Genomic DNA, 72,089 nt, shown 5'->3' on the forward strand with positions numbered 1-72,089 from the left:
GTGCACACATTCATATCATGAGACATCATAGCATTATTAATTATCTATCATGATCAACATTTTTCTGTGCCTCTATTTCTTTTTCAAATATTAAGTAATTAAACATAATTTTTTTTTTCTGAGCTTAATTTGCCTCAACATCCTGAGGAGGATAAGTATTAATAAGGTTTGCCAAATTATATTTTTAACTGTCAGAACTGATATGTCAGTATTAGCTGATGAGTATCAAAATTGAATTCTATTGCACTATATAATTCAATTAGATAATAATTTTCTAGCCCTTTCCTCTCCAATATTTTGATTCCAAATTTAAAGAGCCCATGTGAAGTGATTACTCTGCCTTTAGATTACAGTTTAATTCATCTATATTTTAGTTTCAAAGAGCGGCATGTTCTTATTCAGATTTACACATTAATCTTGGCTGAAAATAGATATTGACACTGTAGACCTCATGCCACTGAAATGTGCTTAGCAAAGAATTTCCTGGTTCTAAGTCTACCTTTGTTTAAATAATCGCCAGTTAGTTAAGAACATTTCTAGGAAATGCATTGTATTTATTTTCCAGGCACTTTATCTGTGACATCTACATTTCCTAATGCCTCATTTTAACCTTTTTTATTATTTCAGACTCATGAATGGTTATATGCCAAAAAAATAAACTCTTTTCATCATCATATCTATATTTTAATGTTTTTAAATAAAACTTATATAATTTATAAAGAAAGATCCACAAACAACATATTTTGAGATCATAAAGTAATTAATGTACTCCTGAAATTGTACATATTAAACACTAACTTTAATTTCTTAAGTTTTCCTTTAAATTCCAGTTAGTTAACATACAGTGTAATATTAGTTTCAGGTGTACAATATAGTGATTCAACACATCCACACATCACACAGTGCTAAACACTATTTAAATCAATAGCATAAGTAAGAAAGAAAAACCTAAATTTGATTTCTTAGGATAAGAATAGTCTTGTAAGGTATGGTGTATCAGTATAATGCAGTATAACCTCTATATTATTTAAGAATCTCTAAATTAACATTTGGTCACCATGTTTTTTTTTTCTTTTAACTATTGATATTCTATTTATTGGCTACATACTGTAGGTCAGGCATTTTTTTGGAACTTAGGTTACATTAGTGAACAGCGCTGGCAAAGATGCCTATCTTGTGATATTTCACTTATAAGAATGTAGCAGAACATAAACTTTTAATACACAAAACAAAAATTATATATTACATTAGAATATGGTACAGGCTGATGAAAAGAAAGGGAAAGAGAAAAGAAAAGAAAAGAAAAGAAAAGAAAAGAAAAGCAAAGAAAAGGGAACGGGAAGGGGAAGGGGAAGGGAAGACCACAGCAGGCTGATGGGGACCAGTATGGCGAAGGCTTCGTTGTGAGATTAAGGTGGCTGCCACAGGGGAAGCATTTGTCAAATGGCAAATGTAATTCTCTTTGCTACCAATTTATTCATTACTTCAGGTAATAAAGTGTTTCTGTAAAATTAGGTCTAACACCAGCATGAACAACATGTTCTGAAAGAATAGATTTGGTCACATGAACACATACTTCAAAGGTTATCACTTTTATTTTATTTCTGAGTTCTAGAATTAAGTACACGTATTTGAAATAGTATTTGTTTGGTTTTAGATAAATGCTAGTGGGTTATTCCTGTTTGTAAACCACCCTAACAAAATCTGAAACCTAATTCTGAGTGGCAAATTTTTTGGCCAATAGCTCAATTCAAATTTTAATTACGATATCATCAGTTGGGTTCATGCCTGTGGTTCCCCTTTTCATAACAAAGTAGTTAAATAGTTTTTATAGAAAGCTTCCTAGAAGTTTTAAAGATTATCAGAGATTACTTCTCTTATCTTCTTATTATCTGTTGTATCTCTTCTTATTTTCCTACTCTGTCTCTTCATTGACTAATACACATACCAAGTTTCAGACTGTTCATTAAATGATTGAATCATTGAATAATTCTGGTTGATAAGAATGATATGCCCTAGAGGAGGAAAAAGATGTGAACAGCTATTGTTTGCATAGTAATATCATATTTGCTTTACATCTACAAGCTCAAACCCATAATTATAGATTTGAAGTTGCTGTCTCTGATACACAAAAATCATGGTATATCTCAATCCAAGAAATGTAATACTTCGAAGTTTTTAATATATTTATTTCCATATATTTTTTTAGAAATATTGCATCTCTGTTAGATGTAACATACTTCGAGGGTTACAAGCATAAATAATAATGTTTAACCTTTCAGGGAAAGAAAGAGAGAAGAAGAAGGAGGAGGAGGAAGAGAAGGAGGGAGGGAGGGAGGAAAGACAAGGGGTATTATGAAGTGAGGCTACATAAAGTATATCATTACAGATGCTACAATTCCTTAAATACCTTAATAGAAGTCCATTGTACTATAAAAGTTGAAAGTGAGCATAAGCTACTTCCTACTGAAGTAATCAGGGACGGTTTTGTAAATGAGAACACCGCATTCTTCAAGAGGAAAGGAGGAGTGAGGAATAATGAATTAAAAGTTACTGAGCACCTCTGAATTGGTGATATATTTCCAGATCTTTCATTTTATTTTATTTCCCTTCATCTTTATAACAACGCTAGGAGTCTTTATCCTTGATCTCTACTTCTCAGTGGAGATTCATGAAATCTAAGTCCCCAAAGTCACATAGTAAGTTTTCTCCTTTCAGAGTCTATTATTTTCTCAAAGTATCTTAAGAAGACACCATAAAATCACAACCTGTGTCACCATAGGAAATTGAGACCCCTCCAGAATGTTGCTAATGGTTTTTCTAAACATTTTTAAATCCTCATTCTGAACTGCTGCTCCTGGCATCAACCCTGCTGCTTGCATCAAAACTTCTTTACGTTGGATTCTTCTTACTGTGTTATTTTTGTCCAAGCACAAACACATGCCCTCTCTGCTCCCCAAGATGTAAATTACACAAGGCTGTTGATTTAGTCAGAATTTCCTCACCACTTAATAATATCAGAGGGGACTACAGTACAGGAGAAAGAAAAACAAACAAAAAAACTTTGAAAGTAAATCATCATCATAAATGAACCCGACATGCATTAGTAAATACCAATGGAAAGTCTTTCACAAGACTTCATTCTTCCTGGCCCCTAACTGTCTGTCATATGTTATAGTTTGCCTCTTTTGAAACCAGAATTGCTGATATCCTATCATATCTAGCTAGATTCAAGGTCCTAAGGGACCTATGTTTTTCACCAGTAACAGATATTCTTTTACATCATTTTACAAAACAATTAAACACCTCTTTAACCTAAACTCTATTATTCAAGATTTTGCTAAGATTTTACAAAACTAAACAAAACTAAACATGTTTTTAGGAATGACAAAGGAAAGAAGAAATGTCTGCACTTAATTTATATTAAAGACAACTTTTCAGGGCACCTGGGTGGCTCATTCGGTTGAGCGCCCTACTCTTGATTTCAGCTCAGCTCATAATCCCAGGATTGTGGAATTGAGCCATTTGTTGGGCTCCATTCTCTCTCTCTCTCTCTCTCTCTCTCTCTCTCTTCTTACTTATAACACCAAGATTTGGAGATGAAATTGTATTCTTTTAATTCAGCATAATGTACACAATAACACAAAAAGTCAGGTTTAACTTTTATACTTTACCCTTCCCAGGTATATGCCAACAATGTGGTCTCTGTCTTAAATACTCAAAACTTCAATGAAGCCTCTGCCTTGCTGCCTATTTTTTTTGTTAAATTAAAAAAATTATTTATTAAATTCAAGATAGTTAAAATACAGTGTAGTATTGGTTTCAGGAGTAGGCTGCTTTAAGAAAAAAGAAAACACCGATAGTATAAAAAAATACATATTAGATTCAGGTATTGTTAAATTACCTTTCTAATGTATGTATGACAATATATCTTTCTAATGTATATATGAGAATATATGTATGTATGTGTATATATATATATATTTTTTTTTTTTTTTCCCTCAGTGTTCTTTATGAAAAGGGAAGTATTAGGATCGTACCATCCAGCCTAGACATGTATGCTTTTGGTCCTTGGTTTTCATAAGATTTCCCAATTTCAAGATATCAAAAATTATTAACTAAAGTCCAAATTAAAAAAAATTAACTCAAAATTTGTGGAGTCTGAATTTTCTAATGGTGCAAAATTTAGTATCTTGGCAACCCAGGTACATTTGGTAGATTACAAATTTTTTTCTAAGAAAAATATGATCACTATACAATGTTTTTTGTATTGTGTAAGTTTGCAGATATTACTTTCACAAGGAAGATCAGCATTATCTCTATAATATTTGCCAGAAAACTTTGTTTTACAAGTTAAAAAATATTCCATAAAATGGATTCATAACTTCTAATCTACAATTTTTGCCTATGTAACATAATTTTATTGCTATATTATATAAACATAATGCAGAATAATTATACTACTATGATTATATCATATAAAATTCTATTACTGTTAGAATATTACAGCTGGAATGGTCTTCTGAATACTAAATTTAAGGGACAAAATATGAGTCTTAGGACATTAAATTTCTATAAGAAGTCAATTTTATCAGATATAGTCTTTTGACCTTCTGTTATCAGAAGGACTATGATCTGAGTATTTTAACTAGTCGTATATTCAGATGTTTGTTCATTCACTCAACAGTAACATATTAGTTGAATCTACTTGTATAGTCATTGACATTTGTTGACCAATTACTGATTTGTTTTTATTACCATCAGAATTACAATTTCTCTCAGCTATGAGATAATACAGTCTATAGACTAAACAGATCCTGGAAAATTAAAGTTCTAGGCCATATCTTACAAATTCTCAAATTCTCTGTGGTCTATACTACATTTGGATTATAACATGGCCAAAGAATACTCTATGTCTTGGAAACCCTCAACTTGCTAACTAAAACTTTTTTAGCCCACTGGGGGATTCATCATTTTATTTCAGAATAGTCAGTAAAAATGTATTTGACCACCGGGGAATGGACAGTGTAAACCACTGAGGAGCTGGGAAATCAGTATAAAAACAGAAGTCTGTGCAGAACTTGTAACAACAGGTGAAATGATGTAATAATCAAAGTAAATAATTTATTTTAAAAACTATGATGCATCAACAAGGTCTCTTTCTAACTATTTGTACTGGTATTTCCCCAAATTTGCAAGAACTTGTAATTGGTAGGTCAAAATAAAAAAAAGAGTTCCTTTCTCAAATATGTTTTGGAAATACTACATTGTATAGCTTTTCTCTTTGAGATTTGTAAAGCAGATTAGTGAATTAAACGATCTGAAATCTTTTTCAGTTAAAAAAAAAAAAGAAAGACTTTGATAGTCATCTTTAACCAACACTTACCAAATATATTTGATCACAGATTTATTTTTAACTTTACCTGGTAACATTTTACAAAGTGTTATTTAGTTTAAAAAGTGTATATTCAGAGTTATCAATTGAATTCTGCAGAGAAAAATAAAAGTAACTTCCTCAAGATGGTTAGAAAACCACTGATTGTTCCACAATTTTAACTTTTTTAAGCAGGATTTTTAAAATGAAATAACCCTACCAGGAAAAGAAGGCCCTTCTTGTGGCAAAACGTATAAGTTTCTTAAAGATTATATTTAGTTTCTCATTTAATCTTCATGGAATTTGAAGAAAACCCCATGTTACAAAAATTACTCTCACAGTTACAAGGATAAGAACAACTTTCCATAATAAATGCAATATATAAATACTGTTTTAAGTGATTTCTTTTCATAGATTTGAAAAGGAGCCACATTTATTCAAATCAAAGCACTTCCTGAGCAATGTTTCTTTTGAAATCAAAAGCCATAGGACACCTGAATGTCTCAGTCGGTTACTCTTCTGAGGTTCAGATCATGATCCCAGGATGATGGGATCAAGCCCTGAATCCAGGCTTAATTTATAGATTACAAATATAAAACTACTAATTATTTTATTTCTTAGTACAGTTGAGATAATCTCCTTCCATGTTTGAGTAGGGCTTATATTGTGTAAACCATCAAACTTCCAGTTTTAAATAGCTCTCTGAATTCCTTTTGGAGATATTTCTTTCCTCTATTGTGTGTAGTCTTAGTGTGAAAGCATGTGCACATACTTGATTTTCTCACTATGGAAGCTCAAAGAACAAGATCCTAATTCTTCATGCTTTGTTATAGCCAACATGACCCAAGCTGGATAATCAGAACTTCTTACCTGGAATTGTGAATCTTGACTGAATAACCCAAAAGTGATAAGTTTATACATTTTGATCCAACTGCTGTACAGGGGTCAGACTATTCCACTAGATGGCCTTGCTGTACTATCTTCCACCTTAGAGCTACTTGATCACTTAACATTAAATTATCCTTTAATTCTGAATCCTCCTCTTCAATAACCTTATTTTCAATGTAGCCAGAGTCAGTTTCAGGGATTTGTAACCAAGAATCAAATCTTCTGGTGTTTGAAAATTTTCTGGCTCCCTAGTTCTATAACAAACACAGGGAAATTTAGATGCAGAGACCATGACTATGGTCCTGGAATTAGACAAAATGATGAAACTTCAGGTTAGACACATTTCTAGTCTTTCTCTGATCACATAGGTGGCATTATTTTGTCAATACCACTAAACACTGACTAACTTCATTATGCCAGGATGTCCCATAACAGTATACCCCCCTACAAACCCACACAATCCAACCACTTTCTTCTGCTACTAACCTGTCAAAACACTCTAGGTGCCCTAAGGCTCTCATTGGCATAATTCTAATCTTTTCTAAATTGCTTATTGTAAAAAACAAAACAAAGTTAACTGCATACAGACAATTAATCTACATCTTGATAGGAGTGATTAGTTGAAACATACTATCTTTACCAAGATTCAGAATTTAAAACAGGTAAAGTTGTGAGGCACCTGGGTGGCTCAGTTGGTTAAGTGTCTGACTTTTGGTTTCAGCTCAGGTCATGATCTCACAGTTTGTGACTTTAAGCCCCATGTCAGGCTCCATGCACTGACAGCTCCAAGTCTGCTTGGGATTCTCTCTCTCCCTCTCTCTCTGCCCCTCCACTGCTGTCTTTCTCTCTCTCTCTTTCTGTCTCTCTCTCTCTCTCTCTGAATAAATAAATACATAAATTTTTTAAAAATCTGAAAAAGACTCTTTCTCTGTCTCTCCCCTGTTCACATGCTCTCTCTCTCTAAAAAAATAATAAAATTAAATTAAATTAAAAAAAAAAAACAGGTAAAGTTGTGATGGGGGAGTCCATTATTATGCCACAAAATCATAGTAACAGGACTTGCTTATTTATTATACATCTTTTGTTTGTATCATAAATTTGAGATTTTTATGTATTTTCAGTACTAATCTTAACATTTCTATATTTATAGATTCCTTCATTCAGAATTTTGGATGGAAGAGAGTAAAGTCACAAAATTAAAACAACTGAAAGTAATGCAAAAAAAAAAAAAAAAAGAACAAAAAAAGGACTATTGGCTAACCAAATGTGATGATAGAATAAGAGGGAAAAAAAAACCAGAACTAAAGAAGGTAAAAAAAATAAAGGAGAGCCTTTTCACAAATATAAGTTAATTGCCCATTTAATCCTTTTAAAAAAATCTCCTTTGTTTATTTCTATCCCTATTTTCTTTTATCGCTTCTTTCTTCATTTTGGGAATTTTCCTATCTCACTTTTATTCATATTAATGTACAAAACAATTAATGTAAATCCAAAGGCCATGTGGTCCCCCAAAACTTGACTTCTAACTGACCAAAATGTGATAAAATTATCAATAAAACTGAAGGCCTTGATTCACAACTTTTTAAGAGTTTTGATGACTTTTTTGAGTGATTTCCTATTTAAACATTTTATTAAATATCATCAAATTGTCAAACTTGCCATGTTGATTTCTAGATGCCAAGAGATTGACAATTTCTTGAATTGTATTGAAAAACCCCCTTAAAGGGTAGCTGGGTGGCTTAGTTGGTTAAGTGTCTGACTCTTGATCTCAGCTCAGGTCTTGATTTCAGGGTCATGAGTTCAAGCCCTGTGCTGGGCATGAAACCTACTTTAAAAAAAAAAAAAAAAAAAAAAAAAGGAACTAAGAAAGAAAAAAAAAAGAAACAGTAAAACCTCTTTACTCCATTATTGATTTGGTGGTGTAATATCAATAATACTTCAAAACACCATAGAAAATTGTTTACATGACAATTAATCATTTTCCAAGGTAAATTTCCTTTAGTCAGTGAAAACGAGCTTTGGCATTCTAGTCAGGTGGTGCCTTCAGTCTTGTGTTTTGCTACTTCTCTCATTATTTTTCCTTTATTTTTTTTTCCAGAGTCGTTCATCAGGGAAAAGCTTGATCTCACTTCTGATGGTTTTTCTGATATTCATCTCCTTCCTTGTTTTCTTCTTTCCCAAAATCAAGAGCCTGAAACAAGATTTACAAAGTTAGCTTGCTTGAAAAGTTTCCCTGAGTAGACTGTTAAGTACTTCAAAATTTTTCAGAAATTTTGAAGGGTCTTATGACTTTATCTTGTAAAATAAAGAGACAGCCAGCTACAGAGATACTGGCAGAAGACTAGACTCCTGTACACACAACAATCACACTAGAGTCTAAACATCTACACTGGGTCTTCCCCAGTTTTTACAGTGCTTTGTGAAGAGGGGCAAGTGATATCTGCATACACAGTAGGTGTGTTACAGGGGAGGAATTCCAAATTTTAGGAACTCAATTTTTTTTTTTTTATAATGAGCCTGATATTTACCCTGGAAAGAGCCATTATATTTATTATAACTGGACAGTATACAAGCCTGCCCTTTATTCTGAAAGAAGACTTCCTAAGATGTTTTTTATAAAAACATTCTTGAAAAGATAGTTCAGAATAAAGGCAGCCAGTGTCTCTATTTGCAAGACATTCAGAAAAGCAAGAGATCCAGGGGGTACTGTCTCTCAGTATTTGGTAAATACCCACAGGGAGTGATCAAATGCTTCTGGGAAGATACTCATTCTGATTTTTCCTCATTTTTTGATTAGTCTTTATTTTTAACTTTATATCTTCTTTCCAAAATTAAATCTAAATTTTAATACTGATTGGTGACAAATATTTAAAGGGAATTATTTTGTTATACATATAGCCCTTACTCTCAACCTTTCTTCTATTATATAAGAAGGGTAAAAAAAATAAAAATAAAAAGATAATGTAAAGAAATAAAGAGTGTTGCTTTTTTTTTTTAAGAGCAAAGAAATGAAAGCATGGAAAAATCATTGTCCTTATATTTGTATAAGTTGTTAAAAAACAAAATTCAACCGAACAGATTTGAAAATCTAATTGACTTAATGAGGTGATTTGTCAATGGGCAGTATTCCTTCTAGCAAGCAGAGAGGACCTCTGCTGAACTAAACAAAAGAGAGGTTTTTAAAGGTAAAGAGAGGGCAAAAGAAAGAAAGAAAGAAGAAAGAAAGAAAGAAAGAAAGAAAGAAAGAAAGAAAATAAATTGATTGGCAGTGACAGGAAGGAGTCTATCAGTAAATTTCTTAGTACTGACCAGGAAATTCCATGTTGACTGGTTAGTGGTTATGTTCCTGGTTGATGGTTGAAACTGCAGTTACGTTACATATAAGTCTCGGTTTGTGGACGTGGTGCCTTAACTTAAGTAACCCATCACCCCATCATGGGCCGATGGTTTTTCATTTTTCCACAAAGTAAAGATTACATCCTATATTGCCCTCTCCCTAAAATGTGAACATGACATTAAAATGAGCCTTTGGAAACAACTATTATGCTTTAAAAAAATAATATTTAATAAGTTTAAATAATATATACAGTTCTAATTTTAAGATAAAGATTCATATGTCACATGTTGTATATGAATGATAATTTAGGTAAAAATTGCCCAAAATTGTTTGATGTTTTTTATCAAATTTATATGTTGTGCTAGAGAATTTTGGTAGTTACTGCTTTTCTGAGTTAAAAAAAAGACACTATTCTAATTTTATATCATAAAACAGATATTTCATTGTTTTGAAGAACTCTGGCAAACTATGCAACCAATCTGAGATGAAGGCATTTTTAAGACTCATATTGGATATATCACAGAAGAGCCATGGTTTTTGTTTTTTAACCGAAGTATGATTAACATACAGTGTTTTATTAGTTTCAGGTATACAATATAATGATTCAACCATTCTAGACATTTCTCACTGTTCATCAGAAAAGCCATTGTTTTGTAGGTGATGGATGTTTCTCTTATTTTCAGTGACATATCTTAATACTCTCCAAGATGACACAATAATTTCAGGGCAAATGAAATGTCCTTGACCTGTGTCTTTAGTGTTAACTTAAACAAAAATAGAGATGACTATTTTGACTTCCGGTTTTGTCCTCAAAATTAGTAACACAGAATTAAATGTAAAGAAGGAAAACATGGAAAAGAAACTGATATTACAGGCATAAATTTAAAAATAAGAAAGCTAGGATTAGAACTGGGTGTGAGGCCAAACCCACTGCCTCTGAAGGTTTAGGTGCTTAGGATTTTTCCCCTTGGATTCAAGAAAAGGTATGAGTTTTCAACCACAAAAACGTGAGTTTTTTTAAATCCATTACAATAATCTACATTTATTATATAACTCAGTAAATATAACAATATGAAACAAAAAACACATATTTTTTAATTTTAAAGACAACAAAATTAGAAAAAAGAAGCACCATTCAACAAAATTTTGATTTGTTTGATTAAGCACTGAAAACATCTCAACATTAAACCTATTGTAACATTAAAAGGCAAATTGTATTTATGAAAACATGTCCACAAAATTAATGATAAAAGATATAGTTATGATTAAATAAAAACCTACAAAAATATAAAAGTATTCCCCAAGGGAAAGACAAAGGATATGAAATAATTCAAATGAGTAGACATGGACAATATGCATTTGGAAATAGCCAACCTTCCTTATAATAAAAGAAATTCAAATTAATATTAATATACAACTTTTGCCCATCAATTTAATAAATTAGCAAAGTCATTAACCCCAAAATTAAATGAAAAATATTTGATATAAACTCCTGGCCTTGGGGCGCTTGGGTGGCTCAGTTGGTTGAGCATCTGACTCTTGATATTGTCTCAGGTCATGATCCCAAGGTTATGGGATCAAGCCCAGTATAGGACTCCACGCTGAGCATGGAGCCTGTTTAAGATTCTCTCTCTCTGCCCCTCTCCCCACCTTGCTCTCTCTCTCTCTCTCAAATGGATGAATGAATGAATAAATAAATTAAATAAGTAAATAAATAAATAAATAAATAAAATAAAAAACTCCTGGCCAAACAGGCACTTTCCAACATGAATTCTGCTTTTATAAACTGAAAAGTGTTCCTGAAGAGTATTTGGAAATGTGAATCAAAGATCAGAAATGTTTATACTCTTTGATTCAGGAATTTTCAAGTCTTCTTCTAGAAATATATGCTAAAAACATTGCTAGAGAATGTGCAGTAAAATTCACGTACATGTATACATGTCACAACCATATGTATAATAGCAGAAAACAAACTTTGAAAATATAAATGCCCCTTTAAGGGTAGCTAAATAAATTGTAACGTATTAATAAGATGGAATATTGTGGAGTCATTATAGAAGATTACATAGAACATTGTTTTTCCATCTGTGGTCCATAGAGCCTTAAAAGAGTCCTAAGGAAAGAAAAGGAAAATATTCCATCATGTGGGGAACAATTCCAACCAACTATATATATATAGATATATATATAGATATATAGATATATAGATATATAGATATATAGATATATAGATATATAGATGTATATATATCAATAGCTAAAAACATGCTTCACATTTTTTGCCAATGATTAGGTATCTTTGGCATGTGGGTTAATGAATTGTTTATCTTTTTCTTTTCTCTCTTATTGATTTCTTAAAAATTTTGTAAATATAGGGTCACCTGGGTGGCTCAGTCAGTTAAGCATCTGACTCTTGGTTTTGGTTCAGGTCATAACCTCACAACTTCCTGGGTTCGTGCCCTGCATCAGGCTCTGCGCTGGCAGCATGGAACCTGCTTGGGATTCTCTCTCACACTTCCTCTCTGCCCCTCTCCCACTTGTGAAATAAGTGCTGTCTGCCTCTCTCAAAGTAAATAAACTTTAAAAAACAAAATAAAATTTTGTAAATATAGCCACTAAACTCAAATAGCCACTAAACTCAAATCTGCAACTGTCCTACAATAAATGAAGGTTGTGACTCAAACTCTGTATCTCAGCTTACAAGCTGAATACCAGAAACCTGTAAAACTGACTTCAGGGTTTCATTAATCTACTTGCTTATGAGAATTTAAAAAACAAAACACAGAAAATCTTTGGGGGCTATATTTTAAAAAATAAATAGGAGGGGGCACTTTGGAATAAGATAGCCTGGTTCAAGCCAGATACACCATTTTTGTCTTAGCCCAAGTAAGTTGTGTAACTATTGTTATCCCTAGTTCCTCCATCTCTAAAATTGAAATAAAAATAATTACTTCTTTGGGTTGTCATGAAAAAATCTTTATAAGGAGGAAATCTTTAAAAAGTGCTAACACACACTGTATGTTAACTAACTGGAATTTAAATAAAAGATTTATTATTTTTTTTAAAGTGCTAACACAGTGCCTGAACCCTGGCTTATTAAAAGTGCTCAACAAATGTCAGGCTGTATTACTGTTGGAAGGATCTAACTGCATTAGAAGACTGACACTACAATTAACAGTACACAGTAGTGAATGTTCTTCCTTGTCTCCTCAGCAACGTGCTTGGAAAGGAAAGAACCTAAAGACCAGAAACAGGGCATGTGAATTGTTGGAACAGGGAGGCACCCAACTCCTGTGTCCTCAGAAGGCTTGTAGGCAGAGGAAGAGGAAGGCCCCGGAGGCACTTGGGCTAGAACAATCCATAACCATCCTGATCTGAAACAAGAGGAGGTGATGACATCCAGGAAAGAGCTGGGGTGGGTAGGGTGGGCAAAGGTGAAGAACATTACAGAGCTTCATCGCCAGGCCCAGGGAGAGAGTGCCAGCCTTTCAGGCTTCTGCCTTCCTCATCAGAAGAAGAATTTCCAGTTCTCAACATCAAATCCAAATTTCTCTTTGTACTACATAGCCTTCCATGTTGTGCTTGCGGCACAGACAGTTCAACACACCTCCCCACCTTCATCTGTAATTCACTTCCCCTCTTTCCTCACTTCCCCACTTCCTCGGCTCATACACTTCTACTCATCTTCCAAGACTCCTTTCCTACTCTTTTCATGTTGAAGGTAGCACCTCCTTTTTTATGCCTTCAAAGTTCTTGTATTCCTCAACAACTGTAGCATTTTTCAATATATAAACTTTATTAATGTATAGATTTGAGGCACCTGGGTGCTTCAGTCGGTTAGGCATCTGACTCTTGATCTCGAGTCAGGTCATGATCTCACCGTTCCTGAGTTTGAGCCCCATATGGGGCTCTGCGCTGGCAGTTTGAAGCCTGCTTGGGATCTGTCTCTATCTGCCCCTCCTCTGCTTGCATTGTCTCTGTCTCTCTCAAAATAAATAAATACAAATAAACTTAAAAAATATAATAACATTTTAAAAAACGTACAGCTTCGTAGTCCCAACAGAATTATTTTAGAGTTTGAATTCCTGCCTCCACTTGTTATTAGCACTTCCCTCATCTGTAAACTTCCTTCTCACTTCTCAACTTTCCAAATCTTACCCAAATGTTAATAGTAATTTCAAATTCTTGACTAGATCAACCCATTAGATGCCATCTGTCCTTTGGATTTCTATTGTACTTATTGTATCAGCCGTCTAGAGGTTAATTCCTAAAATAATTTCTACTTCTTAAATTTTTATGACTTTCCATGTGCTCTGTGGATCTTTTCCACTATAGTACATCCTTCATTGTTGTAATTTAATCACTGGCCATGTCAACAATCCCCAGCTTGCTATCTCTTCTTCTTCACTTCCCTCAGAGTTCTTTCTCTCGGAAACGCTCCAGCTCCACAGCCTCCTCACAGTCCCTTTCACTGTGTCTACAAAAATTCAGTAATATTACTAGAAACCCCTTCATCTCCTTGACTTCCAAGAAAGACAGAAATTTGAACCTGAATCTTCTCACATAAAAATACCCTCTAACTCCTGCAAGTTGGGGGAGGTGTCCCTTCCCTGTTGCCACCTGTATCTGGAGGTCCACAAGAGGAGGAGGAATGGTCATTCCACCACCACTTCCATTTCCTGAGGACTTTCTGCAGGGACTGTATTCTAGGGGCCTTGTTACCTGGAAGTCCTGTTAGTCTCCAGTTGGACCTCTTCTTCATCTCACTGCTGCCATCTACTGTCCATCAGAGTCCCTAATGCTATCCTTGTGCAGAGGGTTCTTTCCATCTTTAAACCTGTCATGATCCTGGGTGGCCTATATTAGTGCCCACACAAATAGTCCAATCAAACTCCTGACCTCTTTAAAACACTTTACCTAAAAATAGGTCTGACAGAGAAAGACGAATACCATATGATTTTACCTATATGTGGAATCTAAGAAACAAAACAAATAAACAAAAACCAAACAGACTCTTAACAGAGAACAAACTGGTGGTTGCCAGAGGGGAGGGAAGTAGAGAGATGGACGAAATAGATGAAGGGGATTAAGAAGCACAAACTTTTAGTTATAAGATGAAGTGATGGAGATGAAAAGTACAGCATAGGAAATATGGTCAATAATATCATAATAAGGTTGTATGATGGCAGATGGCGACTATGCTTATGGGGGTGAGCACTGAGTAAGGTGTAGATGTGTCAAAACACGATGTTGTACACCTGAAACTGCTATCACATTATATGTCAACTATATTTCAATCATAAATGATAAAAAATGACTTTACCTCACTTCACTCATTATCTTCTTATTGTCATTAACAACAGCTTCTTTATCTTTAAAATTTTTCAATTCTAAAATTGCCCTCTCTAGTCTAATATTCACTGTTAGGCACTTCAGTACTTCCATAGCAGTGACAAACAATCTTACTAGCTATTAAAGTCTAGCTAATCAAGAAGCATTAATACCGATAAAGGTGTACTTGCTAAAAGGACATTGCATATTTGACAGTCTGCAGACTTCCCCAGAAGTACTGTGAAGCTTGTTGTTAGCAACACTGTGACATTTTTTATTCAGATAGTTCCTCTTATTCTCAGACTATGCTCTGGTGGTTTAAGTCAGTTCATCTTACATGCATGTTAGGCATTCTGTTCTTGCTAGGATTTTACTTCCTCTATCTCCTATGTAAAGATACAATAACTTATATACATTAAATGCTCTTGTTGAGTGGTATATTAGCAAGAGCACAGGCTCTCACGTTGGAAGAAGCAAGCCATCATTACCTGTTAGTTGATGCATGACCTTGTATGGAAATTAATTTACTTAACTTATGGAGGCTTGGTTTCCTCATCCATAAAAGAGAAAATAATTCTTGCCTTCCCAACAGTGCATGATTCTTGTGAGGAGCGACCAGAATAATAAATGTAAGAAGGCTTTAAAACATTGTTAAGAACCATAGAAATTAATAAATGAATATATTCCATTTTACTGATGGATGGCTTACTAATCTGTTTGGGAAATTATGGTTCTGCTAGGTGACAATGTCTGTTAAATACATTATATATCCCCATAAAAACATTGTTAGACAAGGACATACAATGATTAGACCCAGGAAGGCATATCAATTATGAAAACTATGTTCCGTCAAGTCAAAGGAAGGTATATTTCTGATAGGCAAAACTCCCTTTACACATCAGATTTCCCAGTCTTTTAGAAAGAACTCACTAGGTAGCATTTAGTTAAATGTTAGCTTAATTTTCCCATATGTCTTGAGTAAGTAAAAGTGTCATTAGTGGCAAAATGAATGAATTTCGGTTGGAGGTATCCAGAAGGTGATAGAATTGGTATTACATAGACAAACTGTTGCTAATAGAACATCCTACCTACACAAAGAATCTAGGGTGAGGTGAGAAAATTCTTTATTCTAGACATTGTTATGAAGGTAAAAATCTCATGGAAATACGATTCAGAATTATTTAGCATCTGTTTTTGCTATATATGTTACATGTCTTTACATGATGTTAGGTACTTTTTAATTTTTTTATATGCAAAATTTCATCATTGGTAAGTTTAAAGGACATTTTCAAATCTCCTAGTTCCTTGCTGGTCAAAGTGTATCCCATGGATCACCAGCAATAACACTACCAGAAAATTTGTTAAGAATACAGGATCTCAGGATCCATTTCAGATCTACTGAGCATGAATTTGAAATTTAACAAGATACCCTAGTGATTCATAAGTACATTAAAAGTTGAGAAGCACCTTCTAATTCACTGTGTTCTGTGAAAATATACAATAGTACAGCACTTCATTAATAAAAATTCTAAGCTCTCTTCTCTATTCCCTTTTCATGTCCCATCCCAAAAGTTCTTTAGTTGTGGTCACTATTAGAAGTTTTGTCTTTACCTTTCCATACATTTTCTATGACATATAAACATAAAGATGTCATTCATAAATTCACAAAGTTTACAAATCTATGAAGTAAGAGGATAATTTGGGCACAAAATAGTTGAGGCTTTTATAAAATCATATTCTAATAATGATAATTTTAAATGAGCACTTTGTTTCAGGTACTGCAGGTATGTAATCTCATTTTTTTCTCACGTAGGAAGTGGATGTTATTAAACAGATGAGAACATTGAGGCACAATGATTGACCCAAGATAGTAGCAGATTAATGAGTGCCAGGATTTAAATTGACAGTGTGACCCCAGGGCCTTGTTTGCAACCACTGCATTAAAGCACTTTACTCCAGTTGTGTGTTTTATTTCAGAACATACTAAAGAATTAAAAAGGAGATTTTTTCTAGATACGAACACAAAAGTAAACATAGATTCCATATTTCCAGTAATGTCATACATTCATAATAGACAACAACTCCCTGAGAAGGACTCTTATTTTACTTCTGAATTCCAAGATTCTAGTCATACAATACCTGAGAGTAGTTACCAAGCATCCATTGTGAATCTTCTGTTAGGTTCCAAATGACGTGTGGGTTTCCAGAGAAAAAAAAAAAGTATCTTTCACATTTCTCGGTAGATTTCCTTCTGGAAGGTTAGCTGTTAGTCACATAATTAAAGGACGCTTTCCTAGAAGAGTCACCAGTCATAAAACCAAACATTCCTGAAAGAATTATGACAAACTAATTTTGAAACTTTATGTTCTGAATTATTGATAGTCTCATACAAAGTGAGTCCTTCAAAGAAGGTGTGAGTCTGGACCACAACCTGCTGCAACAATATACAAAGCCTTGCATAGTAAAGTTTACCATTTAACTTTAATTTTTCAAAATCTGTGTCATTTAATGGCTACTGACATTTCTCTTCATTTTTATGCTAATTAGTGTTTCTAATAAGTATGAATTCAAGAAGGAAATAATTTTTCCATTATCAAAAAACTAGAAAACAAGAAAGCTTTCTATTTGGTTGCCCCTCATCTACCGCCTTCCATTTTCTTTTGTTTAGGGATTCTGTTGGAATTTCAAAACCAGTTGTGTGATATCGTTAGAGTGGTCATGCCACGGTGTGCCTAAAATAGTCCTAGTTTGTGTCTCTTTTTCTATTATAATTACTGAGAGCATAACTTTTCATTATTATGAATGTTCCTTGTTGAATGATCAATTATATGTTCACCGTCCATGTGACTCTATTGCAATAGAAAATTGATAACCAGGTAATAATCTCATTTCTTTACTCATGGGGCAAAGGCTTATCTGACTATAAATGACCTAAATATGTGTTTCAAATTTGAGCTTTGTTTTAATGGTTGGAACTGAACAAAATTAACTGGTAAAGCAAATGAAAAACATCAATATAAAGCAAATGAACTTAGGCTAAAATTTTGTAGGACTTGGCATTGCACAAATGTACAAAACATGAAACCATCTTTTCTCAAGTTATAGGAAACAGTTACATTTTACAATGATAAGAATGATTTATTAAAAATTACAACCAGGGCACCGAGGAGGGGTGGCTCAGTCAATTGAGTGTCCAACTCTTGATTTTGGCTCAGGTCATGATCTCAGGGTCATGAGATCAAGCTCAGTGTTGGGCTCTGCACTGAGCATGGAACTTGCTTGGGATTCTCTTCTGCCCCTCTCTCTGCCCCTCTGCAACTCATGTTCTCTCTCTCTCAAAATAAATACACATTTAAAAAATAAAAAATAAAAACTACAACCTAGTAACTTTCTTCAATACCTAATTCAGACAAAGTGGAAATTAATCCTTATCTATAGAGGATTATAGACAGAAAAATTGGGATTTTGAGTTTGTGAGAAATCTCATGATAGATACACAAGTTCACTAAGAGATGGCTTGTTTAATGATGCAGATTAGACACTTCTAAAAGCTTGATTGTCTCCTTTTGATGACAAGTCTTATTATTATCAAACATTTCTAAAAAGTATGTTCCCAGTCTCAACTGTTCATAGGTACTCTGGAGATCCTGTTCAAATCTCTATTTTTGGACTATCAAAAATATTAAAATTATTTGCTTTTTGTGTGTTGAGTACCCACCATAGTACTAGGCCTGGGATTTTGTCCTCCTCAACACTTAAAAAAAATTTTTTTTTAAATTATTTTGAGAAAGAGAGAGAGAGAGAGAACAAGCAGGGGCAGGGGAGGGGCAGAGAGAGAGGGAAAGGGAGGATCTCAGTCAGGCTCCATGATCTCAGAACACAGCCCAAGGTGGGGCTTTATCTCACAAACCATGAGATCATGAGCTGAGCCAAAATTAAGAGTTGGACGCTTAACCAACAGAGCCACCTAGGAGTCCCTTATCTTGCTCAACTTTTATATCCACAGTACCTTGTCCAGTTCCTTCATCTCTGTTAATAAATAAGTGAACAAAAAATAAATAAACAAATGAAGATACAGTAGTTTTTTATAAATTACAGTAGATTTTTATATAGTGTAATTCTAAGGGGCAAAATAAGTCAATCATTCTGGATATGCTATCTAGAAAAGACAAAAATAAGGCACTATAATGCAGTTAAAGATGCTTGCATGAATCGGAGTAGAGGCATAGCCCATTTTATTGCATTTCACCTTACTGTATGTTGAAGATATTGCATTTTTTTTTTTACATATTGAAGGTGTGTGGCACCTCTGACTTGAGCAAGTCTATCAGCGCCATTTTTCAAACAGCATTTGCTCACTTCATGTCTCTGTGTCACATTTTGGTAATTCTTGCAATATGTCAAACTTTTTCATTATTATTATATTTAATTGCTGCAATTTAGAGATAAAGCTTAAACAGATGAAGAGTTGCTTCTTATGGATGAGCAAAGAAAGTGGTTTCTTGAGACGGGATCTGCTCATGGGGAAGATACTATGACGATTGTTGAAATGAAAACAAAGGATTTAGAATATTAATAAACTTAGCTGGTGAAACAGCAGCAGGGTTTGAGAATATTGATTCCAATTTTGAAAGAAGTTCTACTGTGGATAAAATGCTATCAAACAGCACTACACACTACAGAAAACTCACGTATGAAAGCAAGAGTCAATCGAAGTGGCAAATGTCATTGTTTTCTTATTTTGAGAAACTGCTACAGCCACTCGAACCTTTGGCAATCACCACCTTAATACGTCAGCAACCATCACTATCCAGGCAAGACCCTCCCCCAGTGAAGGGATGATGATTCACTGAAAGGTCAGGTGATGGTTAGTATTTTTTAGCAGTTAAGTATTTTTTTTTTAAATTAAGGTATGTACATTGGTTTTTAGACATAATCCTATTACACACTTAAAAGACCACAACTTCTATATATACTGTAAAATCAAAAATTCATTTGATTCACTTTTTTACAATACTCAGTTAATTGGGGTGGTTTGGAATCCAACCTATAATATCTCCAAGGTATGCCTGTGAATAGAAAACACTAGTAAGCTGTTAAAATTGATATGATGTAGTCAGCAAGAAAGATACTATGTAGAGAGGTTCAATATGGAAAACCAATCTCTCTGATTCCAATTGTAGAAAGCCTGACCCACTCTGGAATTTCTTTTTAATACAGAATAATGTTCCTGTCACATGATTGTGAATAAGATGTAAATATCATTATAGTATTTAAAAAATTTTTGAATATATGGTACGTTTTTTCCTTATAAAAATGCAGTTACAATTAACAGTATTTTTAAAAAACCTTCTCTATGTATGGAAATTTTCTTCAACATATAATATTTCTTTCTAAAATGTGTGATGCAAGTTCATTCTAGGAGTAAAATTGGGGATTGGAGAGTGGGACTTTGTTTTGTTTTTTTTTAGTTTTATTTATTTACTTTAAAAGATGGAAAATCAGAGGTATGATTTATTTTTTGCAACATTTAAAAATTTAATTCTTCAATAATTATTACTTTTAGTTAAACAATCTAGTAACTAAATTAATGTATGATATCACAACTAGAACTTCCAAAGCAAAGCAAATAAAAAATGATGTGATGAAGTTAACATGCCACCAAAATTTATAGGATAATTACATTTCCTTTTTGGAAAAAAAAAATCAGAGCATATACAATGTAAGTTACCCCACAAAGTGAATAATTAAAATAACTAATGTATGACAAATTGAGTTTTAAAAGGTGAAGTAAATCATGAATTCTTACCATGACCTAGCATGTTAACAAAAGTTGAAAAATTTTGAAGACTCTAATTCATCCCGAGAATTTTCTTTATAGGCATTGGATTTTTCAAAAGATAAAAAGAGAATTTTACTTACATATTAGTCTTTCCAATTATTCACTTAACAGACAATCATGTTCCTATAATAACCATAAAGTTGGATATGTTTGTATTTTAATTTTGAGTAATGATATTCCATTTCCTCTATATTCTGTTATCAGAGCATGAATCACTCCTTTGTTGGAAGCTCTCCACAGAATTTCTTGGGAGAGAAATTGAACTGAAAATGAATTTCCTATTTGAGAGAATTCTTAGAATTTAAATAACCTATTGGTTGAACTGAAACCACAAAATTAGCATTTTACTAATCACTTGGTTTAAATAGCTGTGGAGCAAAGACATCTGCCATCACCTTGATCATCAACCCAGGTTGCTTCTTCTTCCCAGGCTTGAGTTCAAGGTATTGTGTTTACATATCACAAACTTACTATGATTTCACACTGTCTAATCTTTCTTTCTTTCATTTTCATTAAGATGCATTTGTAACTTTTCTATGTGTTTGCAAATATTGATACCTTCTTATGATTTAATGGTAGTTTAGAATGCATTTGCAAATTTTGACACCATTGATCTCAGAGATTTTGGTGAAAACTTACTATAGTTTTATAAAGATCAAATCATTTTTTTAAGACTTGGTAACTAAAATCTTGTATATTGAAAAAGTAGATACATAATTTCAATAGACACTTTTGATGATGCAGTTTGAATTATTTTGTCCAATAGCAAAGTTGCTATGCAAAATAATTTCTGATCTTTTTAATTACTATAACATTTCTGGTAGAATGTTTCACGACCATTTTTATTTCATGTCACGTGGCTAATAAAACTAATTATATAAAGAGTACATCAATGTTAGACACATAAATGACTACTTTTGTAAAGATGTTTAAATTTGGCTATTTGGAAGGATACAAATGGGTAAAGATAGTAAACTCATTTTGGGCTTATAAATATGCCTTCTTTACTAATGTGTTTAGATTCAACAGTTTGTTTTTAGATTCAACTGAAGCAGTATATATAAAAATGTCAGTATTAGTTTGTTGACTAAGGCATAACATGTATAACATGATTTTTAAAAATAATTTCCCCAGAAACCATTTTTCTACTACATATAAATGTCAGTAGTTACAGATTCTTGCAGTTTGATGGAACTCTGGAAATCAAACATAACAAGACATCTGAATCTTATGAATCTGTCCAATCATCTTCATACAGTCATGTCATGGATAGATCAGTGTAGTCAAACATGAAGTGATAGCTAGATTTTTTTTAATAACTGATGGAGATTAATAATTTCTACAAATGCACTGATACCATTTTTCACAAAGATTCCAAAAGAACAGAATGCTCTAAAATAGACTTAAAGGAGAGATTTTCAAAAAAATTCAGATAAAATAAATTAGTTTATTACTCATTTAGCAAATCTGATGATCTAAGAGGAAAAGTTTGGGTTTTTTAAAAATTGTATGTAAATATTGATAATCCTTTATTCCTCAGACAAAACCATACACCATACCCAAAAATCAAATTTTTTCTTTTAGAATGTTAGTGGATGAAAATATTGGTCAGAAACTGATATTTCTTAAAATAAGCACAGAGCAAGATAACTAGAATCATAAACTAAATTTATGTTAAATAGCAAAATTAAAAATAATGTTAATTAAAATACCACTCCTCAAATGGACCTATTTTATCATAAATTTTCCTTTTTTGGAAAATCAAGGATTTCTTTTTCATGAAACAAATTTTATTATAAGACCTAACTCGTTTTTATTTTGTTCTCTTACCTAGGCCTTGACCACCATGAAGCTCCTCATCCTTACCTGTCTTGTGGCTATTGCTCTTGCCAGACCTGTGAGTACAGTAGAGAATTTAGAAAGTTGCAGATTCTTGTCAGAAATGATCTTATATCTTATCAAACATGAAATATGGAGAATAATAATCTTAAAGCATGGGATGATCTCTAATTAGTAAAGTCTTGATATTAAAACTATGGTAATATTTCACAAGTCTTAAGTCCAAATCTAATGTTTGACTTGAAATATAAGCACTACTAAATAAAAAAAATTTAATAAAAAGTAAAAACAAAAACAAAAAAATTAGTTATTGTACAACATAATAAATAGCATCAAATAATGTAATTAGGTTCTTTCCCTTGGTCCATTATAGAATTAGCTTATTTGTAGACATATAATAGGTGCTGTATTTCCTTATCAAATATAACATAAAGTCACATAGTCCAGTGTATTTTGCTTTTGGAAATGAAGTCAACCTTCATTTGAGATAGCTGTGGCAACAAATTTTTGCCCAAGGTATAGAAAAACAAGGCTGATTCTTCTGATTCAGAAATCAAGTTACTGTGGTCACTGTCGACCGTGAAACTAGATAATGTAAATTATTTTTCTTCTCAAAAGTAAAAAGAAATGCTATTCTGTTAGTTACGTGAGGCAAAATGTTATTTGGTTTTCTTTCTAATGAAGGAGGGAGGAATAAACAAGGATGACCTGGAGGGAAACTCACCAAGTAATGATTTGAGATATTTGGACATCACAACCATCAAATAAATATGGAAGCAAAAGTTTCTGAAGTGCTGGCACATTATTCTATTGATGAGACTCTTATTCTCTAAATCCTTATAAGGATAATGAGTAATCACCAGTAACTCAACTTCTTAACCAAGAGAATTTTGTTTATGCTACACTCTAAGCACCAACAGAAAGAAATCTCTGACTTTGAGTTACAAAAAAAGATCCAAGTCCCCAGGAATGTGTCATGGGAGTAGTTCTTATCTTGTCTTTACAAATGAAATGAATACAAGTTCCTCAGAAAACAGATTCTACATCTCTATTCCCAAGAAAACATCAGAAATGTTTATGCTATCATTTAATCAAACTTAGCCTTGTCTCCAGAGTCAAGGTTCAGATTGAGAAAATCTTTTGTGTAATTAAATTGATGATAAAAATAAAATCCAGACAAACAACATTTAATTAGGAAAGCATACATTTTACTCCACAAATTTGTAATGCTTTAAAATCACCTTTAGAACGATCATGTAATAGTAGTTTAGAAAACCAAATAACTTATTTATCATTCTGGATTAATTTAAACTAAGAATTTTTTTTAGTCTTTTTACATACTTTTCCCAATTTTCTGTCATATTCCAAAGAGAGAACATAATTAACCTATTTTGTTTTGATATTTGTTAATTAAATAGTTATAGTTACTTTTTCCCCCCATTTTGCTACCAGGGAAACGTGGTTTCAGATAAATTTAGCTATTAAAATAAAAGCCTTGCTTAAGTAGTAATGTTTAAATTCATAGTACATATTTATTGTGAAATTATTATTATTGTATTTTGATTACTTTTTCTTTTGTTTTGTTTACAATTCACTATTGTTTTTCACAGAAACATCCTCATAGACAGCCAGAACTCGTTCGAGTGAGTATTCTATTCTGTATTCCAAGAACTCCCTCTAATTATATAATGTAAGTGATGATGTCTTGATAACACACAGACTCTAGACCTGTTCTCTTCTCTATAAAACAGTTTCACATTCACTGTGATATAATAAACTCAGTTGAAGTGCTGAGAAATTTTTATTTGTTTTCACAAACTTTCTTAGAGAGGAGGGCACATGAACTTACATAAATATTTATGGTTAATAAAAATCTTAATATTCAAGAGAAATAATTAAACGGAATATGTTAACATGATCTATTTTAATGTATTCCTGCTTCTTTCTCTTCTACTTGAACTCCAACATGTGATTTATAATTTGGTCTCATTTACACACTGGATCTTCAATTAGGTACTTGTACCTCACGTTTTTGCAAGAGTCATTACACCTCCACTCTGCCCACTAATTGAACTAATAATACCTTTTAATTTATTTTTTTATTCTTTGCAGAATGAACCAGAGAGCAGAGAGGTAAGGCTCTTTCTCTACCCCCAGCTCCCAACTTTTTCTGTTAGCTATGATGAATGATGAATGTCTTCCCTGCTCCACTTTTCATTTGCCTTCAAATGTATCCAAGTACTCAGCTACTTGGATTACTCTCTCAAATCTCTGTTTCGACTAAATCCTTATTCAATTCTTCCTTTGACATTTTGTTAAGCACAGACTTACTAAGTCTCTAAGCCTAGTAAAAAGAAACAACCAAATAGGGTGTCTCCTTTAGTTTTAAAAATTAGATTATAAAATTAAAACTAATTATCTTTTCTTCTACCTAAGAAATATGCTGGCTTACCTAATTAAAATTGAGAACTTGTGCTCAAATGGACAAACATGCTCCTTTTTTTGGTATGTTTTTCATTTTTTTTGATCATTCACACTTTAATTCTATAGGAGCTTCTCAAAGAAAGACAGGCTCTCAGGTTTGCTCTCGTAAGTGTTATCCATTTATTTTTCTTAAAAGACAAACACATTTTTCTGGGAAATGTATTTTAATTTTAGTTTATAAATGTTTTTTTCACTTAGCTTGACCAAATATTTCCTTCATTCAGTCACCCAGGCACCCACAAAGAATATTAAAGCCAGATGTTCAAATATTAAAAAGCTACATTAAATTTTAATTTGTGCCTATGCATTTGCCTCTTTGTAAAACACTTATGCTTTCCTTTGCATAACCTAGGTAGAATATACAATTTCCATACGTATTATGGATGGAACATTCTGTCTCTAAACAATACTCCTTTATGTATTGTATTTTCTATAATTTAGTGACTTAATTGTCAAATAAAACACAAATAGAAATTTGACTTCATGACCACTATGTAAAAAGTTGATAGGCAACCCAACTTTGCCTGAATGGTTTTTAACATGACTTTTCTTCTTTCTCTCTTCCTCCATCCCTCCTTCCCTCCCTCCCTTCCTTCCTTCTTTTCTTTTGTAGCTTACACCAAGAGAATTAAGACAGGTAAGGAGATCTCCACAAGATACACCATAAAGTTAACAAACGGATGCAAGTGTTGTGCTGTCCACTTCTTTATTGCCTCTTATGGAAATAGACACTAGGTTTATTGAACCAGACAGGTGAGATCAAGAGAATTCAGAACTATGACTGAAATAAGATAAAAGATAACAACAAAATATACTGGGACAACTTTTTTTTTTAATTTTTATTTATTTATTTTGAGAGGAGAGAGAGAGAGAGGGAAAGCGCACCCATGAGTGCAAATAGGGGCAAGGGGGAGAGAGAGAGGGAGAGAGAAAATCCCAAGCAGACCCCACACTGTCAGCACAGAGCCCGAGGCAGGGCTTGATCTCACCAAATGCAAGATCGTGACCTGAGCTGAAATCAAGAGGTGACTCATTTTTTACTATTTTAAGTGCATATTGCCATACAGCTTAAGCAAAGAAAGCTTAGCAAAAATAAACTGATGTTAAAAATGACATATCAAGAAATATTAGTGCATTCATGAGAAACATATTTATTTTTTAATTTGCAGCAGCACAATGCAAGGTACACTTTCTTACAGATGTTCACTCACTTACATCCCTATTCACTAATGTTGTTTCTCTTTTCTTTTCTATCCCTAAGGAACACCTCAGTGAACTGAGCAGGGTAAGGAACACCAATGGTATTTAAATTATTTTAAAAGTTTGTCCTTTCAAAAATATATTTTACATGCTACCCTTTATTGATTTCAGCAAAGAGAACTTCTGAGAGAAACACAGAATGATGAACCCAAGGTACCAAAATTTTTCTTTAAATAGTGTGGCCAAAAAAAAAAAATGTATTCTTGCAGTGGGAAAATTATTTAAGTTTAGAAAAAAGAAGTTTTTCTATGGCATTTATAGTTTCTTAGAACTTTTCAGACATTCAAAATGTGACTTCTGCTGAGAATTCTAAAGAATACTGATTTTATTGATGTTACTTTACACCTATGGGGAGATGAAACATTAGTATGAATGAATGGATGGATGAAGGAAGGAAGGAAGGGATGTGTGCTTGCATGGATGTGATTGTGGACTGGCCAATTGTTTGAACTTATCACCAAAGCTGAAGAAATGCTTCATTCAGGGTACTATATATAGCAATATATCTGCTCCAAGGATGTTTTACATAGTCACAGTTGATGATTTGCTTTATTTAAACATGATTTTTAAAATATGAGTTGTCTACTAGATTTTTAATAGATTTGGTATAAAGAGACCACACAGGTGCTCAAAATTTATGAGATAAATATATCTAACTATCCTTCATACCTGAATGATTATCTTTTCTTGGCAGAATACTAAGAATAAGTCAACTGACGTATGATCTTTTGTTTTAAAGCTGTTAAAGCTAATATAAGGAAAATGAAGAAGTAAAAACATTCCTTTTACATACCCACACAAAGTAAATAATTCTAAGTCAAAACAAAGAGATATTTCTAATTCAAGAAAAAAAGATATATCACATATTGGCCAGAATTAGCTGGATAATTACACCAGCACTCATATTTTCAGCTTAAATTTTATTGATAATGTCACTATATTGCTATGGAATATAGAGGGAGAAAATCCATTTTGCTTAAGTATGTATGTGTCATTGAGCCAATGGTTTGTGCACTTTTATTTACCACATGATCTTTAATCCGGTGCTGCTCTTTACCTTGAAAAAGCCAAATTAAAGAAAAAATAACTTATACTGGTTAAAGTAAAATGTAGAATTATTTACATTGGTTTATCACAACATATAAGAATCCAAAATAATTTTTATTAAACTCTGATATGCAGATTAGGGAGGTAAATCCTTTGGTTAGCTCAGGCCAGGGTAGGCAGGCCTTTTTATTTTCCTTATAACTTGGCTATTGCCTCAATTTTCTATTATCTTTGCTGTCTATTTTTATTCAGCAATTGTTATTTTACATTTGAAACATAAAATTAATTCTTTTTTCTTTTCCTAAGGGACATGTTATGGAAGGCCCTGAGGTAAGACATCCTACACTTTTATATCACACGTGGTACACACTATATGCTTTGTTTCATGCAAAACTATCTTCTCAAAGTGAGCAAGGTTAAACTTCTCAAGTCCAAGAATGTACAATGTCGTGCCAGATAAAGTTAAAATTGGAAGAGGGAATATGTCATTTATATGATGATCAGTGAAAACATTGCTTATTTATTAAAATAAAGAGTAAAAAGCAAAATGTGCATGACTGTTAACAAATGGAACATGAGGCTCCAACAAAAGTCTTACCTCTGCCATCTTGGGGTATGAGCTTTCTCAATGTTGAGGGCAGTCCTTGGGCAGAAAGAATTAATTGCAGCAATCACCGGGGATCACCGGGGATTGGCTCTGCTACCCAATCTAAAAATGTGGGAAAAACATGTAAGTCCCTAATATATAGTTAATCAACTCTCTGAAGAGATGAATAGTCTTTTGAATATTAGAATCAGTCTTTTAAAATTTGCACTTCGATACAAAAGTTATATCCATATATAAATATAAACATACATGCCTTAAAAGGAAACTACATATTTCAAAGGGTAGATGTTTTAAAAGCTAATATAATTTTAGGTCCATGCTGAAATTGGTTGTTGCATTTTTTTTATTTAAATTTTTTTTTTTTTTAAACATTTGTTCATTTATGAGAGACAGAGAGCACAAGCAGGGTAGGGGCAGAGAGAGAGAGGGAGACACAGAATTGAAGCAGGCTCCAGGCTCTGAGCTGTCAGCACAGAGCCCATCATGGGGCATGAACTCACAAGCTGTGAGATCATGACCTGAGCCGAAGTCAGACACCCAACCGACTGAGCCACCCATGTGCCCCAATTGGTCGTTGTATTTTAGTGTTTCCAGTTTATTCACTTCAAAATAGCCCCAAAGGTGCACGAGAATAAATGCTTAACTCTGGGTAGGTCAGCTCAATGGGGCTTTTTCTTCAAATTTCATATTTATCACACGCAAAAAATATCCATATACATTTTGCATTCTACTCAATCATATACCTGTGTTTGTTTTACTAAAAAATGTTTTTTTAAGTTATTGGGTAAGTTATTATCCTCTTCTCTCCATATATTTTAAATAAAATTGACACTTCAGAAAATACATTATATTGGCCCTGAAGCTTTTCATATCACTCATTTCAAATCTGAAACCAGGAGTCAGCAACCCAAGAGGAAAGTATAGACCTAGTTTCCTTACAACTCTAAAAATACCAGGGTCAATGACACTGGTTTCCTTTCTCTTAGCAAAGGGAAACTAGCACCAGTTCATCAAGCGAGGTAAGTGATTTTGATGTTAATTCAATATCCCAATTAGTTAGAAAACATTTATGAAAGCTTGTTGAACCATGAAGGTTACATATTTCATAAGGTCTCATTGTACAAGGTGCCATATATGTAACTCTATTTCAATTTTAAGATGTGAATATCACCCCAACAGATGTAAGAAAACAACTCTTTGTCAGAGAAAAAATGACAAGATTGTTGTTGGCAAACAATGGTATCTGGCTATCTGTGGTGCCCAAACATTTTTTCCCTAGTTATTTTGCCCTTCCCAGGTTTCATATTTATTGAAATCTACCCATATTAGTAGAACTCAATCTTGTCATTAAAAATTACAATGGTGGCTATGTTTCTAAATCAATTATGTTAACATGTCATATTCTGTGTAGAAATCAACCCATTCAGGGTTAATTAATTACACATTCTTTGCCCCTTGTTAACCTAAAGAAAGAAAAAATAGCAGGCATAGAAGATGATGAAGTCTTTCCCTTAACTTTGGGAGACCTTCATCCAAATTACAAAATAAGACCAACCCAAGTTTCTGTGAATTCACTAAAGGTGAATATTTTATATCCACCTTCAACATTCTGAATAATCTCCCTGCTGAAAGCAGTGAGAAGAAAGGGAATCTTGAATACAGTATATACCTCAAATTATTCACCTTGTCTCAGTTATGCAAAAATTTGTTGTTAAAATCAGTTAACCACAGTTATTTAGTAATAGTGTTTGGTTAATTAGCATTCTTACCTTAAATGTAAATTAATGTCATAAAATTAAAAGTGTGCTTGTTTCTATTTTTTTGAAGGAAGTTGTTCCCAATAACACTCAGGTAAGAGTTATTCATCAAATTTAAAATATAGAAATATTACCCAATATATGCTACAATATGCATATACATATATGTGTATGTATATACACACACACACACATATATGTTTGTTATTGTTTTTGTTTTTTAGCAGAAGCACATTTCAAAGGAAGATATACTCTCTCAACGCTATCTGGTAAAATTTCATTATGAGCTTATCAAAGGCAAATGTACCAAGAAATGAGTAAGAATGTTATATTGATAAATTGTTCTCTTTCTCATTATCTGCTAAAATGTAATCCATAGTAAGTAGTCTAATGGATTCTAGATAATGACTGCTTCCTCTCTGAAAATAAAATTAATGAGTTTTTTAATTCCAGGTTTTTAATACATGCTTTAAGTTGAATATTTGTACTGTATAGTCTGCTTTGGATCTGAATAGCCTAGTATTAAAATGACAGTCCATAGATTTGGCCAGACTTAAGTTTGCCCCTAAGCTTTGCCTTTTACCAGCATGTGATGTTAGTTTATTTATCTGCTATAAGTCTATAATCTAATTTCTAAAATGACAATGATAATAAATATTAAAAGATATAAAAGCAGCTAATATAATCCATAGTTCAAAGTAAATGATCACTAAATGTGGCTAATGTCAGAAGCATCATCATTTTTTCCCCCACTTCATCTAATATTTTGATTTCATTTGACCAAGTTTAAAAGCTTTGGTCAGAAAGCAGAAGTCATTTTTAATTTTCTTAGTATTCTGACACAAGATATTATATAAGTAAAATTGCCTGAATACTCATATCTGATTGTATTTTAATTTATTTTAACTTAAAAATAACTTAAGAGGCACTTGGGTGTCTCAGTCAGTTAAGTACCTGACTTTTGATATCAGCTCAGGTCACGATCCCAGGTCGTGGGATCTCAAAAATAATTAATTAATTAATTAATTAATTAAATTAAAAATTAAAAAAATAAAAATAAGTTAAGAAAGCAGTTTTCTAATATTTTAAAAAGAAATAATTCAATTAGTCCAAATTGTTGTAGAAATAACACTAAAGTAAGATTAATAGTTCCTCATTCTTTACTTCTAGAAAAAGCATTTTAGGATTCTAGCTTCATTACTTAAGAATGATGGGGTTGGACTGAATGGTATCCAAGCAACTGAGAATATTTTTTCTTTTGAATAGGAACAGCTTCATAGACTGAGCAAATACAACCAACTGCAACTGGTAATAGTTTATTTATTATAATACAAAATTGTATTCTGCAGAATTAAAATACATTAAATTTTATGTTGGGTGCACTTCTAAAGATGTATTCATTTTTTTCTCAGGAAACTATTCTAGCCTTGGTAGTTAACAATAATTGGAAAATTATTCATATGACTGCCTATATATTTACTATCAAAGCCATTTCTCTCTATTTATGCCCATACTAATGCTGTCTATTTATTCATAATTACTAACCAAGGAGAAATTTACTTTGAGTAAATTCTACATCAAATCCTCTTATAGTCTCTGATGATGCATTATATTTAGGACTTTATCATGTATTTATTTTCCCAAATTCAGTGCTGTATGGAGATTCCAGAAACATTCCTATTCCTGCTCATGAAAGCACAGATATGCCAAATAAACTTCCCATTTAAGGAAACAGTATAGACTCTGTAGGAGGAATCAGGAGTCCTAAACATTCAAATTGTTTTTGTCAAATCTCTCTAAGAATTGTCAAGTTGTACTCACTGTCCCTGGACCTGTTTCCTTATGTGTGAAATGGAAACATTCTTCCTGGTGTTATTTTGAATATCGGATTATCTCCTACTCAGCGAGCCCTAAATCTGGTTTGTAGCAAGTCCAATTTCCTGCTCTGACCCTTCAGACTCTATAAAATTTGCTTTGTTCATGAGACTTCTAACAACATTATGAAGGTCTCTTATCAAGATGTACATTTCAACCATAATGCCATAAATTGCTTTTATGCTAAAACATATCAATAAATCAAAAATATACCCATCAGCACAAACTTCTTAACACTATTTAGTTTTGATCCTTTTGATTTTTATAAAGTCATTCGCTTGGGAGGAAAAAAAAAAACCTTTACTTTTAGTTGCAACAAATCAACTTAATTAAGACTTTAGGGAAAAGGCCCTGTCGTAATTTAGTAAAATTATATTTTTCATTTTCTTCTGTTATCGGTGTAGGAAGAGGATAGCCAATAATGAATTTGATTTGGGCCCAATTGTTACTCTTATTTGGTGTCTAAGTTGCTTATGTTTAAAATAAAGTCCAAATAAATTTAAATATATCACTAACCACCACCCCCCCCCCCCGGAATTCACCATTACTGATCTGAGAAATTACAGGAATAATATGTTTTATTATTTTAGGTATATGACTAAGCTGTTACCTCCACAAATATTATTACTATATTGGTCTTGCTCATAATGTTCATTGTATTTCATAATGTCCATTGTGTCCTCAGTGGCTAGCATAGTTATCCCTGAATGAGTGAAAGTACCTAATAAATGTTTGTTATTCATAAATTAATAAAGTCAATATACTAAAACAAAATATTTTCTCTTTCCTAGGAAGCTCTCCGTGACCAGGTAAGATTATTTATTAAATCTAGAATATATTAATATTTTTAAAAGTTTATTTATTTTGAGAGAGACAATACACTTGCTTATTTGCACGTGCAAGCTGGGAAGGGGCAAAGAGAGAGGGAAGAGAGAATCTCAAGCAGGCTTTGAGCTCTGTGCTGAGCCCTACACAGGGCTCAATCTCATGACTGTGAGATCATGACTTGAGCCAAAATCGAGGTGGATACTTAACTAACTGAGCCACCCATGCACCATTTGAATATTATGTTTCTAAAGTTACAAATTAAAAAGTGTTTTTATACTTTTTCATAATTCTGGCATATAATGCAGTTTATCCTAAATTTCATGGATGATGATATATTCTTGGTACATTGAAAAATGAATGTGTTGTACCAGAAGATGTCTAAGTAATTTAGAATGTACTATATTTCCTTTTATACAGCAACAACTGCGCAGAGTGACTGAAAACAACCACATCCAATTGGTAATATTTTGATTAATAAATTACAGAGTAATGATATACTGTGAAGTTTAAATATGTGTGCTTTTATATAGCCTCACACTTTGAAGGGGTTGTTTTCTTCTTCAGAAGTTATTTCTCACTCCCAACTTCTGGGACAATTTGTATTAATTGACAGGGGATATTAGCACTACTTGTCAGTAGTCTTTGGAAAAGGAGCTGCTTTCTGCTTTTTGTCTCAGCTGATGTGGGCATTGTATTTATAATCATAAGCACTATGAAGTGTTAATCTCCATGGTTACATTAATTTCTCTTTTAACATATTTCTTAATTTTATATTTTTATGCCCATAGTCGATTCTAAAATTCAATTTATATTTAGGAATCTCAAACTCTCAAACTAGTTGACACACTTTTCTTTTGAATAAACCATCTGGAGAGATACTGCATGTCTCTGTAAAAATACTCTCTGATCCTGTTTTCTCATCTGTGAAATGAAGTTGTTAGTAATACAGAGCAAATACCAACCTTTCCCCTGCCCTCAATTCCATTGTTCCACAGTTTTCCTAGGGATTCTGATTTCATTTTTAAGGCAATAACCAGATACTATGAACTATGTGCTGCCATAACAATTCTGATTCTTGTGAACAATAAGGTCAGTTCCATATCAGTCACGAAGCCCCCCAGTCACTACTTGCCATTTAGCGATTCTTAATAACGATCGTTGAGGATGTTCCATATGTCTTAGAAGAAATTGCCTCTAGGAAATACAATGGACAAAATTAGTGTCAGTTCCCAACTCTCTTACATGAAAAGTATTTCAAATAGGTTGCTTCTTCCACCTTTGAAGTTTTATTCAGAATCTGTAATTCATATTCTCTTTTTCTTTCAAAGATCTCACCGAGTAATTATCTCTTGTGTTGCTAACAGCCATGTCTGAAATGATTGGAATGATTCATTTTCAGAGATTCAAAACAGCAATTGTTCATACATTGTTGTTTCTCAATGGTCTTTCCTTCTAGCCTTTCCAACAATTCTACCAACTTGATGCTTATCCCTATGCTGTGTGGTATTACCCTCCACAAGTCATGCAGTATATTGCTTACACACCATTCTATGACATCACTAAACTTACGGCCCCTGAGAACACTGAAAACGTTGGTGTTGTGCCAGAGTGGTAGGTAAGTTCATTTACCTAAATATTGATGTTCTACCAAAGGAAATAAAAGAAATTCACTTACAGAACCTACCATAGAAACAGTTTTAGAATATTCATGGCAAATCAGTGTTTAGTGACTCATGTGAGAGTTTTCTGAAATGGAAAACTGACAATACTTTCTGGTATCTATGGCTAACAGTCCAACAGTCAGGAACATTTGGAGCAGCGTTATCTATTCTATAAGTGAAATTCATTCTTGATAAGGGTAGAAAAAAACTTTTCTCCAAATTAAAACTATAAAGGGTTCTGATATAGAACTCAGTTTTTTTCTTTTTGCACTTTTACTAATCTTCAAATGCCTTCCTTTGGGTTATACCCATAATACACATAACAATAGAGCACAGATTTTGGTATCCAATAGTTCTAAATTCAAATTCTGACTTTTGGTTACTTGAAATAAGTATAACAATGCTTATTTTAATAACTCTGAATGTGATTAAATATAATCATCTTTGCAAAGTATAGTGCTGGGAAAATAGACACAGCAAATAAGTAGTGGTCATTTTGGGGGCAGGGCTAAGAAAATTTTATTGCTGACTACCTTGATCACATAATTTTAACAATTTTTATTCTTCCAGAAAAATTAAAAATTCTCAGAAACTCCACAATTATGGTACTTGGTAAGTTTGCAAATTACTTGTCTAACCATTAATCCTATTTTCATTTGAAGACAAGGTAAAAAGATATGATTGTAGGCTGTAAGTTTTGTTTTTTTTTTCTGCTGAAGTCTAGTTCCTTCAGAACACATTAGCACTTAAAGAATTAAATTGGCTTAGTAATGTGCAAATTTTTGTTTCCTGCTCATACTGTATTTAAACGGCAACTTAAAAAGTTACCTAACTTTAACTAATATAATTTATAATATTGGAAATCCTATACAAGTATAGGAGTTTGTATGTTACTAACGTTCTATGAAGATGTGACATTGAGACTCACTCAGGTGAACCCAACAGTTGTATCCTGTTCCTTGTGCTCACTACAGAAGAAATCCTTAGCAAGTCACCTAGTGAAACCAAATGATTGCTTGTCAATAGGCAAACAGACTGAAAAGTCAACAGATTTGTTTTAATTACCTTCTCCCACTTGATTGGAGCTTTTAAATGTGTGTGTGTATGTGTGTTTGTGCACTTCCCTTCACAATGGTGGCAACTTTCTTTCCAAAAGATCAAACTAAAGAAAATGATAAAACTCTGACCCACATGAAAACTTTTTCTTCCAGTTGCCTTGCCATATCTTTTATATTACTTCAAAAGAAATACTATCTAGTAATAAATTATTTTCAAAACGTAAAAATCAGGAACAATGGATATATATGTCAGCCACAGGAAAGCACAAATAACATTGTAAACTTTATCTTAAAATGGAAAAAATGGAAATTAAAATGTGCATACCATAAAAGTGTGTCTTTAACTCAAAATATGTAGTATGGCTAACCACATATTTCCTTTTCTCTTTACAGATGTGACTGAAAATTCCATTCTCTAAATTTCGCCTCTATCGTGTAAAACCATCCTAGCCAAAGGATTCGACTGTTATTTTAGAACAGGACAATCCCAAATTGAAGGCAGTCTTTTCTTCTTGAGTTCTCTACTGTGCATTAGATAGAATATCATCATTTTCCTTAAGCTAAATTTTCCTAACAGTTTATTGTCTAAATTTCAGTTACATCATGCCGGTGTGAAGGCCACTGAATCAGAGGGTATTGAAGTCTTTACTAAGTTTCTGTGATGGAAATTTTGTTTAAAAAGTCTTTGAATTGCTTCTTCTGTAAGTGCCATCATTTCATGTAATTGTGTGCAGTGACTGAGATTTTTCTTTTTCTTTTCAATAAATTATACTTTTAAGGCACAGTCCATACTTTCTGTCATTATTTCATTCAGCAACATTTACATAATCCTTTTCAGAGTATGTATATAATATTTTGTTCTCACTAAATTTTTCTATGATACTTGCAATCACATTTTAATGAAAAAGGTTAAAATGTCACTTCTGATTCTGGCAAATTATAAACGAGGTCCAAAATCTTTCACTTGAAGTCAGTTGTTTGTAGAATATTTCCCATGAGGTGTGGCTGCAGAGAGGAACAGCAGTGTGGCATTTGTGTGTCAGCTGGGTACTTGAACAACCTGGTGATGCAATTAATTTATGCCACCAGGACCTGTTTGTGCTCAACCCACCTGATTATAGCTGAGTTTATATGTAGGTAGATTAGACCATTTAAGAGGTCACCTTAGTACACACGGTCACCTAGTAGCCATGGTGGCCTGTTCAATATCCTTCAGAGCCCAATGAGGAGTTATTTCTTGAAATGACAATTGTTACTTGCTCTGATATCCTAAAAGCCCCAGGTGAGATTTACTTTTCAGGGTATATTCCAGGTTTACAGCCAACCCAACACGTCATGACCCTTTTGGAACTATTGTATCTATAAGATCCTAACATACAAGAGATAAGGCCTCTTGTGGCATGCCCTAAGCCATCAACTGTTCGGCATCCTACCAATAATATATATTTTATGTGCATAACACCCAAAGATGAATTTTTTGCCTTGAAAATGAAAAGAAAACCAGTTAGCATCGATTCTTCTGACTTCTCTCTGTGTTAAGAAGTACATGTGAAACACTTTGTTTTTATCTGGAGGTTTGCCAACCTACTCCAACTACTGAACCTGCAAGAAATTAGTGGAGAGTACAGGCCCTTGTGTTTTCATAAAATGTGTCTCCCAGCTTCTTTCGTCATGTTATTTCCCAAGGCTTCAAGGATGCTTGATATTTCTCATGTCATGAATCCTATGGAAATAAAGTCATCAATTTAATGAATGCCCAGTGAGCCATGGAATAAGATAATCATGTTTCCTGCAAGCTAAATTGTAGTACAAAACTAGAGTAGACTTGTCCTTAAAATTGTCCTATGAGGTAGAAGCCTCTGTTCTATAAGATTAAAGCAAACTGTTTCTGGTATTGTTTTCTTCTTTGGTTTTAAAGGCAAAATGAAGGGGAAAAATGTGAATATCAAGGATTTATGTGACACCATATTTAAAATACCACCTATAAGGAAGGTGGAGAGGATGGGAAAATGGGTGAAAGGGAGTGGGAGATATAGGCTTCCAGTTATGGAATGAATAAATCAAAGGGTGCAACACAGAGAATATAATAACTGATATTGTAATAGTGTTGTATGGTGACAGGAGGTAGCTATACTTGCGGTGAGCATAGCATAACATATAAAGTTGCCCAATCACTATGTTGTACACTTGAATAAAATACACTATGTTGTGTACTTCAATAAAAAATAATAATAATTTAAAAATGAATTGTCACCATCTTATTAAATTTGCTATAATCCATTGTTACTTTCCAAGAAGCTATTGAAAAGGCCAAATGGGAAATCAAATAATCAAACAATCCACTATCCTAACATCTTTTAGTGTTTTTTTTAAGTTCATCTATTTATTTTGAGAGAGAGAGAGGGAGCAAGTGGGGCAGGGGCAGAGAGAGAGGGAGAGAGAGAATCCCAAACAGGCTCTGTACCATCAGCGCAGAGCCAGATGCAGGACTCCATCTCACAAACCATGAGATAGATCATGACCTGAGCCAAAATCAAGTCAGACGCTTAGCCAACTGAGCCACCCAGGTGCCCCATCCACATTTTTTACTCTTTAATAGTTGCTGCAATTTCCCCAGAGATGCAAAATCATTATTTTATTATAGAAGAAGTTAGAATGGTTTCTATTCAGTACTTTTTTTACCTTATTACTCCATACATCAGGGAGGTAATATAGAGATTAAACCAGTTTCTAAGTATATCTATTCTAAATATACACTCTGAGCAGAGGACTTACCATTAATGGTTTGGACTAGGTTTGAAGGGAGACAAACTGTGCCGGCAACATCAAGTATTACTTGACTCAAATAAATTTCAATATGAATCACGGATCATCAGGAGATTCTCCATTGTAAGCAATGAGTGATAAGACACAGAATGGATCTCAGAGTCTGGAAGAAGATCAACTAGTTCCCTTTTTTTATGTAAGTGCCCAAAACTCATAGATCAAAGACAAGGACTAGGATTGGAAATATGATATTATAGTAAAGTCCCTACAGAACTTTGACTTTTCCTACTTCAAGTGTTATAGATCCATGTTAATTCTTATTCAGAAATTGGGGTGGATCATCACTTTCTGTTGGTAGCTTATCCAAAAATCTGTTTACCAGACATATTCTGTTCACCAAAATATTTTTATATTTACATATCAAAAATAACCCTGATGAAATTGCTATTAAATTTTTCCTAGGGATATATTGATTAGCTTCACACAGCCATCACTTCTGGTTTGACCATTTTTCATACAATAATTATCACCACCACCACTTCCTGACTAAATCTCTAAAAATGTTAATTATCTCCTTGCTTCAGGAACTTACCTACTATCACTTTGTTTTGTGACTGGGCTCCTTTCATCTACCTTAAGGTCAGAAATCCAATTTTAATTACTGTGAGCCTCCTAATAGAATGCTGGGTCCACTATAGTTAGGGAAAAAAGACTTATAAAAGTCCATTCTTTCTTTATTATTTTAAATTTATTTTAGAAAGAGAGAGCACACACAAGCGGAGGAGAGGGGCAGAGGGCAGAGAGATTGGGAGAGAGAATCTTAAGTGGGCTCCACTCTCAGTGCTGAGCCGAATGTGGGACTTGATCCCACAACTGTGAGATCACGACCGGAGCCAAAATCAAAAGTCAGACACTCAACTAACTGAGCCACCCAGGCACCCCATAAAAGTCCATTCTTTAAGAAAAAGGTTAAAAAACAGTCATCTATGCATTGTCTGTAGAAATGGGTAAGTGGTAGGTCCTTAGAATTAAGCATATCTATCTACAGATATTTTTTTAATGTTTCCCTTTGTAATATGCTTACCAAACCTTCTAGAACACTGCAGATAACACAAATAAGTGGGAAAAAAGGTTAGGGGAAAAATGATGCTAATTGTGAACTGAGTATATGTCTTCTTTTGCTACTCCTTCAAATCCATTGTGTGATATATGTCACACAGGCATATATCAAGTGTGACCAGATATTGAGACTCATAAGAGAAACTAGAGATATAAATTTTGTGTAAAATTTTCTGATTTTTAATATGGCATAGTTTTTTTCTTTTTCTTTCTGGAGAGAGAGAGAGAGAGCACAAGTTGGGGAGGGGGTCAGAGAGAGAGTGAAAGAGAAAATCTTAAGCAGACTCCATGCTCGGTGTGAAGCCTGATGTGGGTCTTGATCCCATGACCCTGGGATCATAACCTGAGCCAAAAGCTCAGAGTTGGATGTTCAACCAACTGAGACACCTAAGCTCCCTTAGTTTTTTTAAATGCAAAACACACGGTCCCCTTTTCTTTGTTGGCCACATCCAGCCCCTACAACACTAGTTTATGTACTCTACTGTACATTAAGGAAAGAACTTGCTAAGTTTTTTTTTATTCTTACTGACAGGCCATATCAAGGGTGAAGCAACAGTGAGAAGCAGAAAATTAAGGCCACCATCAGCTATGGTAAACAAAGAAATCATGATTTTATCATGAAAAAGAAACACAGATCTTCAGGATCATTTAGGAGTTAGGGGTCTAAATCTTTCATATCTTCCAGTAGATTTCATTTTTCCTAATAATTGGTATTTCACTTTCCTAAATTTCACATGAGACCTACAAGCTTGTGAATTTGTGTTATTTTAATTACTATAGACTGAATGTTTGTGTTTACCCTAAATCCATATGTTGAAACCCTAATCTCCAATGTGATGGTAGTTGGAGGAGGGGTCTTTGGAGGCAACTGGGTCATGAGGGTGGAAACTTCATGAGTGAGACTAATGCCTTTATAAGAAAAGATGTGAGAGAGATGAGCTCTCTATCTCTCTCTCTGCCATATGAGGATATGGCAAGAAGGTGGCTGTCTGCAAGCCAGAAAGAAAGCCTTCACCAGATGCAGGATCTGCTAGCACCTTGAACTTGAACTCCCAGCCTCCAGAACTGTGAGCAATTTTTTTTTTATTTTTTAAGCCATTCAGTATATGGTATTTTGTTATGAAGACCTGTTCAGGTCTTTTATAGTTCTATAAAAGACCCACTATCATAGAACCATGATATACAGGAATTTTGTTCTGTTTGGTCAGGAATATCATGGTGCCAGTGACATATGTAAACATTACCTCAAATTAATGAAAAAAAAAAAAGGAATTTATTAGCTCATGTAACTAAAAATTCCAAGAGTGAAGTATAGTTGTATTTAGGAACTTGAAGGTGGTCACTCACCATTTTGTTCATCCTTCACTTTCACTCTTCTTTGGACTGACTTACTTTGCAGGAGATAAAAAAGACGGTTTGCTCACATCTCAGAGCTTCATGGTTGTTCAGGTCCTACATCTGGAAATGACTACACTGTAGCTTCCCTGAGTATTCACACATCAGCAGAAGAATGTTAATTGGCTCTGCTTGGAACAAGGACCTCTCCCTTTGGGTGTTATGACACTCCTGGCTTGGAATATATCCTCACTTTTTTTTTAATGTTTATTTACTTTTGAGTGAGCGCGAGCAGGGGAAATGCAGAGAGAAGGGGACGGAGGATCCAAAGCGGGCTCCGCAGTGACAGCAGCGAGCCTGATGTGGGGCCCGTGAGATCACGACCTAAGCCAAAGTTGGATGCTCAACTGACTGAGACACCAAGACACCCCTATGCTCACTTTTTTTTTTACTAAAATCTTCTTCCTGCACACTAAGATACACCAAATTGCAATTGTAGAAGTTGAGAATTAAGTCTCGAACATTCTTCGGGCTTTCATCATTTAAAAACTTTTTTCTTCCCTGGGGGGGCTCGATTCCAATGTCTTCCCATTTGCAAACTTTGCTTTCCATAATTTCAGTAATGCAGAAATTTTTCGGTTCTCCATTTTTGAAATAATTCTGTCAAAGCTTTTCAAATAATTTCTGAACAGAAGTAACCAAAATCTGTATGCCTCATTATATTAGTTTCCTGCTATATAACAATGGAACACAAACTGGGTGCCTTAAAATAGCAGAAACTTATCCTCTCCTAGTCTGGAGTCTAGAGGTCTGAAATCAATGCGTGTTGGTATGGCCATGCTTCCTCTGAAGGCCCTGGAGATCCTTCCTTGGCTCTTTCCAGCTTCTGGTGGCTGTTGGCAATCCTTGGCATTCCTTAACTTGTGGCTGCATCTTGTAACTATTTAACCCCAATTTCTGTGTTCATCTTCACACAGCTATATTTCCTCTGTGACCAAGTTTGCCTTTTCTTATAAGAAGAGTTTGCTTGGAAGCAATTATAAATTATGTAAATATATGCACCTTAAGTAAGTGGAGGTGAATAAAGATGCAAAGCAATTCAAGCACCACTTCACTACAAGTTGAAGGCTATTCAGCAGGTATGCTTCACCAGCACAAAAGTTTTCTCCAGAAATACTGTGTATAACACTGATTAATCCCAGTTGGTCTGGATGACTGTATGCTTATCTCTAGAGTCACTGGCTGTTGGCCAACACTATGGTATTTAATAATGAAAGGCAAATGATACTATAGAGATATGTCTGTGAGTTGCTTTGGGCAGGATACATCAGCCTGTCAGGATTGTTTACTAATAATTGCATATGGTTTACACCAGGTTTCAGTGGAATCTAGGAGTTGGGGAGTGAAATGGGGCTGGTTTTCAACAGGTATGACTAGTCATGTAGCCAAAATGTGCCTGCAGGACAAGTTTTTTTTGTAAAAGACCCTCACGACAAGTGGTTTTGAGCTTCCTGGTACTGAGATGCTTTGCACAGCCTCCATTAGTGGTTTAAGATCTGGAGATAAAGCATATCCTGTATCAAGCAGTGGAAGGACAAATAAGTTGCTCCCCAGATCTTAGCACCTTTTTCACTGCACATCCTTTCCCTGTGTTGCTGTCTTCTGTTTTTCCCTGTAATAAATCTGTTTTTATTACACTGGAAACTGTTTGAGTCCTCTAAATCCTTTCAGCAATAAAAAACTTCACATGATTATTATGTAATTAACAGAGGCTGTAAAGAACCACACCACTGAATAATATACAGAGGAAAAAAAAGCAGGAATTAATCTGCAAGTTCTCTCCCATCTCCTGCATTCCATTTTTCAAATTTCACCATAGTAGGGTCTAAAACACATTTTACAGTATCATTATGCAGCCACTCCATAGCTTCGGAGGAAACCAGGTCTATTGCCATAGAATGGAATGGTATTTAAGTCCAGAGGCAAAGAGGTGATTCTGCACCAGAGAAACCCCCACTTTTAGGGAAAAAGAAGGTAGGCAAGACACTAATAAAGAAATACATGATTTTACATTTAATGTACATTTAAATTTTTAAAGCAACAAACAGCCATATAGAAAGCACACACATCAAAATGTATTATCACAAAGAACTCATCATCCAGATTAAGGAAAAGAATATCACTAAGCATCTGAGAGCACCACTTAATGTTCCCTATCAAGTTCTGCCTCCCCTCAGATAACTACTATCCTAACTTGTTGCACTAGAAACCAATATTTTGTAGATTCTAATATATAATATTTATGGGGTGTCTGTCTACTATCATCCAGTCTTCCTTATATAAAATTCATTCATGTTGTGCCATGTAGTAGTAGTTCATTCATGTTAATTGCAATGTTCCATTCTTTGTATATCACAATTTATACAAAATAGTGTTGATTCCCATTAGTGTTGATTTGAATTTTGGATATTAAGAACAATGGTGCTAGGAACATTGGCTACATATTTTTAGTGCATATGTATATATATGTATTTTTAGTGTAAATACACACACACATATGTATTTTTGTTGGGTATATACTTAAGAATAAAATCTCTAGTCATAAGATATAAAGATGTTTACCTTTGACAAAGACTGACACAGGTTTCCAAGATGCTCATGCCAGTTTACATTTACATCAACATTGCTTGGCGTTCCTATAGTTTGTTTTTTGCCAACACTAGATATGGCCAAATTTCTTTTCTCATTTTAATCATTCTGGTGGCTGTATCGTGATATTGCATGGTAGCTTTTAATTTGCATTTTCCTGAGGGCTGGTGATTTTGAGTACCTATTAATATGTTTATTGGCTATTAAGAAACCTTCTTTTGGTGAAGTGCTTATTCAAGTAAGTCTGTTTCCTTTGTACTAGTGTAACACTTTTTTTCTCTTACTGAAATATGCCCAGTGAAATTTGAGCAAGTCAGAGACTGGATCCAGCTGAAGAGTTATGCTTGTCCATGCCAGATTTGAGATATTAATTATATAATTAGGTGTGGAGACCAAAAAGGGAAGTTGAGTGCATGAATTTGGAGCTCAGCAAAGAATGCTTTTGAAGATGTACATTTAGAAGATTTCAACCTATGGATGGACTTAAAGCCATGGAACCAAACACTATCAGCCAGACTAAGGCTAACCCTTAGGGTACTCCAACCCTTAAAGTTTGGAAAAAGAAATGCCGGAAAGGAGACTGCAAAAAAATAAATAAATAAATAAAGGCTAGTGAGTTAAGAAAGAAAGCAAGGGTTTGATGAGTTTAAGATTTCAAACGAAGAGAAGTATGATATTTTAAAAAAAAGCAATGATCAACTCTACTAAACAGCTCTACGAGGTTGGGTAAAATGAACACAAGAGTAGCAAGAAGAAAGCTGTTGGCAACCTAGGAAAAAAGTGATTTCTAGAGGGACAAAACCTTGACGGGGGCAGGTTAATGAGACCATAACATATTCAGATTGTCACAGAGTAGTCTAAAGAACTGGGAGGAGTTTGGAGGTATATTGTTACGAGATGGAATTTTCTTTAAAAATGAAAGATATAGCATAAGTTTGACTTACATTTGATCCTTAGGTAAGGAAAACAATTGCTAATGAGTCACTGTGTAAACTAAAGGGGATGGAATTGAGCATAAAAGTGTAGTTGTTGGTAAAGGAAAAATTCATTGCAATGAAACAATTACTCTGCGATCAGAGAAAGTGGATATCAGACCCTCATATAAGTCTTACTTTCTTGGGCATTACTGGCCCAAACCATGTAACCCAGCTCATTCTGACTGTGATACTGGCTCTTGCTTCTCTGGTGTAAATGAAGTCAGTAATGTGGAACCATACAGAACAATTATCCTGTGACTGTGCAGTACACTGATCAGATTAAAACTTCATTAAAAACCTTTGAGTTGTCTATTTTACAGATGTGGAAATTGAAGCTCTGAAGGACTAACTTTCACAGTCCCACTTAGCTACCATTAACAGCAAAGCTGTGAATCAGCTTTCTCATTTGAAGTGTTTTTTTGCTTAGAGTGACTATAAAATTTAACACTCGATGTTGGTTACTTTAGATAGTGAAAGTCACAGGTGTACTAGTTTAACTGGGACACTAAGTGTAAACCAAGACTTTCCAGAACCAAAATAGGGTATGATCACACTATCTTTTCCTCCACTTTTTGATATTCTTTACCATTCAATTCAAAGCATTCTATTCAATTTCAATTTTCCCATGGCTATTTTTAACACCAATAATCCTTGTTTTGTTGTGTTTTATTTTGTTTTGAGAGAAAGAGAGAGAGGGCATGTGCGCTCATGAGCAGGAAAAGAGCAGAGAGAAAGAGAGAGAGAGAGAGAGAGAATCCCAAATCGACTCCGCTGTCAGGGCAGAACCTGACAGGGGGCTCAATTTCACAAACCATGAGATCGTGACCTGAGCTGAAATCAAGTCTGACACTTAACCAACTGAGCCACCCACTTGCCTCTTAACACCAAAATCTTAAATTAATAACAATCTTAAGGGCAATTAAGGCTTGAAAAATTATAATAAAGACAGGAAAACTTAAATATGCCTAAAGGATTAATTTATTGAAATGACTGGTTAGGAAATAGAGTCTCAAATAACAAGCACAATTCCAGAAACTATTTTTACACATGTTTTTCACATACTTATGGTATTTCCAACTCAAAATTAAACTTCTATGGTATTAGTGAATTAAAATTTGGAAAATGTAGAGTTTATGAGCAAATTCAAATTAAGATGAATAACATATAATACAAAAATAAATAAAAGAATAAATTTTCATTTTTTCCATGTAGATTCAAAATTATTCACTTTTGGTAACGATGTAAAGATTGAAAGGATGTCACATTTCCAGTTGCAGTCAATTCTGTAGAATATAAAGCAAATATAGAACTAGTTATGTTATATGACATAACTACTCATCCCTCCTCATTTGTAATTTTGGTGTGATTAATTTATAAGACAAATTTTGTTACAAATGCAAAATATTAAGGCCTACCGTGGAGGCATATAAAAATTTCGATATGATTAAATATCAGCCCACTGATACTCAGACTAGACTAGACTAGTCTACCATGATCACAGAAATATTCATATTTTAAGAATCCCAGAGCTATGTTCTCACCCATTTTTAAACCTCACACCTGCAAAAATTCATTTTATTTTGATTCATGAATTAAAGGATGATATGTAAATTTTAAGTGAGATAAAAACAATTGAAGTTACAACGCCTAAGTTAGAAATGAGAATGAAAGAGATCTTTTAAAATAATCTCAAATATATTCACATAGAAGTAGAAGAAATTATTTTCAGTTTTTATAAAAATGCTGATAACCAAGCATCAGAATATAGGCACTTGAACACAAACCAGTCAAATCTGTCTATAGCACATAATGAAACTTTCAAATTCTTTGAAATAAAAAAGATACAAAATTTCAGGTCAGTAGATAATGATTAACCGTCGAGGCATCCATGATGCTTTTATCATTAATAAATAAGTAAGCATAGGAGAGTGCCGGAAGATGGCGGCGTAGGAGGACGCGGGGCTCACAGCGCGTCCTGCCGATCACTTAGATTCCACCTACACCTGCCTAAAGAACCCAGAAAACCGCCAGAGGATTAGCAGAAGGGAGTCTCCGGAGTCAAGCGCAGACGAGAGGCCCACGGAAGAGGGGCTCCTCCTGAAGTGGATCACCTAAGGAGAAGCGAGCTAAGCCTGCCCCTCCAGCCCCCGTGCACCTTGCCTACCCACCCCAGCTAATACGCCAGATCCCCAGCAACACAAGCCTGGCAGTGTGCAAGTAGCCCAGACGGGACACGCCACCCCACAGTGAATCCCGCCCCTAGGAGAGGGGAAGAGAAGGCACACACCAGTCTGACTGTGGCCCCAGCAGTGGGCTGGGGGCAGACATCGGGTTGGACTGCGGCCCCGCCCACTAACTCCAGTTATACACCACAGCACAGGGGAAGTGCCCTGCAGGTCCTCACCACGCCAGGGACTCTCCAAAATGACCAAACGGAAGAATTCCCCTCAGAAGAATCTCCAGGAAATAACAACAGCTAATGAACTGATCAAAAAGGATTTAAATAATATAACAGAAAGTGAATTTAGAATAATAGTCATAAAATTAATCGCTGGGCTTGAAAACAGTATACAGGACAGCAGAGAATCTCTTGCCACAAAGATCGAGGGACTAAGGAACAGTCACGAGGAGTTGAAAAACGCTTTAAACGAATTGCAAAACAAAATGGAATCCACGATGGCTCGGCTTGAAGAGGCAGAGGAGAGAATAGGTGAACTAGAAGATAAAGTTATGGAGAAAGAGGAAGCTGAAAGAAAGAGAGATAAAAAAATCCAGGAGTATGAGGGGAAAATTAGAGAACTAAGTGATACACTAAAAAAAAATAATATACGCATAATTGGTATCCCAGAGGAGGAAGAGAGAGGGAAGGGTGCTGAAGGGGTACTTGAACAAATTATAGCTGAGAACTTCCCTGAACTGGGGAAGGAAAAAGGCATTGAAATCCAAGAGGCACAGAGAACTCCCTTCAGACGTAACTTGAATCGATCTTCTGCACGACATATCATAGTGAAACTGGCAAAATACAAGGATAAAGAGAAAATTCTGAAAGCAGCAAGGGATAAACGTGCCCTCACATATAAAGGGACACCTATAAGACTCATGACTGATCTCTCCTTTGAAACTTGGCAGGCCAGAAAGGCTTGGCACGATATCTACAGTGTGCTAAACAGAAAAAATATGCAGCCGAGAATCCTTTATCCAGCAAGTCTGTCATTTAGAATAGAAGGAGAGATAAAGGTCTTCCCAAACAAACAAAAACTGAAGGAATTTGTCACCACGAAACCAGCCCTACAAGAGATCCTAAGGGGGATCCTGTGAGACAAAGTACCAGAGACATCACTACAAGCATAAAACATACAGACATCACAATGACTCTAAACCCATATCTTTCTATAATAACACTGAATGTAAATGGATTAAATGCGCCAACTAAAAGACATAGGGTATCAGAATGGATAAAAAAACAAGACCCATCTATTTGCTGTCTACAAGAGACTCATTTTAGATCTGAGGACACCTTTAGATTGAGAGTGAGGGGATGGAGAACTATTTATCATGCTCCTGGAAGCCAAAAGAAAGCTGGAGTAGCCATACTTATATCAGACAAACTAGACTTTAAATTAAAGGCTGTAACAAGAGATGAAGAAGGGCATTATATAATAATCACAGGGTCTATCCACCAGGAAGAGCTAACTATTATAAATGTCTATGCGCCAAATACCCGAGCCCCCAGATATATAAAACAATTACTCATAAACATAAGCAACCTTATTGATAAGAATGTGGTCATTGCAGGGGACTTTAACACCCCACTTACAGAAATGGATAGATCATCTAGACACACAGTCAATAAAGAAACAAGGGCCCTGAAGGATACATTGGATCAGATGGACTTGACAGATATATTTAGAACTCTGCATCCCAAAGCAACAGAATATACTTTCTTCTCGAGTGCACATGGAACATTCTCCAAGATAGATCATATACTGGGTCACAAAACAGCCCTTCATAAGTTTACAAGAATTGAAATTATACCATGCATACTTTCAGACCACAATGCTATGAAGCTTGAAATCAACCACAGGAAAAAGTCTGGAAAACCTCCAAAAGCATGGAGGTTAAAGAACACCCTACTAACGAATGAGTGGGTCAACCAGGCAATTAGAGAAGAAATTAAAACATATATGGAAACAAACGAAAATGAAAATACAACAATCCAAACGCTCTGGGATGCAGCGAAGGCAGTCCTGAGAGGAAAATACATTGCAATCCAGGCCTATCTCAAGAAACAAGAAAAATCCCAAATACAAAATCTAACAGCACACCTAAAGGAAATAGAAGCAGAACAGCAAAGGCAGCCTAAACCCAGCAGAAGAAGAGAAATAATAAAGATCAGAGCAGAAATAAACAATATAGAATCTAAAAAAACGGTAGAGCAGATCAACGAAACCAAGAGTTGGTTTTTTGAAAAAATAAACAAAATTGACAAACCTCTAGCCAGTCTTCTCAAAAAGAAAAGGGAGATGACCCAAATAGATAAAATCATGAATGAAAATGGAATGATTACAACCAATCCCTCAGAGATACAAACAATTATCAGGGAATACTATGAAAAATTATATGCCAGCAAATTGGACAACCTGGAAGAAATGGACAAATTTCTAAACACCCACACTCTTCCAAAACTCAATCAGGAGGAAATAGAAAGCTTGAACAGACCCATAACCAGCGAAGAAATTGAATCGGTTATCAAAAATCTCCCAACAAATAAGAGTCCAGGACCAGATGGCTTCCCAGGGGAGTTCTACCAGACATTTAAAGCAGAGATAATACCTATCCTTCTCAAGCTATTCCAAGAAATAGAAAGGGAAGGAAAACTTCCAGACTCATTCTATGAAGCCAGTATTACTTTGATTCCTAAACCAGACAGAGACCCAGTAAAAAAAGAGAACTACAGGCCAATATCCCTGATGAATATGGATGCAAAAATTCTTAATAAGATACTAGCAAATCGAATTCAACAGCATATCAAAAGAATTATTCACCATGATCAAGTGGGATTCATTCCTGGGATGCAGGGCTGGTTCAACATTCGCAAATCGATCAACGTGATACATCACATTAACAAAAAAAAAGAGAAGAACCATATGATCCTGTCAATCGATGCAGAAAAGGCCTTTGACAAAATCCAGCACCCTTTCTTAATAAAAACCCTTGAGAAAGTCGGGATAGAAGGAACATACTTAAACATCATAAAGGCCACTTATGAAAAGCCCACAGCTAACATCATCCTCAACGGGGAAAAACTGAGAGCTTTTTCCCTGAGATCAGGAACACGACAGGGATGCCCACTGTCACCGCTGCTGTTTAATATAGTGCTGGAAGTTCTAGCATCAGCAATCAGACAACAAAAGGAAATCAAAGGCATCAAAATTGGCAAAGATGAAGTCAAGCTTTCGCTTTTTGCAGATGACATGATATTATACATGGAAAATCCGATAGACTCCACCAAAAGTCTGCTAGAACTGATACATGAATTCAGCAAAGTTGCAGGATACAAAATCAATGTGCAGAAATCAGTTGCATTCTTATACACTAACAATGAAGCAACAGAAAGACAAATGAAGAAACTGATCCCATTCACAATTGCACCAAGAAGCATAAAATACCTAGGAATAAATCTAACCAAAGATGTAAAAGATCTGTATGCTGAAAACTATAGAAAGCTTATGCAGGTAATTGAAGAAGATATAAAGAGATGGAAAGACATTCCCTGCTCATGGATTGGAAGAATAAATATTGTCAAAATGTCAATACTACCCAAAGCTATCTACACATTCAATGCAATCCCAATCAAAATTGCACCAGCATTCTTCTCAAAACTAGAACAAGCAATCCTAAAATTCATATGGAACCACAAAAGGCCCCGAATAGACAAAGTAATTTTGAAGAAGAAGACCAAAGCAGGAGGCATCACAATCCCAGACTTTAGCCTCTACTACAAAGCTGTCATCATCAAGACAGCATGGTATTGGCATAAAAACAGACACATAGACCAATGGAATAGAATAGAAACCCCAGAACTAGACCCACAAACGTATGGCCAACTCATCTTTGACAAAGCAGGAAAGAACATCCAATGGAAAAAAGACAGTCTCTTTAACAAATGGTGCTGGGAGAACTGGACAGCAACATGCAGAAGGTTGAAACTAGACCACTTTCTCACACCATTCACAAAAATAAACTCAAAATGGATAAAGGACCTGAATGTGAGACAGGAAACCATCAAAACCTTAGAGGAGAAAGCAGGAAAAGACCTCTCTGACCTCAGCCGTAGCAATCTCTTACTCGGCACATCCCCAAAGGCAAGGGAATTAAAAGCAAAAGTGAATTACTGGGACCTTATGAAGATAAAAAGCTTCTGCACAGCAAAGGAAACAACCAACAAAACGAAAAGGCAACCAACGGAATGGGAAAAGATATTTGCAAATGACACATCGGACAAAGGGCTAGTATCCAAAATCTATAAAGAGCTCATCAAACTCCACACCCGAAAAACAAATAACCCAGTGAAGAAATGGGCAGAAAACATGAATAGACACTTCTCTAAAGAAGACATCCGGATGGCCAACAGGCACATGAAAAGATGTTCAACGTCGCTCCTTATCAGGGAAATACAAATCAAAACCACACTCAGATACCACCTCACGCCAGTCAGAGTGGCCAAAATGAAGAAATCAGGAGACTATAGATGCTGGAGAGGATGTGGAGAAACAGGAACCCTCTTGCACTGTTGGTGGGAATGCAAATTGGTGCAGCCGCTCTGGAAAGCAGTGTGGAGGTTCCTCAGAAAATTAAAAATAGACCTACCCTATGACCCAGCAATAGCACTGCTAGGAATTTATCCAAGGGATACAGGAGTACTGATGCATAGGGGCACCTGTACCCCAATGTTTATAGCGGCACTCTCAACAATAGCCAAATTATGGAAAGAGCCTAAATGTCCATCAACTGATGAATGGATAAAGAAATTGTGGTTTATATACACAATGGAATACTACGTGGCAATGAGAAAAAATGAAATATGGCCTTTTGTAGCAACATGGATGGAACTGGAGAGTGTGATGCTAAGTGAAATAAGCCATACAGAGAAAGACAGATACCATATGGTTTCACTCTTATGTGGATCCTGAGAAACATAACAGAAACCCATGGGGGAGGGGAAGGAAAAAAAAAAAAAAAAAAAAAGAGGTTAGAGTGGGAGAGAGCCAAAGCATTAGAGACTGTTAAAAACTGAGAACAAACTGAGGGTTGATGGGGGGTGGGAGGGAGGGCAGGGTGGGTGATGGGTATTGAGGAGGGCACTTTTTGGGATGAGCACTGGGTGTTGTATGGAAACCAATTTGACAGTAAATTTCATATATTAAAAAATAAAAAAAAAAAATAAAAAAAAAAAAAATAAATAAATAAAACAAAAAAAAAAAAAAAAAAGAAAAAAAAAATAAGTAAGCATATTGATGAAGTTTGTCACTATCTTGGACTTAGACAGTAGAATGAAATATAAAAAGATATTAATGAAAATAATCAGTCTAATCTGCAAACTCCCAAAACTTACCAAAAGTAAGGAGGGGACATTAACTTTGAAATTCTCTTAGACCTTAAAAATTAAAAAAAAAAATTAAAGAAAGCAAAATAATTAAATAAAAAGTTCACATTTATGCAAAGAAACAGACGCTTTTCCTAAGAATTCTGAGTGATAAAATAAGCATCTCAATTGTTTACCCTCATATGTACATATATCAAAACAAGATGTGAAAAAAAGGCACCTGCAGAATAGATGTGCACAAGGAAAACTTCAAAATTGTAGAAAATAATAAACCTTTTTTATTCCAAGCCTAATCAGATTATCAGATTTAATTCCAGCTTTAATAAACCTTAATCTTCTACCTAAATTCTCAACAGATCGATTAAATCAGAATCTCCAAAATAATTTGTTCCCGATGGTATCTTCTACATCAAAGATCAGAACAATTATATCAGAATCTCTGTGGGTAGGCCTAGACATTGGGATTTTGGAAAGAAACAGTCCTACAGATAGTACTATTGTGTTGCTAGGGTTGAGAATCATTGATCTACACAATGTGCAGTTTAGATCTATTCATTATTCATTTATTCTTTCATTGTAGAGCTCTCATTTCCTCTATCACTCTATTCATGTCATAAGTGAGACAGCAGAATTATTAAGTTTGGACTTACAATAATAGGATTGTAAACTGGGGCAGTCACAGGTTGGGCCTCACGGGTGGCATCCTGGTACAGCAGTAGGGTTTGCACGGGCATGTCTCTCTGGAGATAGGGCACAATTTGCTGGGAAAAAGGCATGACTTTGGGCTGTGGGATGGACAGCAGTGGCTGAGGAGGAAGCATGGTAGTCTGAGGAAGAGGCTGGGGGATCTGGTGCATCAAGGGCTGGAGTAGAGGCAGAGGCAGAGGCAGAGGCAAGTGCAGATTTTCAAGATCAGTGAGATTCACGATTTGGCTGTCCAAAAGAGGCACTACTGGAGATTTCAGAAAGGGCATCACTTTGTGCCTGGGAAAGATGGTTTCCTTAACTTTGGGGATTTCCATTATTTCAGGCTGAAGGAAAGGCAGCACCATAGCAGGCTGAGCAAGGGGAAGGATGTTCTGTGGAAGGACAGGGGAAGGAATGGTCTCAGCATAAGGATAGACTAGAGGCTGTGGCTGGAAAAAGGGGTGGATTTTATTCTGGCGTTCCTCCTGGAAAGAAGGAAAAGAATCTTTGAGTCCATGATTCAGCTATAACTGTCATTTGTGATGAATTAACCTCCTGTCTTTTGAACACTCATAACTGAGTGGAAAGAGAAAGAAAATCTTTTACAGGTCTTGGTTAAGAAAGTATTTTCAGTCAGGTGAAGACTACTGAGTAAAACGCTCATTGAGGTATTTCTCATTTACTCCCTTTCATAGGTGAATCCACAGATCAAACTGAAATCAAGTTTTGGAGATTTCAAGACCCGTTTCACCTTTTTTCTGAATTGCCTAGATAGCTATCCACTTTGGTCTTCATAAGTATGGACTTTTCAACATAATGTGTTCATAATAGAGCAAATTGTTTTCACATATGAAAGATCTATTTAAAAAGACTTAGAGGGATAACTCCAACGTTTATTTGCTGTTGTTGTTTTAATGAAAATGAAATCTTGATTTATGGCTTAATTCAAGGAGTTTCTTACACTAGTCACCTTCCAGCACTACTTCCCTTGGTAGAAGGTAGTTATTTTGAGTCTTTCAAGAGGCATCAATTTGTGAATTCATTCTGATTTAAAAATATTTGGTGTAAGTTCCAAACAATACAACTTCATTGATAAAATAGAGAAGATGAAATATTATTATTAGATAAATATGTTATCAAATATGTTACCATATGTAATTTAATTAAATGAAGAATTTTATGTTGTCTAAGAAAATCTTTAATTTTAAGCAAGCTCTACTACTTAATTACTGTGTGATATTGTCAGATAATTGTGTACTCAATTGTTCTGTACCTCACTCCTTTCATCTGTGTAATGGAAATTCTTTGAAGAACTTCACCATTCATAAATGTTAATATAAAACATACAAAATGTTATATAAAATCAGTGAATATTCACTGTGTGTCAGTGAATATTGTGTCACTGTGTGTCAGTGACACTGTGTGTCAGCTCATCAATACTGTGGGGTTATGAATGTTCTTGGTTTACAAATAAGAAAATTAAGTACAGAGAAACTTGAGGCCAAGGGTATACAACTAATAAATGTGTCATATTGTCTTCTTGTTCTCTTTCATCCGAATATCCATCTTGAGACTAAGGGGAACCTAGTTCCCCACTTGGAAATATGAGTAAATCAATAATTACCCTTAGGTTTTGATTCTATACTCTGCATATTAACTCTGAGTTTGAAAAAATGCATTTATGTCTTAAAAATATATTGACTGTCGGAATTTAATTTCCTCATTGGCATTTATTTTATTATCAGTCTTTAGAGTGAACACATACATATTTTGTGTGTATTAGATTCCATAATAACTTTAAAAATATACTTATCACAAATAAATTACCTGTCTCTGCTGCTGCTCCTCACGTTTAAGATTCTCAAGTTTCTGCTAGAAACCAAATCACATGTAAAGAAATGTTACCACCTATAAAAATTAAATGTGGGAAATTTTGAAAATAAGTACACTTAAATATGAAGGTGTTACCTTGTTGATGTGTGTAATAGATTCCTTCAGAAAGATAAAAATAAAATTAGGTTTAGTTTCATGAATGCTTCTTATTTGTCAATACAAATCAGAAAATGACAACATGTAATAGGTTAACGTGTACACCTTGTTTGATAATAGTAAAACCTCAGGGTAATTGCTGAAACTTGTATGTTTTGCTGTTCTGCATAAGCTTGTTGTATAAAAGACAGATGAATGCAGTTAAATAAGAAAATTAGTGAACATAGTGCAAAAAGAGGTATTTAATAGATGCTAATTTCTCTCTATCACCACACTCCCTTCCTAGGACAACAAATGATCTCTGTCACTCTATCTGAGTCTAAAAGAATCATATTCATTGATAATATGAATTTTATCTTTTAATTGTTTTAATCATTCTTAGTTTACTTATTATGTTTACACTTCAAATTAATCATAAGAAATAAATATCCCCCCTTAAGGGTCCGTTAACCTTGTAGAGAGACCACGTATACTATCTAACTAATAGGTAATGACATATCAGGGTAAATACCTACCTGACTCTCCACGCAGATTTAGGACTACACTACCTCTCACTGCCTTTTACTTAATATAGTGACTATTGCATTACAAAATATGTCCATTTGCATGTCTGCTCACACACTATGTTGCAAGCTCTTTTTTATGGACATCCCTGTTTTGGACCACAGCTCCTAGTCAATAAATATCAATAAATATCAGAACAGTGAATAAGGCGCTCAATAAATATCAGAACAGTGAATCAGGTCAGTGTAAAAAGAGCTCAAGACAGAAAAAAAACCTGTAAAGTTCATTGAAAAAAAAAAAGAGGGGGTCACAATGACATAATTTCAAGTAGTCAACCAACTTAGAAAGTGCTAGTAGGATACTGAATTTTCCAGATATTTATTCTGTCCATAAACATTTACAATGGAAATTTACTTCAAAACTTATGTCAGAACATAGCTGCATTATTAACCTAATTGTCCTAATGTACCAAATAGAAAGATAACACAGCATTTTACTGTTCCAAGACTGGGAAATTTCCTCTGAAAACATTGTCTTACCTCACTGCTTGAAAGACTTTCCACAGTCTGTAAAGGAAAAACAAAAAATAAAACAATCAATGACTATTGCAGAATGTTAATAATTTATGGTTGGAAATTTTTTTCTGAATAAAAATATCTTACCTCAGTGGATTCAGTGAGTTCTTCCTTCTGTAAAGGAAAAATAAAACACTACTTTGGTTTCCATATGTAACTCATCGCTAAACATTTTTCCTATCTAATTTTTATCTTCTTTATGCAGCTATTTCACAAATTTGAGAAATAAAAAATGCTATATTGAGAGACTTAGAAGGCCATTGTTTTTGTCTTTTATGTTTAGTAACTTTGTTAACACATTTTTATTTTACATGAATCAACAGTTTTTGATGGGCAACAGAAAAAAGTTATTTTCGTTTGTTTTAAACACTTTATTATGATTACAAATACATTCACGATTATGATTATTGCCTGATAGTCCATCCTATCATTGTCTTTGGATAGATACAGGTAGAAGTGGACCCAGTGCCCTAAGATGAGAGCTACACGTATTTTATCACTGGAATAAGATATATTTATCTGGGTTGTACATGCACGCCATCATATTTGTGCAATATTGTTATTGTCATTTTTATATCTGGTTCTTTTCATTTTGTCTCTTTGCTAATAAGTCCACTTGCTTTTCCCTAAGGAAGCGGTGGCACAGTGATAAAGAAAGCATTTGGCCCAGATTTGTGCCCCTACTGCACACTGCTGAAATACTGGGTGAATGTCAAAACAAATCTGTTGGAATTCTGCTTTATTTGTATTTTAAAAATGTTGTTGATGTTATTCTCTACACATAGGCAGATAGTCCATTGCAATCTTAATTATTTAGACACTTTCTTACCTCTCTTGCAAGAGCAAGAGCCACCAGGCAGGCGAGGATGAGGACCTTCATGGCTATCAAGTCCTGTCAATGGGGAAATGAAGGAATGGTAATAGATTGGTCAATCTATTTTCTTATTTAGCTAGGGTTACTTTCCTGTTAACGAAACTAAAGATAATATGTAATAAAAATCTCTGCATCTTAGGAAAAAAATACTAATAAAAACTTTATCAAGGTCAAAATCTCCCATGGCTCCTTACTCTTACATATTATTTTTATACTTCATGGCTAACTGTTCAGATTTTCTCAGGTATCACCTCCACCCTTTCTCACTCGTTTTCATCTCATTCACAGTACTATGGTTTTCTTGCATTTTTTTTTGAAAGACAGAAAAAAGTTATAAATACTAGAAAAAAGTTATAAGTAATTACATAAACATTTATTAATTGATTCATTTGTTCAAAGATATTTATTTAACACCTTTTATTGCCAGATACTGTCTAGGTGCTGGGATTGTATCAGTGATCAAAATATTAAGATCTCAACCCTGATAGATCCTCAGTTCCATTGGGAGGAAACTGATCAAAGAAAATATATACAAAGATCATATTTTAGTTTTTACTTTTTTTTAGTGAACCAAACCATTCCCATGAATATTTGTTTTAATCATATCTCATTTCCAATAAGACTGAGATTTCATTTGAGCATTTCCTTTATTTCCTCCACTTATCCAGATGCTCCACTGATTGGTTTGTTTCTTCTCGATTTATACCCACTACTCAGTCTTCATCCCTACATATCCAATAATTCCTCCTCTCCTTTGTGACACACAACTTTAGAGACAATACACTATGCTTTTTTTCTCCCTGATTTCTTGATGATTTACCAAAGTATCAGGTCCTCTTGCCCAATCCCCACTCCAGGCTACCTCTTCTTATAATACAACATGTATGTTAACACTTTTAACCAAAATGTACTAAATGCCTGATTTTGTTGCATTTCTATAATTTCTTGTACAAAACAATGTTTGTGCTACTAAGATAGCTTGACATACAATCTTCAATCTCAGTTATTTAAACTAAACTTCTGAACTAAAAACATTTCACGAAAAAATTCCCTAATTTATCTGCAAAATATCCTTTCCAACATTTGAAGGCTGAAAATTATTCTCTTTATTCAGGAAAAATATTTTTTTCTAGAGATTGCTCATGGGTACTATATAAATCTTCATAATTTTACCTTGCCTAAGAGCACCATAAGTTTCCAAATAATTTTTTTTTAATTTTCAGAAAAGAATATGGTACTCCATTAGAGATCATTATGTATAGGAAGGATCTCATTTCATTTTCTGTATTTTATAATTAACATTTTATATACCAATTTTTTAGCCAGAACTTCATTTTGACCAATCTTATTCAAATCTTCTCTTTGTTTTTGTTTCCAAGTCATCTCTGTCCCATTTAGAATTTTCTTACAAAATAAAACATTTTCTTTCTTTACTTAATTCTGTATTTCATATGCTTATTTTAATAATATTTGAACTATTATAGACTAAATGATCAACGAGAAAGTTGGCTACTCTACATAAGTTTGAGGAACACCCACTTCTAAAAAAGATTTATAAACATCTCAAGAAGTGCACATCCCCAAACAACTCCTGAAGTTTCTTGACTCAATGTGCCACCTCTAAAATTGCTGTTGGATAAAGGTTACCCATTAATTATTCAGATCCCCCTAAAATAATTTAAATATATTTTCTTTTATTGTTGTGGTTAGAAGATTTATTAATTCAAGAAATAGATTTTTTAATGTAGCCTGTGAACTGCCTTTGTACCAAAAAAATAGTAATCGTCATTACTACATTTTTTTAGACTCATAGAGCTTATGCAGTCATAATTTTTACCAAATCTTTATAGACATTTCTACTTTTTTTTTAACCTAAGTGTTGGAAATAGTGCCAGTACTACTTTAAATATGCTTATTTGAAAGACTATATTTTAAGCAATTATTTTCTTCATATATCTCAGCCTACTTTGAAGTAAAAGTGAAAAGAGGATATATCAAATTTATATCTGAAATTCTTACCTTTTTCCAAGGTGGAGGACAGGAAGTGAAGGGGAAGCTCAGTGGATGATGGTCTGTCTGCTTCTGTGGTGGCTTATATACTGTATTTAGTGGTATGCTAATTTTGTGGTTTGAGATAAAATCAATAGTGAGCTTCAATTCCAAGTAGTCCACATGATTGGAAAATGATTTCTGCCTATTATCTATACCCAGAAATTCTGGGGATCATCTTAACAAGGGAGCAATTCACAATTCAATAAAGGAAATCTGTCCAGGAAATGTAATTGTCTAATAACTGAAACAAAAGCTGGAAGACAGTGAGTCTCTGGCCCAATTCACAAGTCATTGTGGATGCAATTAAATCTACTTAGCACTTGGTGGGTCCTCATGATCTCAATTGTAGGGGAATTCTATATGAACATCAGAGATATTCAGGGTCTTCACAAAGGCCATAATTTCATGCTAACCTGAACAGTTATTAGTGTTTTACGCTGCAGTGGAGAAACTGACAAGATACAAGTCCATGATGATAGCTTGGTCATGTAAGGCAAACTCCAGGACTACTTGATTTGGGAAAAACAAATCATTCACTTCCAACCAATATTCCATACACAAGAGGAATAAAATTTCCTCTGTAATGAAACATCTCAGAAAAAGAATCTATCTGAACAGCTTGGCAAATCTGTTAACAAAAATATTACAAAATGTCATGGAGACTTATTTACCTGATAAATATTGATTACCTTTTTCTATTTCAGGCATAATAATAGCCTTTATTTTCATACTTAGTATCACCCCTAGTCCAGGCACTGTGCATTTTGCAGACATTATCTTGTATAATCTCTACAAAAGCTTCATGGGGTAGTTCTCCTCTTCACATTTTGATTAAAGAAATGGAGACAACAAAAGATTGAGTAACTTTCTCAAAATAATATTGCTTGTTAATGGCAAAGGTATAATTTAAAACTACTAGATCTGTCTGACTACATTTATTTCTATTTGATCATATGTAGTGCCCATGTTTTAACTCCCTTTATAAATTCTGTTATAAAATTTAGCTATCGGGGTTCCTGGGTGGCTCAGTCTGTTAAAAGTCGGACTTTGGCTCAATTATGATCTTGCAGTTTGTGGGTTCGAGACCAGCATAGGGCTCTGTGCTGATGGTTCAGAGCCTGGAGCCTGCTTCAGATTCTGTGTCTCCCTCTCTCTTTGCCCCTCCCCTGCTTGTGCTCTCTCTCTCTCTCAAAAATAAATAAATATAAAAATTTGAATAAATAAATAAAATTTAGCTATGAATGTAGCATATGTGGTTAAATGTGTAGAATTTATTTATGCCTGAATTGGAGAAATGGGGCACCAGAGCTGAGTGTGGACAGGAGGATCTGGTTACTAAAGAGCTGCTATTTTAGTTAGACCTTAAAAGAATAAGTAGAATTTTAAGAGAGATTAAATGGGAATAAAGTATTTTGGCTGAAGGAAAGACAGGAGTTTGAAGAGAAAAATACCAATTTTGATAGGTTCTGTGCTTCAGGTTACACAGAAGGTATAGAATATAAGTTACCATTGAAGGGGTTTGATGGAGTCAGACCACAATGTCTTTGAATTTCAATCATGCAGTGTGACACAATTCACTAGAAATGAGGGAAGATACTAGATATTTGAAGCAAGGAAGAATTGTAAAATTTCTTGAATTTTATAACTTTATGACAATATCTCCAGTAACCAGTAAAGGAGGTTATTACAGTAACATGTTATTACAGTAGTCTAAGACAGACAGTACGACGATGCCAACTAGAAAGATGGTACTGGGTATCTTAGGCAATGAGAAGACAAAAGTGTTGTTAAAATATGAGAAATGTGAGAAATCAGGGAAATGAACAGAATATGCCTTGTGATTGAAAATTTAGCTCCGTTGTAAACCAAGATAAGAAACCAAGCTGAAATTAGAGGGTTAAATTAGAAGGTTAAATGAAGCTTGAAGGTGTCCAGAAGGTATTGTTAGTTAAATATGATGCTCAGAGAAGTCATAGGTATAGTCATAAGTACATGTGTTGCCAAGGAAGGCAATAAATGGAGATGAAACAGAAAGAGAGGAAGAGGTCAGATAAAGAAGGACAAAACATCCTGGGCTCCTAAGGATTATGAATTTTATTCTGTAGACAATGGGGTGGAGAGTAACATTCAGAGAGTAACTACTCCCAGAGTTCAAACACTAACAGCACACATTTATTCAAATAGGACTGCTCAGGTTTTGGGTTCATATTTTTGGCAGTAGGCCAATGTTTGTCAGCTAATGTTTGTGGAAGAACAGAAGATAGAAGGCAGAAAGGAAAGTGAAGCACAGAGAGGAGCAGGGTTTGCACTGCAATAGTCTGAGGCACACCGTGAAAGTATTTAATATGCACCTACTTACAAGAGCAGTCTTCAGGTTTCTTTGCCTCTTTAGTGGTTGATGTTCATAATGTAATTGTCTAATTGTATTTAATGCTACTTATTTTTACAGTGTTGTTTTCTTATCATTGCCAACAATAGATATAATCAGGACTTAAGCACAGACAGATGCTTTTTAAAGTGAACAAGTAGAATATAAGCATAACTCTAACACACATTCATATCATGCTACATGTACGAGGGAGGGAAATACTCCTGATTGTCATATATGTTTTATATTGCTTGGAAAACTTAAGTCAACATCTACTGTGTATTGGAATTATTTAGCTAATATTCATTCTAAGATTATGTTCATATTGAACCAGGATGAAGGTGTGGAAAGAAATAATGAAAGGTCCCCACTGTCATAGGTCCAAGTGAAAAAGGCCTTGGCTGCCCAGGGTGCCCTTATGTGTTAGTCCTTGGTTGCCAAGGCCATAGGCAAAAATGTGTAATTTCTAAGAAAAGGAATAAAAAAGCAAGCATGCCATACCCACTGAACATTTCCTTTTTATTTTCTCAGCAATATGCTGTACATATTATGCAATAAATACAGCATTTTCTTATAACTCTTCCTCACCAATTTTGAATTACTTTAGTCAGTATAGTTATGGACTCAGATGGACCAGAAAAGTAGGCAAGTGATCAAGGAAATCACTAACAATACACTAGAGAAAGAGGCTTGCCCAAGGGAAAATTGAAAAGCCATAGATGTAAGATAACACCTGATGCCACTAGCCGGTAAGCATCAGAACACAAGGACAAGTAAGGAGCCAAGTATCATGTGGGCGATCCAAACCTTGCCAATGCATAATTTAACAATTGCCAGTTACTTAAAGTAAAATGAGAATTTCACCCACTTAAATCTGATGTAGCAACCGTGAGTGAAGAGCAAGCTATAATAAAAACAAGATGTTCTAGGACTATTTGTTATAAACAGAATTTGTTCAGCTGAAGTTCTTTCCCATATTGGGCAATGAATCTGAAATATGCAAGCATGAGATCTGGGTGAGGCACAAAAGTCGATAGCTGAAGCCATGTAAATAACATCCTCAAGAAAGAAAGCAGATCAACAACGACAACAAGAGGATAAAGAGTACAGTAAAGGGACCAAAAATGTTCAGAAAGTAAGAACTGGGAGAGACTCTAGATATCATTCATATGATATTTTAAATATATTTTACAAACAAGGATACTTAGGATCTGAGAATTTGCATTATTTGCTGAGGATACTACAGCTATTTGGAGATAGAGCTGGTACTAAAAAACTTTTTCCTGAGTAATATTTGAGAAACTGTTTAATAACTTCCAAAACACGGTCGGGGATGGGGGAAGGAAATAAAATAAATAGTGCAGATTTGTATAATGATCCAGGCTTATGCACAATATAACATATAATTGATTAACCCTGACAATTTATTAGGTAAAAATAGATATCTTAGCATTATTTATTTAGATGCAGTATTTTAATTCTCCCCATGAGATTATTCGAATATAACAAAAAAATATTTAATTGAAATATAGTTATTAAAATGTATTTTAAAAAGTTACTCAAGAATCATAAAATAAGAACAATGTTCTCTAAGCTGGCAGACATCATGGAAGCATAAATCCCAAGGTGCTGATTCACAAAACATATCCTTTTTTTTTTTACGAAACATATTCTTAATTCTAATCACTCTTAACTTTACATTCTGGGCAGAATAACTCTTCTTTTTTTCTTAAGTTTATTTATTTATTTTTGAGAGAGAGAGGAGGGGCAGAGTGAAAGGGAGAGAGAGGATCCCAAGCAGGCTCCGCCTTATCAGCTGGAGCCTGACGTTGGGACTGGATCTCAGGAACTATGATATCATGCATGACCTGAGCCGAAATTCAAGTCAGACGCTTAACCTACTGAGCTACTGGGGCTCCCCTGTTTGTCTGTTACTCTTGAGTAGTTATTCTTGCTCTTAGCAAAGCCAAACACTGCACTTGCTCACTAGACCAACCCCTCCTACTAACTCAAGGAAATAGCATTGCATCCCCATTCTCCACTCTTTGATACATCCTTGCCAACCTTCTGCCATTTCTTTCATCTTAAAAAGAACATACTCCTTCTCTTGACCCCATTCCTTGGTAACGTTACCTGTTTCTTTCCCGCTTCTTTTCAGGGGTTCAGGGTATAATTTTTTTTTTAAATTTGTCCGTACTTGGTATCTCCAGGTGCTCTTCTCCTTCATCTTTTTTGTTTCCTTATAATCAGACTTTCACATCTACCAGTCCACAAAGACTCTTAGCGAGGTCAGAATTGAAATTTGTTTTTCTAAACCCCATGGCCATTTCTAGGGCTTCCTCTTACACGTGCTATCAACAGCATTTGACATTTGCGACACTTCCTTCATTTGGATCCTGGGTCACTACACTCTTCTCATTCTTCTAACTTTTGGCAACCCGTTTTCAGATTTACTGATGGTTCCTTCTCATTTACAGGACACATGATGGACAAAGGCTCTAGGAATCAGTTCTTGGACTTCTCTATTGTCTGTACTCACTTCTCTGTTGAACTTATCCAGGCTCCCATTATTAAGCTTATTAAGCTCCCAAATTTAGCTGCAAGCCCAACCTCTCCCTTAAATTCCATACTTGTATATGCAATGGATTAATCACCCATCTCCCTGAATGTCTTAATAGGAAATGTTAAACAACATATCTAAAACTGAGTTATTGACCTTCCAAAAAACTTTCTGCTCTTAAAAGCTTCCCAAATGCTTCTCTGCCATTCCTCGGTCCAAAAATTGCTAGTCATCTTTGACTCATCTCTCTTTTTTTTTCACACCTACATTTGATCCATTAGCAGATCCCTTGGGCTCTATTTTCAAATGGTATCCAGAATCTGACACTCTCATGACCTTCATTGTTACCACTATGGTTCAACCCAGCATTATAACTTGCTTTATAGGAGTAACCTTCCAACTGGTCTCACTGCTTCTTCCCTTCTGCTATTTTCAAATGAGAAGTCAGGGTGATGCTCTTAAATGCAATTCATAGTATTTCACTTTATTACCATACATTCTTCCATTGATTTCCTGTCACTCCCAGATTAAAATCCAAAATCATTAAAATTTCCTAAGATATCTTACTTCATCAGCCTCCCCTGATGCTTCTTTGATCTTACATTCTATATTCCTCATGTACTTCCTGTTCTTGTCCTGTTGGCCTCTTTGCTATTCCTTGAGCTCTCTAAGCGAGCTGCTGTGGGAGATGGAGGAAAGAAGCATCAAAGGAAAAGACTTCAAAAGGGAAGGGCTGGAGAATGTGCAAGGCCTTAGGACATGTTTACACAGTTGAACATGGCTGCGGCTCACAAGGAACTCCTAGAGCCATTAACATTCTCAAGGGCCAGATCCTCCTTCACACGTGACCCTTCCTGGTGTTATAAAAACCATTTAACTCAAAATTCAACCTTGAAAAGCTAAACCACTAGATTGATTAACACACTTGCTTAGCTGACTTTATGCACGTAGTCTTTAGCAGTCATCCTAAGAAAAAGAAGCTTCATTCTGGAGTCAGGGCCTCATTTCCACTGGAGTATGAAGACCTTCACTTAACTGCACTTTGTTTGCAGACTCATTTTTTGAGACTCTCGCCATACTCCCTGCAACAAGCTGCCACCTAAGAGCTTTCCACCTGCTGTTTTCTCAGTCTGGAATTCTTAACCCAGATGAACACATGGACCACACTCTCTTCTCTTTCTGTACCTTAAGTCCTTACTTACCTTTTCCATGAGGCTTTTCCTGGCCATGTTCCACAACACTCCTCCTGATACTGCCTACTCCATTTTCTTTACTTATTTTTCTTCTTAGCATACAATACAACGTAAATACTATACATTTTACTCTTTTAATCATGTGTTTTTTTTGCTGCCTGTCTCCAATTATGTGTTTGTGTAAACCTGTACACTTATAAATTTGTATCCCCTTTAAGAAAATGTATTTTCATGAGGGCTCTATCTCAAGAGCCTAGAATAATGTATCTTCGTTTGAATATTTAAACAGTTTATGTAATGAATTTAAATATGTATAATTAAATAGTTTAAATAACTGTTACATGAGTGAATGAATGAATAAATCTATGTTAGTGACTAAAATACAGCATCGCTGCAAATACTCTGTTAATGAACACACCAAATAAGCAATGACTATACCTTTTTAAGGCTTGGAGGATATTTCCACAGAAATATTGAAATTTCAACTTTGTTTTGGAAATGCAAAAGTTCATTAATCAGAGGATGTGAGCAGAAGGCATCCTCTGTCAGTGGTACATTGCAAGTCTTGAAGACATAAAATTATAGGATATTTTCAGGAAAATCATGGATGAGGCATGAAGTGAGGTCAGAAGTATCTCCCAGGAAAGATATGGAATAGCTTGAATGCTCTTTCAATATCTTCAATATTATTCTGTATGTAACATAAAGCCACAAATACACACACACACACACACACACACACACATATACAGTAAAATGACTTGGTACATCTGTTTGTGCAAAATAATTCTGAGAATAATATGATAATGATCTGGCAAATGTTAGGGGAAAAGTGGAAAGGTCAATCAGGAAACAAATGATAATTATCCAAGAGTAACATGAATGAGCAAAAGTCAGTTGAATGCAGAAGTTATAAAGCAGAAATCACCAATGTATTTTTTAATTAATTAATTAATTTTTATTTATTTATTTGTTTGTTTGTTTGTTTATTTATTTTAATATGAAATTTATTGTCAAATTGGTTTCCATACAACACCCAGTGCTCATCCCAACAGGTGCCCTCCTCAATGCCCATCACCTGCTTTCCCCTCCCTCCCACCCCCCCTAATCAATCCTCAGTTTATTCTCAGTTTTTAAGAGTCTCTTATGGTTTGGCTCCCTCCCTCTCTAACTTTTTTTTTCCTTCCCCCCCCCCCCCCCATGGTCTTCTGTTAAGTTTCTCAGCTGGGGGCAGACATTGGTCATATTTGGAAGTAAAGGATGGGAGAAACTAGTGATATAGCTGGAATAATAGAGAATTATGAGATAGTATTTGTAGAATGTAGGATGAGAGAAATTGATAGTATGTCTGGGGAAAGAAAGACCAATGAAAATTAAGTAGCGATTTAGAAAGAAAGGGGCTAAGACAGAAGAGTTAGAGGAGGTATTAAGAGCAAAACTACCCAAGAGAAATGACTGATCCAGACCTTCTCTCAAGTTCCAGAAATGAAGAAGCATGGCTATCAAGCCCCAATATAATTGATGGGGATGAAAATTGAATAAGACCGATTTCTTGCCCTCGAGAGACAATGCTTTTTAAATAGATTCATACAAAACAATATGGACTGATAGGAAGTCATAAAAACTGAAAGGCAAAACAATATGATTTATAGGAGATATAAAAATCAGAGACTATATAAATTACATAAAATTTATATATAATGATGTAAGTGATATAAAAAACAGAAATTTTAGGAAAACATAAACCACTTTAAATTATTCAATGGCTATAAATAACCTATAGAGTAGTAATTGATCTTCAGAATGTAATAATGTGTGGTAAAATTTTAAAATCCTTCTACATAAAATGATTAGGGATTTTTAAACATCTTTATACTTAAAAGTTAATTTTTAGACTAAAGATACCACTTAGCTTGCCAAAATGACCCATTCTCCAGTAATACAGATACACAAGCAGTACTTTGGAAAACCCAGCCCTTCAATATGTTTTGTTGATGCACACTATTTTGAAGCATGTTTTAAGTAGTTGACAACATGTAAATATCAGAAGTTTCATATTTTTAAAAATCATACTTTTGATTCATCTCCTAAAAATAATTTCAAGGGTCTAGCAATACAAAGCACTAATTCTTACATGTCAAAAATTGGCTGGAGGTGAATATCAATTGTTACATTACTTTCACCAAGGCTTGAACTCCAGAAGGTCAAAATCCTTAGTTTATCTTACCTTTTGTAGATCTAATTCTGTTTTAAGTTTTTTATTTAAATTTCAGTTTTTTAACATACAGTGTAATATTAGTTTCAATTATAGAATTTTGTGATTTTTTACTTGCATACAACACCCAGTGCTCATCACAAGTGTTCTCCTTAATGCCCATTACCCTTTAGCCCATCCCCCTGCCCAACCCCCCTCCAGCAAACCTGTTTGTTCTCTATAATTAAGAGTCTGTTTTATGGTTTGCCTATTTCTTCTCCCAACCCCTCATTCATTTGTTTTTTTAAATTCAACATATGAGTGAAATCATATGGTATTTTTTTCTCTGACTGACTTATTTCACTTAGCGTAATACACTCTAGCTCCATCCATGTTGCTGCAAATGACAAGATTTTATTCTTTATGTGGCTGAGTAACATTCCATTCTGTATATACATATATATACTACCTCTTCTTATCCATTCACCAGTTGATGGACACTTGACTCCATAATTTATCTCTTGTTGATGATGCTGCTATAAACATTGGGGTGCATGTGTCCCTTCAAATCTGTATTTTTATAATCTTTGGGTAAATATCTAGTAGTGCAATTGCTGAATTGTAGGATAGTTCTATTTTTAACTTTTTGAAGAACTTCCATATTGTTTTCCAGAGTGGCTGCACCAGTTTGCATTTCCACCAACAGTGTAAGAGGGTTCCCCTTTCTCCACCTCCTCCCTAACATCTGTTGTTTCCTGTGTTGTTAATTTTAGCCATTCTGACAGGGGCGAGGTGATATCTCGTAGTTTTTGATTTGTATTACTCTGATAATGAATGACGTTGAGCATCTTTTCATGAGTCTGTTGGCCATCTGGATGTCTTTGGAAAAATGTCTGTGTCTTGTTTGGAAAATGTCATGTCTTCTTGACTGGATTATTTGTTTTTTGATTGTTGAGTTTGATGAGTTCTTTATAGATTTTGGATATCTAATTCTGTTTTACTCACTTACCTGGCGTCTACAGTTCCTTGAATTTGTATTTTCTGATTTAGCATCTTTCACTCAAATAATAGTATTTTCTATTATAAACATTATTAGTAAACTTTACAATAAAACATACACACATATTGTATATATTGTCAACATCTTACAGATGTAAAACTTGAAGATAAAGATTATTTTTTCAATCTACAGTGCTAATAAATAGTGGATAGGAGTCCTATTCTATTATGTGGCTTGTCATTCAGGCAGACAAGTGTTTACAATCAGTAGATGGCTACCAAGCTTTAGTTCTCCATTCATTCAAATAATGAAGTACACTTATTTTAATAGGGATATAATTTATGACATATCCAAATGTTTTTGAGATACATGTTCAGATAAAATTAGAAAATACGTTTGGGAAATTCATTTTGCCTGTATCCAGCTAAACTTATACACATAAGAAATTGAGGCCAAGAGAGAATTAAGAACTTCTTTGAAACACAGAACTAGATCATGGCAGAGGTGAGCCTACATAAAAACAGAATGTTAATAATCAATATACATATAACATCTTCATTTCCTATTATCATGTTCTGGATCATCCTGCATGAAACACTCCTTAGAATATGTGGGTACAAAAATTGGGCAGAAAAATAATAGGTGATCATAGTATTTCTTAGAATCCAGATGGGTTACTGGTATTTTAAACCACATAACTACCATATTAATAGAAACAAGGTTTCAACAGTGTTGAGATTATCCACTGCTCAGGCTTTTTGTCTTCCCTTTAGAAAACAAGATATATTTTCATATATCCTTTCTCTCACATTTTTTATCTGTGAAAAATGTATATACAACCAAATAATATTATTTAGCAGAAAAATACAAACAATATTTTAAAGGTACTAAAATAAGATATATTTCTAAATGTTTTATTTATTTATTTTGAGAGAGAGAGAGAAAGAGAGCAGGGGGGAGGGTCAGAGAGAGAGAGAATCCTAAGGGGGCTCTACATCATCAGGTCAGAGCCTGATGTGGGGCTGGATCTCACAAACCATGAAATCCTGACCTGAGCCAAAAATCAAGTGTTGGATGCTTAACTGACTGAGCCACCCAGGCACCCCTAAAATAAGATATTTTTAAGAATTTTTTTTTCTAATTAGCACAATACTCTTATTAACCATTCTTTATCAGTTTTTCTTTAACAGGATTGACAAATAGAAACTGGAAGCAGTTTATTGTGTCGGTTTTATTTTATTATTATATTCTAAGGTCTTGCTTTTTGATGGCAGGACATTCAAAATGATTACTTTAGAAGTTTAGGAAACTCTTTATCTCTAAAATAGTGAAAAATAATCCACCTTGCATTATTCTTGTGTAGATAATACACATACATGACTAGCACAGTGTCTAGAACAAAAGCTGTTAGGGATTAGAAGTTTTTTAAGTTTATTTATTTATTTTTGAGAGAGAGTGACAGAGAGTGCACAAATGAGGGAGGGGAAGAGAGAGAGAGAGGGGGTGAGAGAGACTCCCAAGCAGTCTCTGCGCTGTCAGCCTAGAGCCCACTGGATCACATGAACTGTGAGATCATGACCTGAGCTGAAATCAAGTGTATCTTACTGACTTGAGCTACCCAGGTTCTCCTTGTTTTATTTTTTAAACTGACATTTTGAGAATATTTCTTTGTTACTTAATTTTTTTTCTTTTCTATCTATCATCTATTTATTTAAAATTTTTATTTAAATGCCAGTTAGTCAACATAGAGTGTAATATTACTTTCATGTGTACAACTTAGTTAGTCAATACTTATATACTGCACCCGGTGCTCATCACAACAATGTCACTAAGAATATATCTGTTGAAATACTAAAACAAATAAATACAAGTGAAATAAATTATATCTATGGCTAATTACCTAGTTAAAAGACATTAGCTCAAAGAATGTTCATCTTAGAAACCAAGAGTTTAGGGGTGCCTAGGTGGCTCAGTTGGTTAAGCATCCAACTCAGGTCATGATCTGCGTTCAAGCCTTGCATCGGGCTCTGTGCTCACAGCTTGGAACCTGGAGCCTGCTTTGGATTCTGTGTGTCCCACTCTCTGCCCCTTCCCCAATTCATGCTCTGTCTCTGTCTGTCTGTCTCTCTCTCAATATTGAATAAATTTAGAAAAAAAGTAAAAAGAAACCAAAAGTTTAAATTGTGTTTTATTTTTAAAATTAAATAGAATTTAGGTTATGCATAAATAGATAATTAGACACAAGATAGCAATACATGCCAAAGATCTAATCTTGCCCTGAAAATATCTGAGTATCAGAATTTTGCAATTTACTAGCCATGTGGCCTAATAAAAGTACAATTTATCTGAGCTTCATCTTTCTCAGATGTGAGACATTCATACAAATTACTGAGTACTTAAGTAGGTAAGAGATATGAAAGTGCTTTATACATAAAAAACTCTATCAATATAATAAATCATTCTATTCATAATCATTCTAAAGATTATAGGAGCAACTCAGTCCCTTAACCAACGGGAACATGCTTTCCCCTCCCACCTCGGCTGTTCACTCATTTTCCTCACAAGGTCTCATGTTGCTCAGTGCCTTTGCTACCTCATGCATTCTGTATCCACTCATACATTTTGAAGGCCTTTGGCACTTCCTGAAATGTACAGCCAATTCAAAATTAACATTCAGGATTTGCATTCTATATATAAACAATGTGGATAAAAAGAAAACAGTATTAGGGGTACTTGGCTGGCTCAGTCAGTAGAGCATCCAACTCTTGGTCTCATGGTCATGAGTTCAAGCCCCACATTGGATATAGAGATTATTTAAAAAAAAAAAAAAAAGAAAAAAGAAAAATATGTTAGTAATTCATCTTTCACAGAAATCAGTAGGTTTACTCTTCTTTTCCCTCTGTCATACTTTAACCATTCTCTTTTTTCTTTTGATTCCAGTATTGGCCTCCATCATTTCTGTTCATGACATCTTTTTATTCAGCTAAGAACACGATGAAGCCAGTAGCAGTTATAAGATAAGGAGACGTAAGAACCGTTTTTGCCATCATTTTCTAAGAATTTAGTGATAATGTTGGATTTGTATATCAAGTATTCACATCAAGAAAATTATTTCAGCTTTCATTTCACTTCTGTACGAGAGGAGATACTTGCTAAAGGTTATTAATTGGAACATAAATGATAAAACACGTTTTTCCCCTTGAAGAAGTTACTATTATGTCTAAAGTAGTTCAGTGCCTTATGGCACATTTGCTCACATACCATTCTCTATTTAAACTATATGACAAGTTAATTGACTTTATTAAAATCCCAAGTGCCCAAGCGGTTGCAAAAAGAAGGAAATAGGATTTACTCCAAATATAGAAGTTTGAATATTTATATAGTAGACAACTTTGTAAATGAACACACATCAACTAATGCTCCCCCCGGTAAAGTATTTTGAAGGTCTTTTCCTACTGAATAAAAATAAAACAAACAAAACAGAACAAAACAAAACCCACAGAGATCCAATTTGGCTTTATGAATGAGCAAAAAAATAATTTGTTATCTTTTTTATTTCTATCTAGAAGAACACAGAGGTCCCCTCCTCTACTGAGACAAGGAACTTTATCAGCAAGCCATACAGTATCCTGGCATCGAGTAACAGAGACTACATCCTGTGAGACTCCACACTCCACAGAGCACAGCAAAGAGAGGGAGGGAACCCCAACAACACACGCTTCTAAACGTACCAACTTGTGTTCTGTCAGAATCCTCAAAGTTTTCCCCTTTAACTTTTTGGAAGTCATTTAATAGTAGTGATGTGTTCATTTGAGCCATCATATTAAATATACCTTGGAAACAGAGACAAAGTGGATTATAAAAAAAGACTCCTGTCTTTCCCGTTCCATTAAAGAGCTAATCCCAATATCACTGAAGGATTTGTCTCACTTTCATACTAAATGCATTATCTCTAAAATAAAGGAAAGCAATTTGAGGAAAAATGTAAAAATTGCTCCCAAACTTGCTGTTGATTTGCAAAAAGAGCTATAATTACTCCCACTAGGACTGAGCCTAAGAAGAGAATGAGTCAGCTATCCAGAATATAACAAGTTAGTTGCCCTAGAAGAAATTTCACTTTACACTATTAAAAACATTGAGTTTATAATATAACCAAGTTTACACTAAATAGGCAAAATATTTTACCTTAGACAGCCTTCATTTGTTGTTCTCAATTCTGTACACTTTTGGTCACAATTTTGTGTTTTCCTATCTACTATTTTATTTTATACCAAAGCATACTATTCTGGCATTTCTGTATACTGCAGTTTGCTCTTAAATCGAGAGTTAAATCAATACTGATTTTTATTTCTTTACAGAAGGACATTCACTTCATGTTCCATTAGTTACAACACCTTGACTTGAATAAAATATAACATGAATTAAAAATATTATTCTCACTTTTGCCTGGATT

At 34.4% G+C, this 72,089-nt stretch overlaps 2 protein-coding genes and 1 long non-coding RNA gene across 4 annotated transcripts; 1 reads left to right on the top strand and 2 right to left on the bottom strand.

Moving 5' to 3' along the window:
• Nucleotides 1–8,175: 8,175 nt before the first annotated feature.
• LOC132693319 (uncharacterized) lies at nucleotides 8,176–17,231 on the bottom strand. 2 transcript variants are annotated; one of them, XR_009616725.2, is made up of 4 exons: nucleotides 17,070–17,231; nucleotides 11,665–11,712; nucleotides 9,572–9,758; nucleotides 8,176–8,453 (listed from the first exon to the last, which is right to left on the bottom strand). It is a non-coding gene; the product is annotated as an uncharacterized LOC132693319 (long non-coding RNA). The 2 variants fall into 2 exon arrangements; XR_009616724.2 differs by lacking the exon at nucleotides 9,572–9,758.
• Nucleotides 17,232–28,030: 10,799 nt separating this feature from the next.
• On the top strand, nucleotides 28,031–35,965 carry CSN1S1 (casein alpha s1). The gene is made up of 9 exons (XM_078445159.2): nucleotides 28,031–28,132; nucleotides 28,996–29,028; nucleotides 29,837–29,860; nucleotides 31,033–31,074; nucleotides 32,433–32,450; nucleotides 32,887–32,928; nucleotides 33,926–34,084; nucleotides 34,701–34,742; nucleotides 35,582–35,965. The coding sequence occupies exons 1-7, from the start codon at nucleotides 28,031–28,033 to the stop codon at nucleotides 34,082–34,084; spliced, it is 420 nt and encodes a 139-aa protein (XP_078301285.2). The 3' UTR covers nucleotides 34,701–34,742; nucleotides 35,582–35,965.
• A 16,286-nt stretch (nucleotides 35,966–52,251) lies between these two features.
• On the bottom strand, nucleotides 52,252–56,275 carry CSN2 (casein beta). The gene is made up of 6 exons (XM_060655861.1): nucleotides 56,225–56,275; nucleotides 55,483–55,509; nucleotides 55,360–55,386; nucleotides 54,296–54,319; nucleotides 54,155–54,199; nucleotides 52,252–52,812 (listed from the first exon to the last, which is right to left on the bottom strand). The coding sequence occupies exons 1-6, from the start codon at nucleotides 56,273–56,275 to the stop codon at nucleotides 52,252–52,254; spliced, it is 735 nt and encodes a 244-aa protein (XP_060511844.1).
• Between the last annotated feature and the right edge of the window lie 15,814 nt (nucleotides 56,276–72,089).

The sequence above is a fragment of the Panthera onca genome, chromosome B1, assembly GCF_046562875.1.
Source record: "Panthera onca isolate mPanOnc1 chromosome B1, mPanOnc1 haplotype 2, whole genome shotgun sequence".
NCBI classification, from domain to species: domain Eukaryota; kingdom Metazoa; phylum Chordata; class Mammalia; order Carnivora; family Felidae; genus Panthera; species Panthera onca.

What these genes read in the sequence shown, in the direction of transcription:
- CSN1S1 (XM_078445159.2), top strand. Translation starts at nt 28,031, where the DNA reads ATGTTGAGGGCAGTCCTTGGGCAGAAAGAATTAATTGCAGCAATCACC. An exon ending in TAAAAATGTGGGAAAAACAT is followed by an intron (nt 28,133 to 28,995) that starts GTAAGTCCCTAA and finishes CCTTTCTCTTAG; the next exon opens with CAAAGGGAAACTAGCACCAG. An exon ending in AAAACAACCACATCCAATTG is followed by an intron (nt 32,929 to 33,925) that starts GTAATATTTTGA and finishes CTTTCCTTCTAG; the next exon opens with CCTTTCCAACAATTCTACCA.
- CSN2 (XM_060655861.1), bottom strand. Translation starts at nt 56,275, where the DNA reads ATGAAGGTCCTCATCCTCGCCTGCCTGGTGGCTCTTGCTCTTGCAAGA. An exon ending in AACTCACTGAATCCACTGAG is followed by an intron (nt 55,387 to 55,482) that starts GTAAGATATTTT and finishes TTTCCTTTACAG; the next exon opens with ACTGTGGAAAGTCTTTCAAG. An exon ending in AGGAGCAGCAGCAGAGACAG is followed by an intron (nt 52,813 to 54,154) that starts GTAATTTATTTG and finishes CCTTCTTTCCAG; the next exon opens with GAGGAACGCCAGAATAAAAT.